Here is a 60,948-nt window from a genome sequence, read left to right as displayed (position 1 = left end):
CCCCCATCTTTTTCGAAATCAGAACATTTTAATTTTAACTAGGAATTATATGTACTTAAAATGAAAAATATTCATCATTACTCTGAAAGAATAAAGCTAAGTAATCAGTTGATACAGTGTGGGGGAAAAATCAATGAGACTTTTAAAAATATCATGCAAACAAGTAAGTGGTTGCCTATTTAGTTCACTCTTAAAGAAGGTATTTAAGCATTAAGAAGACATTTGTAAGCGTGCTCTGTGTGTTTAAGTGTAAGCTTGGTACAATCTTTCAATTAAAGTCAGTGACCCCCCCCCCCAATTTTTGCCATAAGAAATTCAGTCTAGTCAATAATGATAAGTTGTATGTTATAATGTCCTACAAAGCTGTGAAAGTTGAGGTTAGTGACAGACATAAGTGAAAAATTTTCGAAATGGTTACTGACATGTTTTATTAAATCACTGGATGGTATATTTTAAAAAGATAATATTTTGATTGAATTTTAACTTTTTGTAATAAAATCAATAATTCAAAGTGAAATTAAAGAGGCACTGATGTAACTAAGGGATAGGAAAACTCACAAGTTGTCAAGTGTCCAGCACGTGTAACAGGTCTTGGCTAACTAGCTCCATGAAATACTTGGTCTATATTTCAAACAAGAACAAACTAGAAATATAAATAATAAGTATAAAAATGAATAGAAATAAATAATTGGGGGAAGAGTTTACATAAAAATCAAGGATTTTTATAGCTTTTATGTCAGATACATGTAGAGAGGGTTTTTGAGTTTAATAAGCCACTCAGGACTTTAGGTGTCACTGTCGGGTGGAGAAGCCCAGAGAGCTAGTTTCCAGGAGTGCGGCCCTCAGGCAGCCTCCCTGTTCCCAGTGCTTTTGTTCTCTTTGCCTCTTAAGCTCCTCTGGTTGATTTCTAACTTTTTCACATCCAAATGTCCAAGTTGCCTTCTGTGAGGAAGAAGGTCATTCAGACAGCACTTAGTGTTGATGCTTTCCTGATATGAAGGGTTATAGCTGTCAGGGGGATATGAGCGCTTCCAGACAAACAAATGGACACATGAATGAGAGAGGCCAAACTTACCCCAGGTTGGTAGTTCTCCAGCGGTGGTAGAATTTAGAGGTGATTTGGAGAAGGAGAAGCTTGTTGGATAAAATAACGTTACATGCCATCAAAGTTAAAGGCTGCCTCTGTTCGAAGCAAACAGCACACCAGTCTTCTCAACTGTCTGACAAAGCCCGTGGATCTAGTATATCTAAATACTTCCTCTGGGTGTTTTGAGTACTTAAGGGCAAATCTACTAACCCAAGTATATACTTGAACCTAATTTCTGTGGAATCACCATTTCTCTTTATCTGTGCTCAGTTATGTTCCACTATTTGGAAACAAATTGCATAGGTAATATTAATCCTAAATCCCATAAAGATGTGCCCACATTAAAAAAAAAAAAAAAGATCTAATGCTATGGTATCCTAAATGACCAACTAAACAATGCTTCTCTTTCTGTTGCTTTTTAGAATCAACTCTTCTCTTCTGAATTCACTTTAAGATAGTCTAATTTCTAATTAATCTAATCTAATTTATAATAGATCCTTGTTTTCTGGTGTAAGTACCGTTCATCATTATAAGTCAGTTTAAGAAAAGTTTAAATCAAGGGGTTTGATACCCTCTGGCCAATGATGAGCTCAGGTAGGCCCATGGAATTCTTTCTTCTAACAAAAGGAATTTTGAATTAAATGTTCCAAGATAGAAAAAAAAATTGGCTCCCTGAAGAGATTACTTTTTATTTCCTATTACATGGAACCTGGGAGCCACTCTTATTACTGTCCTTTTTGGGGGGCTGGTTGTCCAACTGTCTCCTAGTTTCTGTGGGCTGCCCAATATGCTGATAAATTCTGTTTCTCTGTAAGCTAGCCAGTCATTTGCTTTTGTTGGCAGCCAAATAAATCTAATTGACACAATGCATGCCTTTCTCAATGAGCAGCTCATAGACTCATAGGTTATATTTACAGGAAGCTCACAGACTTCAGTTCATGACAGGGAAGCTTGGCTGAGTAAGGGCCGTGGCTGAAACCACAGGATGCGTGTGCTCATGCAGGAGAGTGGAACTCAGCCCTAGCCTCCTGACGGCCACGGCGTTGTGCAGAAACGCTGGCTAATCACCTGCATTCCCATGACCTGCTAGGTTTTATATATAGTTTTGTTGACGTAAATTCTTGTCTTTCTCTTCCTTACAACTAATACTGAGTGCACTGTTTGGATACAAAAATAAAAACGATGTGTGTAATGGAGATAAAGCCATTTTAGGAAATGAAGTGTTACAACAAATTGATTTATTTGTAGTATATGTGGGACTCTAGTGTTCTACAGATTAGTGCAAGAAATGCCTTTCCTAAAGGGAGTGAAATTGAGTGTGTTTAAATAGGGGAGAGAGCATGCCTAGATTCTGCATGTTTATGTATCTGCAAAAATAAACTATCTTTTTACACCTTGATAAGATGTACAAAGAAACACTTCTCTTTTTCTTATGAGAATTGTTACATATAGAAGAAAGTATGAATTGTGGAAAGTTGCCTTTCTTTAATACATCCATAGTAACAAAATATGTCACAATCATTTAATAAAGGGATTATTGTAAACTTTCTACATTCCTGGGAATCAGCAGAAAAATCTCAAGGGACAGATCATTAAATCTTCTTCCTCAGTGTTAACCTGGACCACAGCTCAGGAAACATCTCTGAGGGTGCAAGACTCTTATTAGAAACATGTTTAGGAATCTCTGTTTCTCAAAAACCACTTCTGCAGAAAACAACCAGGTAGTTACCAGGCATTTCTGGAAACCATATGTAACTGAGGAGATTCAACTCATTAGCAATATGATAAATTATAAATGGTAAAGGCTGAAAGGGGTAAGTTGTGGGGGAAATATAAATTAAATATGGGAAGTGTAATGCAACCATTAGAGATTACTCAGTATATATTACTTTATTTTATTTTATATTATGCTTTTTGAGATAAGGCAATTTACCACTATTATTTTATGCCTCACTTTATGGGGGAAATGCAAAAGAAACAACTGGGAACAAAAATATATGAACTGTGGTTTTTTCTTACTGCTATTGATACTTTTTATATTATTATTTAAATATTCTGATATTCATTATATAAAATGTATTTATGGCTTCTTCATCTGCTGTCATTAATCCCCATTACTTTTTTCTTCCTGAAAATGATTATTATGAAAATCGTGATTTTTTCTTCAAAATCTTTATCTTTCCTTGATGCAGCACTTTACTTATTTGCCAATGGATTCCAAGTAATAAATACAATGTCTTTCAATTGTGTAGTGATCCAGACTTAGCAAGTATTTTCATAGTCAAAATTCCATGTGCTTCTCCCAAGGATTCTCTTTCCTAGTTGACTGGTATTTTATTGATTGATAATGTATTCGTTTGACTTTGTGAAAAATGAGGTTTGGTAATTGGCTAAAAGACAACCCATATATTAGGAGATTAAAATAGGTTTAAAGCTCAGATTTGGGGACTCATAGTCTGGCACTCATTTATTCACTCATTTATTAAATCACTCATGTAGGTATTATTTTTTTAAACAAGCATTTGTTTAACCAACTTATATCAGATGCTCTTTCAAGTACCGGTCATTACTGCTTGTTGCCTGGAAAAACCTTTCCTTGCCTAGGGGTAAAACAGGCAAGTTTATTAGGGCCAGTTGCAAGCCAGGGCTCAGGAGACAAACATTTTATGACAAGTTACTTTTAACTAATTTCCGTTCTTTTTTATTCTTTCCTTTTTATTTTTGAAAAATACTGTCCTGGACTCTCCACTTTGGAATTGATGCCTATTATGATTCCATAACATCTAGGCCCAAATTTGCTTCAGCCACTTTAGACATCCATGCCCAGCGCTCAGAAACCTGGACGTGTGGACACTTCTCCACTGCTGATGTCACTACCACACCAACTACACACAGCTTATCTGGGAGGGGAGTTCTTTGTCTAGAGCCAGACCAATGTAAACCTGCACTCCTGAACTCCCGGGAATGACAGCTTCCTATGTATTTACTTTTTTTTTTTTCTTTTCACCTTCTCTGTGCTTTCCAGTAGACTTTCACCCAGTTGCCCTTTCATTTTCTTTTCTATAATCTCTCCTTCTGCTCACCTCCACCATTGATTATATCATTCATATGTGACACTGGGCAAGTTCACTTAACCTCAGTGGGTCTGGTTTTGTTATCTGGATAAATAGAAATAATTTTACTTACAGAGCTGTGGTGATCACTAAATAATGCTTTTAGGAGTGCTGGACTCAGTCCTTTTTTTCTGGTAGTTATGTCCCTGTCTCTAAACAAGATACTCAAACTGCTATATCTTGCTTTACAAATTTAAGACCTTATATGTTGACTTCCTGCTATAGAAGTTAAGCATTGAGCTTTCTTACACCATCTTCAACATCTTAATTACATATCAAATATTGAGTTAATCAACAATCAGTGTTTGCATCATTATGACTTATATAAATGTTATTTATTACTAAGCCAAGTAATATACTGGGATGTCATATCTTTTCTTATAGAACTATTGCTTCTCCTGAAGATATTAATTGATTTCTTTTTTATGTGTTCAGTTTTTTTTAACATTTTTTATTGATTTATAATCATTTTACAATGTTGTGTCAATATGTTCAGTTTTTAATGTACTTATTGCTACTTTTTTCCCGACTACCCCAAAAGTCTTTCAAAATCTATCAATAATTTTCACAAACACTCCACCACAATTTCAAACATTTATTTCTGCCTCCCATTCTCCCCTCTGCCACCCACCTATTTGTATCCTTTTCCCTTTTGCCCTCCAGTCCTCTGTTCCCATCTGGACCTATTGGTCTCCAGGCCTGTTACAAGGTTTTCATGGGCATTCTTTTCTCTACCCTCTTCAACCCCAGGCATGAAATGCCCTGGTTTCTTAAACCCACGTCTTCCTCTTTCTTGAGTGACTCCTCATTTTATAAAGCATATCCTTTGGTAGCTTCCTAAGAATAGATGTGTAGTGGGTAAAATGTTTGAGCCTTCATGACATAAAATCTTTACATAATACTTTATACCCTCAATGGATAATTTGGCTGTGTCTTGAGTCCTAGGTTGACTATAATTATCTCTTTAAATTTTAAAAATATTGCCCTTCTGTTCTGTTATCCAGCATCGCTATGGTTAAGTCTGAAATCATTTTGAATTCTGAGCTTGTCTCTGTCTCCCTGTCTCTGTCTCTGTCTCCCTGTCTCTTTCTCTGTCTCTTTCTCTGTCTCCTTCTCACTTGTCTTTATTCCAAGTGTACTAAAAGTTCACAATAATGTGCTTTGGTGTAGGGTCTTCTTTCTGTATACAGCATGCTGAGCCTTCAGGAGCCTGTCAGTGCAGAAGTTCACAAACTTCAGTTAGGGGAGACATTGCTACATGAGCCCTTTGATAATTAATCCTTTCCATTTTTTCTATCTTTTCTTTCTGAATCTCCTAATTTAAAGCTATGGGAGCCCCTGGATTGACCTTTTTATTTTCCTAGTTTTTCTTCCTTCTTGCCCATCATTTTTTCCTTTTTGTTGGACAGCAAAGTTACTTTTCAACATTTTATAGAACTTTTTAGGTTTTTTGGAGGGGAGTGAAATAAAAACATCATCTTTTCCCCCCAAGAGCTCTTTATTGTTCTGTTTCCTTTTCCCAAGTATCCTATTGATATTTTATTGGTGTAACAAATTTTCTTATCTTTATGAAGATAATAGTTACAGGTTCTTGACGTTTTCCCCTGCTGCCAGCATTGTCTGTTTCACTGAGTTCCTTTTCATTGTCATTTTCTGTTGGTTTGTTTATTTCATTGGTTGGTTTTTTGGCTTGGTTTTTTTGTTTGTTTGTTTGCTTGTTTGTTGTGCATTTTCATCACTTTCATGTGGAAGGCCTTCCGCAAATACCTAGTTATCCTGGATTGCCCATTTGTCCCTTTAAAGAGTAAAGCACCAAATGTTGATCTGAAGCACTGTGGACATGGGCAGAGACTCAATTGCTGGGTTTTACTTGGGGTAATGAAAGGACATGCCATCCTTGTGGATGGAGAGCTCCATTTGTCTGTCTCTGGAGAGCTTTTCTTGGGAGCTACTTCATTTCTCCACAAAAGGATCCACTAATCTGCCACTGGAGGGCCTCAGGAAAGGGATACATGCTTGGATGCTGGTCTCCTAAGGTAACAGGGAAAGGTGCTGAGGGTCTCACAGTGTGTTATACAGATTGTTCCTAATCTGCTTTTGGTTCCATTTCATACCACCTTACTCTCCCCAGATCTGGGCGTCCACCACCACTGCTCTTGTCCAAGCCGCCATCTTTGCTTATCAGAATGCCCACAACCAACTCCCAACTGTTTGTTCTGTTTACCTACTGGCCTATGCAAACTTGTTTTTTTTACATTTACATAAATTTAATGACATATAAATAGTGCATACATAAAAGATAGTGTTTTTAATTTAAAAATCCACCAAACAATAAAAATATACGTGTACTTAAAACATCAAAATTCAACAAAGGCCTAGAAGAACATACACAAAATCTATGATATATTTAACTTGCTAGAAAGAAAATAAGATAGGAAAAAAAGGACAAAATGGACTTCACTTCCTCTTTTATTAAAAAATATAAGAACTTGAAGTGAACATGTAAGTATGTTAAAATGTAAGTTCTCAATTGGACATTTGGATATTGTTTTCTGTAAATTCCTTTTTCCATTTTTTTCAAAATAAAAAGAAAATAAACACAGAGAAGGATTTGACACAACATTGTAAAATGATTATAAATCAATAAAAAATGTTAAAAAAAAAAAAAAAAAACACAGAGAAGGGCAGATAAAGAGCAATAAAATAAAAGGGAAAGTACCCCTGAGCCAAAAATTGCTTTAAAAATTTAAATATATTCCAGGCATAAATAGCTGGTAAAATATTTTAATTTCATTAAAAAAGTCTTGCTCTATTTCTGATTTTATTTGGAACATTTCTATGTGCCTCCACACTGTACAAAATCTTGAAAATGTAAATCATATCATGACAACCTGTTTAAATTCCTCCAATGGCTTCCCAACATGTTTAGAGTAAAATTCAGATTTGTTTACCATGACACACAAAGCCCTACCTGACCTGGCCTCTAACCACCTCTCCTACCTCCTCTGCTGGCATCCTAATCACCCAGGTCCCTGTGCTGTGCTTCCATCTGTCTGTCAATCACAAGTTCTTTCTCACCGGAAGCCCTTTGCCTTGGTCCCTCCTTTGCCTGGACAGCTTTTTCCCAAGAAGTGAACTTGGCTGGAACCATCTTGTCATGCAAGCCTTTCCAAATATGTCTACCTCAGAGAGATTTCCCTTGACCAACTGATCTGAAGGGTCCCCCCCCTCAAACACTTTCCATATCACCCCATTGTAATTCTCTCCACAGCACTGACCACAATCTGATCTTCACTATGTGTTTCTGTACTGCTTTTTCTTTGTTGCATCTCCCTTATCCCCTATCGTCCCCCCAGAATATAAACTCTACAAGTGAAGAAGCCACATTACATCCCCAACTCCAGGTACTGTGTCTGGCACATAGAGGGTGTATTAGCTTTTTATTGTTGGGTAACAAGTATCATCATTTTAGCAGCTTAAACCCACACCTATTTATTAGCTCACAGCCCTGCAAGTCAGGCGTCCAGGCTCAGAGCGGATCGATTCTACAACCTAGTCAGGCCATTAGAAGCTGAAACCAAGGTATCAGCCAGGCTGAGTTCTTGAATGGAGGCAGTGGAGAAGAATCTGCTTCCAAGCTCGTCCAGATTGTTGGCAAACTCCAGCTCCATGAGATTATAAGATTGTGGCCTCCATTTCCCTGCTGTCAGCCAGGGGCTCCTCTTAGCAACTAGAGGCCACCCACATTTCCTCCCATGTGTCCCCCTCCATCTTTCAAGCCAGCAACAGCATGCCCAATCCTTCTTGTACTTTGAATATCTGACTTCCTCTTCTATAACAAGTTGGAAAACCCTGTTTTCAAAGGATGTCATGTGATTCAGTCAGGCCCACCTGGATAATCTCCATATCTCAAGGTCAATTGACAAGTAATATGACCTACTCATAGGAATAAAATCTGTCATATTTCCAGTCCTAGGGATTATGTAGGGATTACACATACACCAGAGGGTAGGGAATCTCAGGGCCCAGTTTAGAAGTCAGCCTACCACCAAGGGCACTCTACAAACATGTGTGGAATGACAACAAAAATGATTAACAAATGTGCTCATCTAAAAATCATACATAATCTCATAAATGTTAGCGTTAAAGGAAATTATGATTCATCAAGGGGGCCCTGTGACATCATGAAAAAGTTAAAGTGGTATGATTTGCCGTGGTTAAAAAACAGACCATCAAATCAAGACTATTTTTTCTTTAAGTTTTGGGGCTCAGAAAGATAAACTCTAGTTAGCTGACAAAGGGAGTTTTAAAAAGACAAAAACAAAAACAAATAAACAAAAACCATAAGGCTAACTGGTAAGACTTGGTTTTCAATTGACTCAGCAACTTACTACCTCTTGACTTTGGGCCATTTATTTTAACATGCACAGTTCAGGTATCTTCTTGCTAAAATGAGCAGTGATTTCACAGGTGGTTGTGACGTTTAAACTATCAGGTTCACGTACATTAGCTGTTTAGAATGACAATTCACAGATCTGTTTCATGCAGATAAGGCTTTTCAGTGGTGTTGCAGGGTAATAGAGAGGGGTAGGGGGATGTTCTAATGTCAGGGAATTTGTCTGTCTATCTATCTATCTATCTGAATCACTTTGCTGTACACCTGAAACTAACAATATTATAAATTTTGTAAATCAATTATACTTCAATTAAAAATACTTCATTTAGATATTAACATCTCAGCACAGCAAAGGACCCCTATCATGAGGGACAACATCATGCAGTGGAAGTAAATTCCAGCCCTGATGCTTAAAAGCTCTGTGACCCTGAGCAGGTTTACATAATCTCTCTGTGCCTCAGTGTTCTCATATGCAAAATGGAAATAATAATTCACCAGAGGGCTGACAAAAGGAGTCACCCGCCCGCCCACCAGGTAAGAGCTCAGGTCCTGACCCAGTGTTAGGAGGGGGTGCGATCTGATAGCCAACAGCCACTGGGAGCAGCATAGACGAGGGCACCAACAGAGGGCCTCTGGAAACAGCAAGCTGAATTCACAAAGCAGGGTGAAGACACAAAGGCCTCTTGATAAAATCATTAAGAGCACACCATCTCCAGGAGAACTAGATAACTGATACTCCTTAAGCCACAGTGCCAGAGAGAGATGAGCAATATGAAGAAGCAGAGGAACCACTCCCAATTAAAAGATTCAAGAGAAATCCCCTGAAAACACGATCAAGGAAATAGGCATTGATGGCCTACTAGATCAAGATTTCAAAAAAGGACTGATTAAAGTACTGAAGGAACTAAAAGAAATAGTGTTTAGAGATATAAAATATGTCAAAAATGAAATAGAAGCTATAAAGAAGAACCAAGTAGAATTAGTAAACTCATTTGCTGAGATGAGAGCTGACCTAAAGGCTGTACAAAGCACGCTAGATAATGCAGAGGAACGAAGAAGTGCCCTAGAAGACAGGACAACAGAAAGCACCCAATCAGAACAGCCGAGAGAAAAACAAATCAAAAACAATGAAAACAATATAAGGGACCTATGGTATAATATAAAGTGTGCCAATCTATGCATAATAGGGGTTCCCGAAGGGGAAGAAAGAACAAAGGGGATTGAAAAGGTACTGGAAAAAATCATGACTGAAAACTCTCCAAACCTAAAGAAGGAATCAGATATCCAAGTATAGGAGGCTCAGAGGGTCCCAAACACAAAGAACCCAAACAGACCCACACCAAGACATATCATAATCAAGATGGCCAGAGTCAAGGATAAAGAAATAATTCTGAAGGCAGGAAGAGAAAAACAAAGAGTGAGTTACAAGGGAACCCCCATAAGGCTCTCAGCTGATTTCTCTACACAAACAGTACAGGCCAGAAGGGAGCGGCAAGATATATTCAAAGTCCTGAATGAAAAAAAGATGCAGCCTAGGATACTCTATCCAGCAAGGCTATCCTTTAGAATTGAAGGAGAGATAAAGAACTTCACAGATAAGCAAAAACTGAAAGAGTTTAGCAACACTAAACCCATGCTAAAAGAAATATTGACAGGTCTAGTCTAAATAGAAAAGAAGCAGGATGCTACAAAAATGAGAAACTCATAACTGGAAAGGAGATAACTGCCATGAATTACAAATAGAATAAACACAAAATTGTAAAAGAAGACATCTAAATCATTTATAATGGGAGAGGGAAGCAAGGAAAGCCACTGTGGAAAACAGTATGGAGATTCCTCAAAAGACTAGGAACAGACTTACCATATGACCCAGGAATCCCACTCCTGGGCATGTATCCAGAAGGAACCCTACTTCAGAATGACACCTGCACCCCAATGTTGATAGCAGCACTATTTACAATAGCCAAGACATGGAAACAGCCTAAATGTCCATCAACAGATGACTGGATAAAGAAGATGTGGTATATATATACGATGGAATACTATTCAGCCACAAAAACTGACAACATAACGCCATTTGCAGCAACATGGATGTTCCTGGAAAATGTCACTCTAAGTGAAGTAAGCCAGAAAGAGAGAGAAAAATACCATATGAAATCACTCTTATGTGGAATCTAAAAAAACAAAAACAAAAACAAAACATAAATACAAAACAGAAACAGACTCATAGACATAGAATACAAACTTGTCGTTGTCAAGGGGGCAGGGAGTGGGAAGGGTCAGACTGGGATTTAAAAAATGCAGAATAGATGAACAAGATTATACTGTATAGCACAGGGGAAAATATACAAGATCTTGTGGTAGCTCATAGCAAAAAAAATAAAAGTGACAATGAATATATACATCTTCATGTATAACTGAAAAATTGTGGTCTACACTAGAATTTGACACAACATTGTAAAATAACTATTACTCATTAAAAATGCAAAAAAAAAAAAAACAACAGATGTGAGCAACACTTCAGACAAAATTAGCAGAAGGAAGGAAGTAAAAAAGGTTAAAGCAGAAATAAATGAAATCAGGAACAGAAAGAACAATAGAAAAAAATATAAAACTAAGAGTTGGTTCTTTTAAAAGATAAACCAAATTGACAGACATTTAGCTAGACTAATTTTAAAAAGACACAAATCAATTAAATTTTACTTTTAAAAAGAATTTTTTTTTTTAAATGGAGGCCCTGGGGATGGAAACCAGGACCCCGTGCGTGCTAAGCATGCACTCTGCCACTGAGCTATTACCTGCCCTCCAGATCAATAAAGTTTTAAATGAAAGAGCAGACACTACAATTGATACCACAGGAATATAAATAATCACAAGAGACTATTATGAAAAACTATACGGCAACAAACTGAACAACCGAGATAAAATGGGTCAATTTCTAGAAACATACAATGTATAAAGAGTGAATCCCAGAGAAATAGAAAATTTGAAAAATTACGAGTTAGGAGATTGAATCAGTAATTAGTAACCACCCAACATGGATAATCTCAGCATGAGATGGCTTCACTGGTGAATTCTACTAATCCTTATTAAACTCTTTCAAAAACTCAGAGTGGAGTCAACACCCCTAAACTCATTTCACAAGGCCTCATTGGTGTAATACCATGGCCAGATGTGGACACTACAAAAAAGGAAAACGACAAGCCAATATCCTTGATGAATGTAGACGTAAAAATTCTTAAATGCTAGCAGACCAATTTCAGCAGCAAATTAAAAGAAACTTACACCATCATTAAATAGAATTTATCCGTGGGATGCAAGAATGTTTCAATATATGCAAATTAATAAATGATAAATCACATCAACAGAATAAAACTACAATTCATATGATCATCTCAACAGATGCAGAAGTATTTGACAAAACTGAGTATCTATGATAATAATGCTCAACAAATTAGGTATAGAAGGAAAGTATCTGGGTGTAGTGGGGGGGAAATCCTCACTTATAATTCAAAATAATAAGTTTGTACCCACACAAATTTGGGGGCAGAGTGTGTACCATGTGAGTGGGTGAAAAATTCCAAGACAAAAATGTAAGTTAAAGTGGTCCAAGTCAGTACAGCACTCCTGGAAACCTGGCCAAACTAAATGTAAACTCTCTCTGGGGAAAGTAGCTTAATCCTAGGAATCTAATCATTCCTAGAGCTACACCTCCAAGCACCATGAGGGTACGAAGTCACTGAACACACAAATAAACAAGCCGCCATAAACTATCCAAACCTGCAAAGATGACTGATAATGGAATGCTGTTACAGTATATAAAATTAGTATATTTCATTTATTTTTAAAAACAGAAAAGGGGATTTAAAGTATAGAGAAGGAACAAGAGAGCAGATTCACCACAAAGTAACTACTAGATTAGTATCTGATTTCTCAACAGCAACAATGAAAGCCAGAGACAAAAAATACTATCTTCAACAGAATAAGACAGTAACTGTCAACTTTAGCCAGAGAAATAATTCTTAAAAAATGAGGGTGAAATAAAGACATTTTCAAACAAATAAAACTGAAGCAGCTTGATATTACTAGATCCTGTATTTTTGACCTGTTTCTGGATAAGAAATGGCTACAAACTCAGTGGCTTAAAAGAAAACATGTGTTGTCTCACGGTTTCTATGGGTCGGGAGTCTGGGTACAGGTTAGCAGGGTCCTCTGCTCAGGATCTCACCAGGCTGAAATCCAGGTGTCATTCAGGGCTGCAGTCTCACCTGGGCTCCTAGTCCCCTTCCAAGCTCACCAGTTACTGACATAATTCTGCTCCTTGCAACCGCAGAACTGAAGCCTCAACTGCTAGAGGCCCCATGGCTGCTCAACAACGGGGCAGTGTGCTTCTTCAAGGTGAACAGGAGACTCTCTGACTTCTGAGAAAGCCTGAACGCTTTTAAAGGGCTCACCTGATTAGGTCCGGTCCACCCGAAATACCCTTCCCTTTCATTAACTCAAAGCCAATTGATTTCTTGAGTCTTTACCTGGCCAACCTATTTAAAATTTCAACCCCAGCCCCTCATCACGGCACTCCCTCTTTCCTTTCTTGCTTCTTTTGTGTCCACAGCACTCATGCCTATGGAATCTTACAACATATTTGTGTTTATTATGCCTCTCACTCCACTAGAATATACACCCCTTGACTTCATGGATACTTGTCTATTTTATCCATCACTGTAGGACAGTAACGTATAGAACAATGTCTTGTCAATCAGCTGACAAACCACAAACACATACACACATTTATTTATTTATTTATTTATTTATTTAAAGAATTGTTGGATATTTTATTGTGGGTCAAGAGCACAGATTCATCTTTTTGTTACAACAGCTGCTTTTTTTAAAATTACAGAAGTATAGTCAATTACAATGTGTCAATTTCTGGTGTACAGCATAATGTCCCAATCATGTATATATATTTATTTTCATGTTCTTTTCCATTAAAGGTTATTACAAGATATTGAATATAGTTCCCTGTGCTATACAGAAGAAATTTGTTTCTTTTATATATAGTGGTTATCATTTGCAAATCTCAAACTCCCAAACTTATCCCTTCCCACCCTCTTCTCCCCACGTCCGTAACCCTAAGATTGTTTACTATGTCTTCAAGTTGTTTCTGTTATGTAGATGAGTTCATTAGTGTCCCCTTTTTTCTTTTTTTTAGATTCCACATATGAGTGATATCATATGGTATTCTTTCTCTTTGTGGCATACTTCACTTAGAATGATGATCTCCAGGTTCATCCATGTTGCTGCAAATGGCTTATTGATTTAATGAATAAATTAACTAGAAAGGTTACTGGCTACTGGCGTGGAGGTGCAGCTGGCTCTGAGTATCTGAGCGTTCGTGACAAGTGAGGAAGGCCTAGTCTGTTGCAGTCTAGCTGGCTGCCAGCAATCACATTCAGACTTCAGGCCTACCCTGCCCCCCTGTGGCCACAAGCAGTGATACCCTTCACCGAGCTCTTTTTAAGCTTTTCTGGAAGGGCCACAATAATGGAAAAGACTAAGAAAGCCAAATGATTGAAAATAAGGTCATGCCTAAAGCAGCCCGTCTCAGAGGTCAACCCTAAAACATGGCTACAAAATTGAAGTGTACTTAATATGGGAGAATTTGACTCTTTCACACACACATATACAATGGCTGTATTTCTCTCTTGACATATATTGTCTAAAGGAGAGGCCCAGGAAGATGGTGCTTCTGGCCGGTCCTGCACATCCTCCCCAGTTCCACAGTCTTCACCTATAGTCCAGACCTATTTCTTTCCAAATGACCATCATGTCACCTGTCTTTGGGTGTCATGGATGGGCTTCAGGGGCTCTGGGAACCCCTGAAATTGTATATAATTTCATCTGTGTGTGTATAGGCATATTTTGGTGTGTGTGGGGGGGAGGGGATAGGCCCTTAGTTTTTATCAGATTCTCAAAATGTCAAGAACCACTATGGAAACTATGAAATCGTATCTTAGCCTCCCTGGGCCAGTCTACAATCAGTACTATTAGGCCTGTGAATACAGGATGTTAACAACTAGCCCAAATAGTCAGAGCAGACAAAGCTTGCTCAGAAACAACTGTGCAAGACCCAAGAACAGTAGATGAGGGGGACAGAAGAGGAGGAAAGAAAAATTGAGATTTAATAAGAAGAACTTTTAAGTCATAATCTCCTAAAGACACAGAGGGAAATGATGAAGAACTTGAGCCTATTGACCTGAACAGAAGACGGAAGAGGAGGCAAAAAGAAAGCAGTAAACTGATCAAGAGTAAATAAGGGCCTTCCAATCTGGTGAGGTCCCACTGCCTAACAGACTGATCTTCCTGTAAATCATAGCTAGAAACTCAGGATAGTAGTAAAAAACAAAACAAAACAACTACCCAAGGGCTCTGGAGACTGAACAAAGATTTGCGAGAAAAGCTAAAATTTGAAGTTAGTCACCAGCAAGGAATAAGTTCCCCATTTTTTGCACCTTGGCTTTGAGGGTGGCCTCCATCACAGGAGTGCAGGGACAGCTACAATTTCAACAGTCAGGCCTCTGTCTTTCACTGGCATTACCAGGGGAAGAAGCCTAGGGCAACCAGAGCCCCTGGAAAAAGCCAAAGCCAGAGAGCCTTAAATTATGTGTTTAAACAGTCCAGGCACCTAGCTGACCCTGGGTGGGACAAACTGAAAGCAGCTCATAGTTTAGGCTTCAAGAATGGAACTGAGATTTGAGTGAGGGGCCTACACAATGTTGCAGGTTGAGTCTAACAAAGTTAATTGTCTGCTAAAACAAAACACTTTACAGAGCAATATAATAGAATCCAGGGTCTATACAACATAATATTCACAAAATACAATGCAAAAGCTTTTGGCATACAAAGAGTCAGAAAATATGACTCAGTTTCAAACGAAAATATGATCAATAGATGCAAAGACCCTAAGATAACAAAGATAGATGTTAGAGTCACCAGACAAGGACTTCAAAGCAGCATAATTAAAATTATGCTCCATAAGGAATGGAAAATATGTTCACAATAAATGAAAAGATAAGAAATATCAACAGAGAAATAGAAAATATAAAAAAGTACCAAATGGAAATTTTAGAACTGAAAAATACAACATCTGAACAAAAAATTCACCACATGAGCTTAAAAGCATAATGGAGATGAGAGGTGAGAGTCAGTGAATTTAAAGGTAGATCAAGAGATCATCTAATCTGAAGAATAAAAAGAAAAAAGTTTGGACAAAACCAAACAAACAAGCAGAAAACCACAGAGCCTTGGGGAACTGTGGAACTATTTTAAAAAGTTTAACATGTAGGTAATTGGAGTCCCAGAGAGTGAAAAGACAGAAAAAAATATTTGAGGATATAATGGCAGCAAATTTCCCAAACTGGGTTATGGATATAAATGTACAGATTAAAGAAGCTCAGTGAAGCCCAAACAAGAAATCTGTGCTTAGTCACATTATTGTAAAACTGCTGAAAAACAAACATAAAGAGAAAATTCTTGAAAGCATCCAGAAAAATGATCCTTTACATAAAGGGGAAAGTGATTTAAGGACTGTGACTTTTATTGAGCAACCATGGAAGGCTGGAAGACAGTGGAGCAACACATTTCATGTGCTGAAAGAAGAAAGAATCCTGTCAACCCATACATCTACATACAAGAAAAACATCCTTCAAGAGTGAAAGTGAAATATACATTTTCAGATAAATAATGGCTAAGAGCATTTGTCATTACAAGAACCATGCTACAAGAAGTACTAAATTCTCTGAGCTGAAGGAAATGATACCCAAAGGAAAGTTGGCTGGATCTTTAGGAATGAACGAAGAACACTGGAAATAATAAATATAAAAGTCTATTTTTCTCTTAGTTTTTAAAACATACACATGATTGTTTAAAGCAAAAATTTATAACACTGTCTTGTTAAGATGTAATACACATGACAACTACAAAAAAAAAGACAATGTTGTGTGTGGTGGGGTGGGGGATAAATGGACCTAGTGCAAAGTTTCTGTATTTTACATGACATGGTTCTATACTAATTCTAAGTAGGCTGCAACAAAGTTTAAAAATATATTTTAATCCCTTCAAGATTTCTATATTTTATGTAAAGAACTGTAGTCCTGAGGTTTCTACATTTTATGTGAAGTGTACTATATTGACTCTAAATGTAAGTTAAGACTGGTTAATGTAATCCCTAGAGAAGCCACTAAAAAACAATGCAAAGAAATGTAGCTAAATGACAATTGATAAATTGAAATAGAATTCAGAAAATGTTTAATAATCTAAAAGAAATCAGGCAAGCAGGGAAAAGATGAGCACAAACAAAAAACAGAATGACCTAAATCCAACCACAGCAATACTTCTGATAAATGTTAATGCTCCATAAGGGGCAGAGATGAACCGAATGGATAAAAAGCAAGACCCAATTACATGCTGTCTGTAAGAGATACACTTTAAGTATAAAGACACAAATAGGTTGAAAGTAAATGGGAAAGGATTAACGATAAACACAGTAAGACCCATGAGAAATAAAAACATATGTCCATACAAAGATTTGTGTACAGATGTTTGTACAGCTTTAGTCACAACAGTCAAACACTGGGAACAACTGAAATGTCCATTAACAGGAGAATGGTCAAATAATATATGGCATAAAAAGAAACTAACAATTATTTACTGATATAAACAACATGGATGAATCTTAAATTTGAATGAAGAAAGTCAGATACAAAAGAAGTACATACAATTTATACGATCCCTTTTATATAAAATGCTAACTAATCTACGGGCAAAGCAGATAGGTGGCATATACCAAGGACGGAGGGAGGCGTGGGGTGTGAAGGGGCTAGAGGAATCTTTTAGGGTTGGTGGAAGGGTTGTGTATCTCGACTGTGGTGATGATTTGTGGGCATACACAACTGTCAAAACTCATTGAATTGTACACTTTGGATGCAACTTACAATAGGCAAATTATTCCTCAAAAGAGTTGGTGAGGAAAAAAATTTTTAAATCTGATTTTCAAATTGATTTTCTACTATAGTCTAAAAAAATTCTTTAGTTCAATTTTTAAAAAGGGAAGAGTTGTCATTTTTCTGAGACCATGGCTTCTGTTAATGAACTAAACAAATGTCTCTCTGTGTTAAAAGTCTTTAGGTAGTAAATACAGTAGGGGTTCTAATTTAGTCTTAATGCCACAGGGGTAGGACTTTAATGCAGTTTTCAAAGACAAACTCAATGAATAGCTGCATTTCCTGGTCACTTTCGAAGACACTGAAAGGGGAAAAATCAATATGTGGAGTCTGACAAGCATGAATCATAGAAAAGGTTGTTTTGTTTTTTGGTTTTTTTTTTTCTTTTTTCTTCTTTTCCTGGAATCCTTTGGGAGACAATGAATCTTTATCTTCTGTGTTTGAGTTGTTAACATTTGGTGTTTCCTGAGAACACATATGGATAAAATACCTTTCCAAAAGAGCTTGACATCGATCCCTGACAAAGACTAGGAGGAAATATTAAACAGATGGTTTGTGAGCACTTAGAAAGGGAACCTGATATCCCTGTGTACAAGGCTGAGAAATGGAGCCTGGTTGACAGCATCATTAGGATGATTTGTAACTGGTTGAAAGACTTACATACCCAGTGAGTGCAGCCTGCTGTCAACCTGGACATATGTCCTCTGGAAGCCAAAGTGCATTGATCACAGTGGCCGTTTTAGTTTTGGCATATTTATTACTTAGCCATTCTTTGGAATGCTATTATAAAATTTTTATTATATGCAAATAAATTACATGCAACATATATGTAAGCCATGAAGCTTAAGAGCAGAATGAACTCTCATGAATCCTTTACTCAACTTAAGAAACAGATCATCAATGCTACTAAGATATGTGTATGCTCTGCCCTGACCTTCTCTAAGGGAAATCTTGCCACACTAAATTTTTAGAAATCATTCCTTTTAAAAGCAGTTTTATTATTTTAAACAAACACTTTACTATTTTAGTTTTGCTTGAGCTTTATAAAGAGGTATCTTGTGAATATCCTTGTTATCTGCTTTTTTCTTATTACTGAAGATTCATCTACATTGTATATATAGCTCTGGTTCATTCATTTTTATAACTATGATATTCCACTTTGTGAATATAACTTATAATATTTATTCATATGTCATTCAATGGATATTTGAGCTCTCCATCTAATTTTTGGCTTTTTGAATCATGTCAATATTCAAATTCTTGTATGTCTCCAGGTGCACATTTGAAAAATTTTTCTGGCGACATTCTCCTAGGAATGGAATTGCTGAATTGTACTGTATTGTGAATGTTACTTTACAACAAAATGATAAGTTGTGAACCAATTTACATTCTTTCTGACACTGTATAAGAATTTCCATGCTCTGCTACTGCCAACACTATAGTGAGACTTCTTAATTTTTTGCAAACTAGTGGGCATAAAAATGGGCTATCACTGTTTTAATTTGTATTTCCCTGATTATTAATAAGAATGAGAATTTTTCTTCTGTTTATTTGCCATAAGAGTTCCTCTTCTGTGAAATGCCTGTTCAGATCTTTCATTGATTTCAAAATTAGGTCGTCTTTTTAAAAAAAACTGAGTTTCAGGCATTCCTATATTCCTTATTCTGGACACCAACTCATTCTTTTTATTGGTCATACAAGTTGTAAATACAGTTATGATTTGTCTTATCACTTTCTTTATGGTGTCTTTTGATGAACAGAAATTCTTTTTTTAAAACATTTTTTATTGAGTTACAGTCAATTTACACTGTTGTGTCAAATTCTAGTGTAGAGCACAATTTTTCAGTTATACATGAACATACATATATCCATTGTCCCATTTTTTTTCGCTGTGATCTACCACAAGATCTCGTATATATTTCCCTGTGCTATACAGTATAATCTTGTTTATCTATTCTAAATATGCCTGTCAGTATCGACAAATTTTGAACTCTATCCCTTCCCACTCCCCTCCCCCTTGACAACCACAAGTTTGTATTCTATGTCTATGAGTCTGTTTGTTTTGTATTTATGTTTTGTTTTGTTTTTTAGATTCCTCATATGAGCGATCTCATATGGTATTTTTCTTTCTCTTTCTGGCTTACTTCACTTAGAATGACATTCTCCAGGGACATCCAAGTTGCTGCAAATGGGGTTATGTTGTCTTTTTTATGGCTGAATAGTATTCCATTGTATAAATATACCAAAACTTCTTTATCCAGTCATCTGTTGATGGACATTTAGGCTGTTTCCATGTCTTGGCTATTGTAAATAGTGCTGCTATGAACATTGGGGTGCAGGTATCTTTTTGAAGTAGTATTCCTTCTGGGTCATATAGTAAGTCTATTCATAGTCTTTTGAGGAATCTCCATACTGTTTTCCACAGTGGCTGCACCAAACTGCATTCCCACCAGCAGTGAAGGAGGGTTCCCTTTTCTCCACAGCCTCTCCAGAATTTGTCATTTGTGGACTTTTGAATGGTGGCCATTCTGACTGGTGTGAGGTGATACCTCATTGTAGTTTTGATTTGCATTTCTCTGATAATTAGTGATATTGAGCATTTTTTTCATGTGCCTATCGATCATTTGTATTTTTTCCTTGGAGAATTGCTTGTTTAGGTCTTCTGCCCATTTTGGGATTGGGTTGTTTGTTTTCTTCTTATTAAGTTGTATGAGCTGCTTATATATTCTGGAGATCAAGCCTTTGTCAGTTTCATTTGCAAAAATTTTCTCCCATTCCGTAGGTTGTTGTTTTGTTTTACTTATGGTTTCCTTTGCTGTGAGGAAGCTTGTAAGTTTAATTAGGTCCCATTTGTTTATTCTTGCTTTTATTTCTATTGCTTGGGTAGACTGCCCCAGAAATTCTTAATTTTAAAGTATTCATACTTATCAATCTTTTGTTTTATGCTTAGCAAACTTTATTCCTTCTCCTCTCTACCTTTGGTGATAAAAATTTTCTCCTATATTTTCTTGTAAAAGTTTTAAAGTTTTAGCTTTTATATTTAAGTCCTTAAACCATTTAAAATGTATTTTTGTAAATGGCATGCAGCAGGGATCAAATATCATTTTTCTCACGTGGAATACTGGTAGTTCCAGTATGAGTTACTGACTAGATCCATCCTTTCCCACTGCTCTGCCATGTTGGCTCAGCCGCACATCAAGTTTTCATGTAACATGTCTGTTTGTCCCTGGTCTCTCTCAGCTGTCCTAGACTGGACAATCTACCTCTGTGTCAATATAATACTATCTTAATTAGAATAGCCTTATAATCACCTTAATATCTGATAGGGCAAACCTTAGCCTTAATATATATCTTAGCCTCTATTATATACATTAGGATCAGCTTGTTAAGTTCATCAAAAAAACTCTGATAGCATTTTGATTGAAATTGCATTTGATAGATCATTTTGGGAAGAATGGACTCTTTCTGATTTTGAATGTTTCTCTCCATTAACATGCTCCATTTAATTATATCTTCTTTAAAGTACATCAGTAAAATTTTAAACTTTTCCCAATAACTATTCTATGCATCTTTTGTTAAGATTTATTTCTAAATGCTCTACTTTTTGTTATTATAAAAGGTATTTCTTTGGTTTTTTGGGGGGGTGGTAATTAGGCTTATTTATTTAAATGGAGGTACTGGGGAATTGAACCCAGGACCTCGTGCATGTTAAGCACACACCCTATAGCTGAGCTATACCCTCCCTCCCTAAATGTTTTTCTTTTTCTTTTTTTGGAGGAGGGTATGTAAAAGGTATTTCTTTAAAAATTGAATTTTCTAAGAGTTTCTTTCTAATTATAGAAATGCTATTGACTTTTGTATCTTGATCTTATATCCAGCCACCTTGTTAAATTCTTACTAATTGTAATAATTTTTCCATAGACTCTTTTGGTTATTAATGTAGCCAATCAAATATGTTTCAAATAAAGACAGTCTTGCTTCTTTCTTTCCAATCTTCATACCCTTAAGTATTTTTCTTAACTATTAGACTAGAACAACTATGTTGAACCAAAGTGGTGATGGGATATACGTGTCTTATTCCTGACTTTTGAAGGCAATCTTTCTAACATTCCACCAGTAAAAATCGTATTGTAGGTTTTTGGTTGAAACATTTTGCCAAGTTATGGAAGTTATTTTCTATTCCTAGCTTACTAAGATTTTTCTTTTAAATATGAATGGATGTTCATTTTATCGTATGTTTTTCTGTATTTATTAAGGTAATATGATTTTTATCTTTTGATCTGTTGATGTGGTAAGTTATACATCTCTTTTTTTATTATAGTTGATTTATGATGTTACATTAGTTTCAGGTGCACAATATAGTGATTCAGTATTTTTATAGATTATATGCCATTTAACTTTATTATAAAATATTGGTTATATTCCGTGCTTATCTTATTTATTTTATACATAGTAGTTTGTAACTTTTACAAACTTTCCTTTCCCCTATCTTGCCCCTCCCCCAAGCCCTCTACCCACTGATAACCACTAGTTTGTTCTTTGCATCTGTGAGTCTATTTCTGTTTTATTATATTCATTCATTTTATTTTTTAGATTCTCCTCATAAATGATAACATACAGGATTTGTCTTTGTCTGACTTACTCCACTAAGCATAATACCCTTCAGGTCCATGCCTTATGTGCAAATGGCAAAATTTCATTCTTTTTTATGGCTGAGTAATATTCCATTGTATTTTCATACACTACATCGCCTTTATCTACTCATCTATTGATGGACACTTAAGTTGCTTCCGTATCTTGGCTGTTGTAAATAATGCTGTTACTAACATTGGGGTGCACTATCTTTTCAAATTATAGTGTCTTCGTTTTCTTCAGATATATACTCAGGAGTGGAACTACTGGATCATATGGTAGGTCTATTTTCAATTTTTTTAGGAACTTCCATCCTGTTTCCATAATGGCTGAACCAATTTATATTCCCACCAACAGTGTACTAGAGTTTCCTTTTCTCCACATCCTCACCGACATTTATTACTTGTTGTCTTTTTGATGATAGCCATTCTGACAGGTGTGAGGTGCAATCTCACTGTGGTTTTGATTTGCATTTCCCTGATGATTAGTGATGTTAAACATCTTTTTATGTGCCTGTTGGCCATCTGTATGTCTTCTTTGGGAAAATGTCTACTCAGGTCGTCTGTCCACTTTTTTAATAGAATTATTTGTTTTTTTGATATTGAGTTGTGTGAGCCCTTTATATATTTTGGATAATGATCCCTTATTAGACATATCATTTGCAAATATCTTCTCCCATTCAGTAGGTTGTCTTTTTGTTTTGCTGATGATTTCTTTCACTGTGCAATAGCTTTTAAGTTTAATTAAGTCTTGTTTGTTTATTTTTGCTTTTGTTTTCATTGCCTTAGGAGACAGATCTAAAAAAAATGTTGCTATGATTTATGTCAAAAGGTGTTCTGCCTCTATTTTCTTCTAGGAGTTTTATGGCTTTTGGTCTTACAATTAAGTTGTTAATCCATTTTGAGTTTATTTTTGTATACAGTGTGAGAAAAATGTTTTAATTTCATTCTTTTATACATGGCTGTGCTGTTTTCCCAACACCACTATTGAAGAGACTGTCTTTTCTCCATTGTGTATTTTTGTTTCCTTTATCATAGATTAATTGACTTTAAGTGCATAGGTTTATTTCTGGGTTCTCTATTCTGTTCCACTGATTTATGTATCTGTTTTTGTGCCAGTACCATACTTTTTTTTTTTAAATTACTGTACCTTCATAATATAGTCCGAAGTTAGGGAGAAAGATACCTGAAGCTTTTTTCTTTTTTCTCAAGATTGCCTTGGCCATTTAGGGTCTTTGTAGTTCCATACAAATTTTAAAATTATTTGTTCTAGTTCTGTGAAAAATGTCATGGGTACTTTTAGGGGTTGCATTAAATCTGTAGATTGCTTTGGATAGTAGGGACATTTTAACAATATTAATTCTTCCAATCCATGAACACAGGGTATCTTTCCATTTATTTGTATCATCCTTAATTTCCCTCATATTTTCTCATAGTTTTCAGAGTATGGGCTTTTTTTTCACCTCCATGGTTAAGTTTATATATTTCTAATGCAAAAATCACCTTGCATTCCTGAGGTAAATCCAATTTGGTCAATTCTGTATTCTCTTTTTATATATGACTAGATTATTTTAGATTGTTTTATCTATTTTCATGAGTGGACAGGCCTGCCATTTTCTTTCCTTACATTGTTTTTGCCTGGTTTTCTACCATGACTTGAGGGGGTTGTTTTCTTTTTTCTTTTTCTCTTTTTTTCTTTTTTAACGTCTAGAAGAGTTTGTATAAGACTGGCATGATCTGTTCCTTGAAAGTTTGACAGAATTTGACTGTAAAACCATCTAGGATTGATCGGATAAAGAAGTTGCGGTATATTTACACAATGGAGTACTACTCAGAGATAAAAAAGAATAAAATAATGCCATTTGCAGCAACATGGATGGACCTGGAGATCATCATTCTATGTGAAGTAAGCCAGAAAGAGAAAGAAAAATATCATATGATATTCATGTGTGGAATCTGAAAAAAAAGAAAAAGAAAAAAAGAGGACACTAATGAACTCATCTACAGAACAGAAACAGACTTGGCAGACTTAGTAAACAACCTTTTTGCTACTGGGGGAAAGAGGGTGGGAAGGGATAAACTTGGGAGTTTGAGATTTGCAAATGTTAGCCACTATATATAAAAATAGATAAAAAACAAATTTCTTCTGTAGAGCACAGGGAACTATATTCAATATCTTGTAATAACCTTTAATGAAAAAAGAATATGAAAACAAATGTATGTATATATGTGTATGACTGGGATGTTACGCTGTACACTAGAAATTGACACACTGTAACTGACTATACTTCAATTAAAAAATTGAAAAACAAAGTTAATCCTTTCATTTTAGACCTTGTTCAAGAACTTTCTAAAAGATAAGTCTACCTTCTTAATTTTTAAGTTCACTTTTTCTTCAGCAATTCTGGATCTTGCAGTCTCCGAGTCATCTTTATAACTAGTTCTCACTGTGCAGGGCTGAACGAAAGAAGGCAGAATTTAGACCAGCTGGACATATTCTCATAATTCCTTTTTAAACTGATCTGTAATATCAACATTTCCTTGTAATCTGTTTCTTTCTTTGAAAAGTGGCATGTAGACAATTTTTATTTAATTGATGATCATCTCACCATAGTTAAAAAGTTAAAAATAGATTCAAGAAGTGTTTGAATCAATTCATGATATCCATGGGCTACGAAGGGAAGCTATAGGTGTTTGAGATATGTCCCTAACTATCTGAGTTGATGTTAGAGAGAGTGACCACCATCTCTCACAAATCATTTGATTTTTTCCAATCATTCATTTATTTACTCTTTCAAGAATCTACTATGTGCCAAGCAGAATGATATATCCTGGTGACACAAAGATGTAAAAGTCTTATCCTCAGGTGACTCACAGTCCACTTGGGGCCTGGCCATTAATGACAAATCTCAGAAATATTAAGCCATCCATACACAAAAATTAAAAAAAAATCAATACTAAGGATAGCTAACTTTCACTAAGTATTTATTATACACTAAGTAATTAACATACATGATCTCATTTAATCCCCACAACTACTGCATGGGGCAGGAATTAATCACTAAGGCTTAGACGGCTTAGACAGGCTAAGTACCTTCTCTGAAATGACACAGGTAGGAAGTAATAGAAATGGGATTTAGGCTCAGGCAACCAACTTCCAGAGCCCTCAACCTTCTGAGAATGAGAAAAGTTGCTCTTGCTAATCTCTTGATAAGGACACCAGATAAAGTAAAACATTAATGGAATAAAGGAATTAACCATGAGGAAAGCAGAGGCAAATTGGGAAGATTTCAAACTATGAACCATACACACACTTTACCCACAAAGAGGAACTACAAGCAACTTATGGGATAATGTATTATTTATAAGCAAACAGGAAGTTCCTGGAAGAATCATTAGCAGGGACACAAGATAGAAAGCTGGTTTCCTGCATTGTAAAGCTCTTCTAAACAGTGCTAGCCTCAGAGGGGAAGGGTATAGCTCTAGTGGTAGAGCACATGCATACACGAGGTCCTGGGTTCAATCCCCAGTACCTCCTCTAAAAATAAATAAATCTAATTACAACCCCCCACCAAGATAAAAATAAATAATACAATAATAAACAGTGCTAGCCTCTGAGTATTTTAAATAAAGACAGCAGGTACCCTCAAAGTACTCTGAGCTCTGTGCCATTAAAGATACAGTACTTTCTGGGTACAGTCACTGAAGGGAGAAAAGGACATAGTCCAGCCAGATTTATCCATGGCCAAAGAGAAATAAAAAGAGCCTCTCTCTCACAGATTCAGTTTGAGAACCCACTGGGAAGGACTCTGATTGGTGGCCTGGAGAGCTATGACTGCTTCACCTGGGTTATGGACCATGCTGGGACCAGGAAAGTAGAGGTGTTACTAGAGAAAGGGGATGCTGGACAGATCAGGAACAGACTCTACAGGTATCACTGTCATCAATTCATTCAACAAATATCTATTGAAAATCTAGGATACAGTGGGACACAGAAGTGAGTAAGACAAATTCGTAATCCCAGGGCTTAATGCCTAATGTTCAATGCAGATAGAAAAGATATCAAGTAGCTTACAGTTTAGGTGAGAAGACAAAATGATTACACAGTAAAGCAATGGTGAACAATTCTATATGGTATATAATTAAGCACTAAATTGTGCAGTGCAGATCACAAGCGATGTGGTTGTTCTAAGGAGAGGAAAATCAATACAGTAGTCACAAACCTGAATTAGGGCTTAAAGGATGGGGAGGGTTTGGCTGGAAGAGGATAGCGGAAGGAATTCAAAGGAAAGAAGAGAGAATTCAGGGGAAAAGAGTACAAGTGGAGGAACAGAGACAAAAGGATAGTCAGTGAGGAGACTGATTTGAGGAAAGCAGTGTGTATGTAGTAGGTGACAGAGCTCATACACCAAACAGCAAGGCTGGTGACCCTCCCCCCTCCATCAGAAAAATGTCAGTGGTCCATGATGCTGGAACAATCCACATGTCAGAATCTGATGGGAAATACATTGTTGGTTACCAACCCCTGACATCATTAGGGGGTGAAGGGAAGAGTGAGGTTTTCAATAGTATAAGAATAGTGGGCACCTCCACGTGTACAGAACCTTGGAGAAGGCCAATGTGGCCAGAAGGAACTGCTGGAGAGTGATCTGTAACTTGAATGTTGGACAAATTAAAACCTTTATTTTATTGATTACATTTTTAAGGAGTTTATTTAAAAAGTTTAAAAAAATTGAAGTATAGTTGATTCACATTTCAGGTGTGCAGCAAAGTGATTCAGTTATGCATATGTATTCTTTTTCAGATTCTTTTCCATTATAGGTTATTACAAGACATTGAATATAGTTCCCTGTGCTATACAGTTTGTCTATTTTATATATAGTAGTGTGTATCTGTTAATCCCAAATTCCAAATTTACCCCTCTCCCTTTTCTCCGTTGGTGACTGTAAGTTTGTTTTCTATGTCTGAGTCTATTTCTGTTTTGTAAATAAGTTCATTTGTATCATTTCTTTTAGATGTCACATCTAAGTGATAAGAAACCTTTAAAACTCCATAATTTGGGAATGTCTACTTGACTTCGTGATGAAAATCTTTTCATAAATTCCCATTGCTTTAGAATGCAACCCAAATGTCTTAGAACTAGGGCATAGATGGCCTTTCTTGATCTAACCCTTGCCTGCCTTTATAGCCTCACTTTTGCTGCTAGGCTCCTGTCATAGGGAACCATGGGCATGTCTCTGAAAGTTGATTTATCTGGCTTTCTCATGCCTCTGGGTCTCCTTTTTGAGTGCCCTTTTCCTCTTCCTCCAGTTGGTTAGTTCCTATTTGTTCTTCAAGACTCAGTTTGAGTATTTTCTCTTCTAGAAGGTGTAGGATTATTGATGACTTACGTAGGATTTATTGGCAGGGACTTGGGTGCCAGTGATCACTGGGTGGGGGTAGGCAGGCTTGGGACCTCAGGGCCGGGAAGCTGGTGATTGAGAACCTATTCTGAGGAAGTGGGGAAGATACAGGAGGCGGGGCACATGTAAACCAAATCTATAATCCTCTGGCACATGCTCCATTGTTCCATCAAACTTCACTTACAAAACACAAATTCAAAGATAAAATTATTAAGAACTCCGAGAAAGTAACCAAAGAGCATTCAATCCTAAGTATAGGGCCTTTCTGAATACAAGGCCCCGTGTGACTGCACTGGTCATAAGCCCGTGAAGACAGCCCTACAGAGAAGTCTGTTCATACAGCATTGGTTTTACTAGAAAATGTAATAAACCAAACTGTTCATCAATAAGCAATTAAATAAAGAAACTGGTCCAACCACACAGTAAAAAAGATCATGCAGCCAGCAGAAAATGAGACAGGTCTATAGATACTAACACAGACAGCTGTCCAACATACAAAGAGGATTATAGAATATTATGTATGTCATGATCTTGTTAAAATACTTCTATCTCTTTATCGCTCTCTCAATCTCTCTCTCTGTCTAATGGGACATTAAGAGGGATACCCCAATATCTTAAAAGTGATTAAAAAAACACAGATGAACTTATATATAAAACACAAACAGACTCACAGAGATAGAAAACAAAATTATGGTTACCAGGGGAGAAGGGAGTGGGAGGGGATAAATTGGGAGTTCGAGATTTGCAGACACTGACTGGTATACATAAAATAGATAAACAAGTTTATACTCTATAGCACAGGGAACTATATTCAATATCTTGTAGTAGCTTAAGGTAAAAAAGAATATGAAAATGAATACATGTGTATTCACGTATGACTGAAGCATTGTGCTGTCCACCAGAAATTGACACAACATTGTCAACTGACTATATTTAAATAAAAAAAAGTGATTAGAGGAGGAAGGAATTTTTACTTTTTTATATCTATAATATTACATGAACATACATTGTTTCTGAAATTAAAAATATGATTAAAAAATTCAACACTTCACACCTAGAAACACCTGTCTGAACCACAGTGAAGTATGTTGGCTTCATTTCATTTCATGACATAAAAATGCCATGGAAAATAATCTTCCTAACCTGTAAAAGACTGCTCATTAAAACCTCTGCCATTCTTTTTACCTTTTCCTTTAATTCTTACCATCGCTGCTGGGCTCTTCAACAGGGGATGCTGAGTCCATACAGCCAAGGACTCCCTTTGTGATCTCAACCACCTGAAGCCTCCTGACCCTGACTAGGTCTGTATCTTTCAGTCCTTCCTCCAATTGTTTGACCACCTCTTTTCCAGGCTGTGAAGTCAGAACAGTAATCTGGAAATAAATCAAAGAATCACATGGCTACTTTTCCTGATGTACAGAGTGAAGGACAGAAACCCTGCAGAAATCTGTGGTAGTGGCTATTGTCTTTACGGCAAAGAAGAGGATTTGATCGTAACTTGCAAATCAAATTTCATTTGACAGATTCTGGTGGGAGAGGTCTGGTGGGCAGACCATCACAGGACCCTTCCAAACAGGCTGAGCCTACCCCAGAAAGTTACCAGTGAGAGGCCATCAGTGTATTTTAGTATTTTTAGGGTTGAATGAATCACTTGCAGTATTTCTCCTGCTTAAAGTGCTTTGATTTCACTAGGAAACAAAGGAAATAGAGTCCTTAAATTCCACTCACTAAGTATCAGAGATCCTATATGCTGTTTTCTCACGGTGGTGCCTCCATGTAGATTTCTCTCCTTGCTCAACCAGGATCCAGGTTGAACTCGAAACTCCGGAAGGCAAGTATTAAATATAAGCAATTCTCTTTTGTACTTAGACACTTCTAATTGATGAAGAAGGATGCAAATGAAAGCATAATTCTTTAAACTCATTTGTTTGATGCCTGATGTTATCAGAACTCAGAGTCAGTCATGCACCCAATGGAGTATCTGTCATGACCTTCAATGTGTATCAAACAGAGAACAGGATAAGGATGACTAACAATGAAGGATCTAGATGGACTGATGGGAAGACGGCTTAGAGTCCTGAGGGCAGCATCTCTTACCTCCAGGGAAGTGTAGGTCAGAGCTGCACCCGTGGTCACGTGTCTGCTGTACTGTTTGAGCTGCTGGAGCCCATCCTCTACTGCCAGCTGCAGAGAAATGCCTTGTGGTCTGAAACAACCTTCTCTTTGCAATAAGCGGAGTTCTGAGATGCAGGCCTGCAGCCTCGCAAAGTTCCCTTTCACTTGCTGCAGAGAAAATACCAACCAAAGATGCAAATCTTTAGTGACCTAGGTTTCAGATTAACTGTCTAACTTCATGATCAATTACTCCTCAGGAGTACTTTTGCCTCCCTGAAAATCTGTTTATTTGACCAAGATCTACAGAATGCCTATTATGTTTTAGGCACTAGACCAGAGGAAGGAAAATTTGCAGTCAAAGGCTTTGATTATGTGGAGTTACTAGAAAAAGGAAAGAACGTGTTTTACATATTTACTCACCCAAAGGAACGTTCAGTTGTGACTGTTAGTTTTTGTTTTTTTCAAATTGGATAACTCATTTTTAATTTAAAGACACAGGTTAAAAGTGGAAGAATAGGGAAATATATCCTGTGCAAATACAAACAAAAAGCAAGCTGGAGTCACTATATTAATATCAGACAATGTAAACTTAAGAACAAGGAATATTACAAAAGTTAGAGAGGGACATTTTTTGAACACAATTAAAAATTTTTTTTGCATTTTTTGGGGGGTAATTAGGTCTTATTTATTTATCTTTGATAGAGGTACTGGGGATTGAACCCAGGGCCTTACGTATGTTAGGCATGCACTCTACCACTGAGCTATACCCTCCCCCACTCCATTTAGTTGTGACTGCTTAATTTTACTTTGGGGTAGTTTAGGCAAATTGGAGCCCTAGCAGCATTGCTCTTAAACATTATCTTCATTTCTTAGTCAGTCTAGGCACTGGGAGCTTCTCTATTCAAGAGTGATGTTTTGCCAGAAATGGTTAATCGTTTTAGAACTGATAAGGTCCAACCTAATCTACTCCTCAGGATCAGTCACTCCAGTAAAGAAGAGATGCTTGGCTTAGTCTGCAGTCAGGTCAAGGAAACAACATGTAAACCTCCTGGTTCTCCTCACCCTCCTCCACAAAAACTTGCTTTCAGTAAGTAATCTGATTTAATTAGACTCTAGATCAATGTTACATTTCCTAAGCATATATGTATTTTGAATAAGTGTCGAGTTAAAATTTCTGACATTATTTGAATAACATATGTATATTACATATATATATCTTTAAGATGTTTAAAGAAATAAAAGAGGGTATCAAAACCATGAACAAAGAATTAAAAAGCTATCAAAAAAGGACCAGAAAGATTTGAAAATGATCAAAGAGAATTTCTAGAAATTAAAATATAGCAATTAAAAAAACTTCAATGGGTTAACTGATAGATTAAACACCACTAAAAAGACAATTATTGAACTGGGGAATAAAACTAAAAAAGTACCATAGAACACAGCCCAGAGAGCCAAAGATACAGAAAATACAAATAAACATGTTAAGAGAAACGGAGGAAAAAGTGAGATCTAATATTTGTTTAATTAGTTCCCCATTTTAGAAAGCTCTGGTTGACCTAAATCAGTTCCCAGACTTCAGCCAACTTACAGACCCAGAAAACCTTGAATGAAGGGGATGTGGGGCTCCCTTGGGGAAGGACCCCAGTACATTACCAAAAATTTACGCTGTTAGTCTTTCTCCCAGCCTTCCCCAAAGGGACCTACAGCCTTTTACCAGGGTAACTATATATCGAGGAAAAGGGAATGATCAGACCTTGCAGGGTCTATGGGACACTGGCTCTGAACTGACACTAATTCCAGGAGATCCCAAACATTATTGCCCACTAGTCAGGGTAGGGGGCTAATGGAGGTCAGATATAGACCCCTGATCTAATCAACGAAGGTTTAGATCAGGTCCAGTTGTTCCCCAAATGCACCCTGTGGCCATTTCCTCAGTTTTAGAATGCAAAATTGGAATAGACATACCTAACAGCTAGCAGAATCCCCACACTGGTTTCCTGACCCGTGGAGTGAGGGCAATTACGGTGGGAAAGGCCAAGTGGAAGCTCCTAGAACTGCCTCCACTTGGGAAAATAATAAAAGTAACAGTGCCTTCCTGGAGGAATTGCAGAAATCAGTACCACCATCAAGGACTTGAGAGATGCAGGTGTGGTGATTTCTACCACACCCCCCTTTAACTCACCTATCTGGCCTGTGCAGAAGACAGAAGGATCTTGGAGACTGACAGTGGATTATTACACTAGGTGGTGACTCCAACTGCAGTTGCTGTACCAGATGTGGCTTCATTGCTTGAGCAAATTAACACATCTCCCAGTACCTGGTATGCAGTTGTGGATCTGGAAAATGCTTCTCCATTCCTGTCTATAGCACCCCACAGAAGCAGTTTGCTTTCAGCTTCAAGGCCAGCAATACACCCTCACTGTCCTACCTCAGGGGCATATCAGTTCTCCATAATTCAGTTCACAGGGAGTTTGATTGCCGCTCCCTTCCATACGCTATCACACTGGTCTATTACATTAATGACATGGTGATTGGACCTAGTGAGCAAACTACTTTAGCAACTACTTTAGACTTACTGGCAAGACATTTGCATGCCAGAGGGTAGGAAACCAACTGGACTAAAATTCAGGAGCCTTCTACTTCAGTGAAATTTCTAGGGGTCCATTGGTATGGGGCATATTCAGATATTCCATCTAAGGTGATGAATAAGTCTGTTGCTTTTGGAGTAGAAAAGAGAGATCTAGAGGTCAAGTTTCTTTTTAAACAGAAGTTCAACATCATTCTACTTTTAGCTCGTCCTTCATTCTTACCTCTACAAGTTGATTTTGCCAATCCTAAGCCTTTTGAGAACCAGGTGGTTTAAATTGCTTTCTTCCTTGGGTTTCCCCAGTATTGACTTGAGATTTAGCATTCTTGGGACTGTTAAATCAATGATTACTTTTCACCTGTATTATAGCTTCCAAAATTTCATTTTTTTAAAAAAAAATTTATTTTTATTTATTTTTTTGGTGGGGGGAGGTAATTCAGTTTATTTACTTATTTTTAGAGGGGGTACTGGGGATTGAACCCAAGACCCTGTGCATGCTAAGCATGTGCTCTACCACTTGAGCTATACCTTCCCTGCTCAAACTTTCATTCTGATTTTTTCTCCTCTTATTCAGCAAGCATTCAGAATTCAAAATTCAGAGGTTACATGTTATGTAGAAAAAGTCACCTTTCTATTCTAATTCTTCAGCTAACTGGTAGGTTCCTAGAGGCAATCGATATTACTAGTTTCTTAGGTATCTTTCCAGAGGTATTTCTTTATGTGAAAGAAAACATAAATAGTAAACTTTATCTTTCTTCTTACCAAAATAGAAGAGATTATGATACTCTCTTCTTGATTTTTTGCATAGTATATTGGGCAATTATTTCACTCAATAGATAAAAAGCATTGGTTTTTATGGCTACATAGTATTCCATGAAGAGATGGAACGTAAGTTTATTTAACCAATTCCCTTTTGATTGATAGCAGGTTACTTCCAATCTTTTGCTACTGCAAACAATGCTGAAACAAATAACCTTAAATCATTTTTGCACATATGAAAACATATCTGTAGGATAAATTTCTAAAAGCAGACTTGCTAGGTTAAAGGGTGTGTAAATTTTGATACTGTCACCAAGTTGCCCACTATAGAAGGTGTCAATTTCATTGTGCAGTTGATTCTATCCATGGAAGATTTTTGTTTTTAATTTTTCAGTTCTAAAATTTCTATTTTGTTTTTCTTTACACTTCTATTTCTTTGATGAGACCTTATATTTTTCCATTTGTTCTAAGCATGTTTATAACTGTTTGCTGGAGCATATTTATGATGGCTGCTTCAAAATCCTTTTCAGGTAATTCTAACATCTGTGTCTGTGTTGTCTTTTCATTCAAGTTGAGATTTTCCTGGTTCTTAATAATCATAAGTGTTTTTTTTTAAATTGTATTCTAGACATTTTGGGTATTATGCTATAAGATTCTGGATCTTGTTTAAATCTTATGCTTTAGCAGGCCTAGTTTAACACTGTGCCAGAGGGGGAAGTAAGGTTTCCACATAATTATGCCCAGGTCGGGGTGTGCCTCTATTTGACTTCTGATTATATCCCAGGAGGGAGGGTACGCTGTTACTTCTGGGTGGGGATGGAAGTTCAAGTTTTTCATATGGGGCCCATTGACACCCTGGGAGTAGGGAAGCTTTATTACCACCAGGATTTCCAGTAGGAAAAAAGTCCTAACAGTCCTAGCTTTTCACTAGAACTTCACTGACATCACCCTGCCTTGGAGGTAAAAAGGTGCCTACCTCACTGCCACTCCCCACATGGCCTCCACTCTGCCTCCTCCGACATTACCTTAAAAAGGAGGTGGGGGTGAGAGATACCTTGTTATGTTGGATGGGGTGCGGGGAGTCCAGGCCTCCTCACAGCCTCCATGGACACTATGAGGGAGGAGGTCACGTGCACACTAGGTAGGAATCAAAGGTCTGGCTCTCTGTAAGTCCTTTCTGACTATCCCAGCAGCAAGGCTGCTTCAGGAAGAGGATGTACCAGGACCTCTGAAGTCTTTCCCATCTCTGTGACTCTGAACGTGGTAAAGGGGGAGAGTGAAGATTTACATTAGTTTGAGGAAGAAAAGCAACAGCTGTCTACATGTGAGGGAGCTTTGCAAAAGCATTGGGCCCCGGCCCAGCCTTTGCTTTCTGAAACCCTACGAGGAGTTTCACTTGAGTCCTGCGTGCAACTGTAGAAAAAATATTTTAATGTTGCTGCACAGTTAGGGCTTTCTGAGAGAAAAAAAAATCTCAAACTGGGTTAAAGGACAAGTCTTGGAAATTAAAGGGTGATTGAATAGCCAGAGACCTCTGAAGAAATTTAAGAGATTTATTTCCCTGTGTTTGCATTTCAAAGGGGGACGGAAGAGGTCAGTTCCTTACATTCCAAAAGACTGTAAATGCCAAGGTTTCTTCCACTCTCTCAGGAGTGGAGGGGATAATATGTGGCCGATTCAAACTCCCGTATTAGTAATTTTGGGGTTCCTCTTCTGCAGTAATCCCCCCCCCAATATATAGGATGACATCAGGCTCTCATTGTGGTGCCTGTGGGGTATTGGAGATGGGGAACGGGCACAGTTATTGCTGTAAGAAATCTCTCAAGAAACTGCTGCTCCAGAAACCTCACGTCTGCTTTCAGGAGAATATGAACAAATACAGATATACTCACCACAAAGGGGAGGATGCACTCATGCTGATTTTGTACCATGTATAAGCTGAAGAGGGACATGCGGCTGGGGCCTACCAAGCTGCAGGCCAGTGAGAAGAAGTTCTGCAGAGCCTCACAGAGGTTGGAACAGACGTCAGCCCAGGATGGGAGAGTGATGTGCACGATGAGAAGCCTTGGAGGTTGCTGGTAAATCTGCATGCAGTGAGAGGGCCCTTTGCCAGTAGTTTGCCCATGATACATGGCAGCCCACCAGATGTGGAATTGTAGCCACACCTGGATATTCTCTACACCTACAGGGTAGAAAAGAGAAATCGCTGGCTTTCATAAACCTGAATTACATTATATACTCTGTTGAAACAATGAACACAGGTCTAGGTGACTAAGTCTAGAAAGCTTCTCTAGGTACTAATGCAAGCTTCTCTAGGCTATTCCATCCCCCCCCCCACTTTTCTTTCTTTTTTTTTATTGAGTTATAGTCAGTTTACAATGTTGTGTCAATTTCTGGTGGACAGCACAATTTTTGTCATACATGAATATACATATATTCATTTTCATATTCTTTTTCACCGTGAGCTACAAGATCTTTAATATATTTCCCTATGCTATACAGCATAAACTTGTTTATCTATTCTATATATACCTTTCAGTATCTACAAATCTCAAACTCCCAGTCTATTCCTTCCCACCCGCCTCCCCACTGGCAACCACAAGTCTGTATGTCTCTATATCTATGAGTCTGTTTCTGTTTTATATTTAAGTTCATTTGTCTTCTTTTGTTTTTTCAGGTTGCACATATAAGCGATCTCATATGGTATTTTTCTTTCTATATTTGGCTTACTTCACTTAGAATGACATTCTCCAGGGACATCCATATTGCTGCAAATGGCATTATGTTGTCATTTTTAATGGCTGAATAGTATTCCATTGTATAAATATACCACAACTTCTTTATCCGGTCATCTGCTGATAGGCATTTAGGCTGTTTCCATGTCTTGGCTATTGTACATAGTGCTGCTATGAATACTGAGGTGCAGGTGTCATTTTGAAGTAGGGTTCCTTCCAGATATATGCCCAGGAGCGGGATTACTGGGTCACATGGTAAGTCTATTTTTAGTCTAGGCTATCCCATCTCAACAGCTCCCAAGGGACCTAGATGTTTGCCTATAATGTAAGGCTGAGAATGCTTAGAGATGTTGAATGGAACTAATCAAAAACTCAAATTTCAGTCTCAAAGAAAGCTATCTGCCTTTATAGAATCTGATCTTTATTAGCATTTATTGTACTGTATTGTAATTTGTTTCTAAGACTGCCTCTGCCACTGTACTGTGAGCTTCCCAAGGATGAAGGACCTGTCTTGTCAACTGTATTTATCAGAGCTTAGCACAGTGTTTATTTGGGACATAGTAATTCTTTTTTTTTTTTTATTAATAGACTTTATTTTTTAGAGCAGTTTCAGGTTCACAGCAGAACTGAGCAGAAAATACAGAGTTCCCACGTATCACTCCCCACCCACACATATATACTCCCTTAGCCTCAACATCCCTCATCAGTGTGGCATATTTGGTACAATCGATGAACCAACATGGGCACATTATTATCAACCGAAGTCCATAATTTACATTAGGGTTCACTCTTGATGTTGTACATTCTATGGATTTTGACAAATGCATAATGACATATAGCCACCACTATAGTATCACGCAGAATAATTTCATTGCCCTAAAAATCCCTTGTGCTACATTTATTTATTCCTCCCTCCCTCCCTCCCTCTCCCCAAATCCCTGGAAACCATGATCTTTTTATTGTTTCTGTAGCTGTCCCCTTCCCAGAATGTCATTTGGTTGAAACCATACAGTTTGTCGCCTTTTCAGACTGGCTTCTTTCATTTACTAATATGTCTTTTAAGTTTCTTCCACGTCTTTCATGGCTTGATAGCTCATTTCTTTTTTTATAACTGCACACGTTTTTAAATTTACATATATATGGTGCATAGTAATTCTTAAAAATGAAAATATAACCACATTTTCCCCTTTCAGGACCCATTCAAGACCCATTCCTCACTTCAAGCTTTTCAGTGAAACAAAACCAAATATACCATTCATTTCAGTGCATTTGCTCATGCTGTCTTCTCTACCTCTGACACCCTTGCCTTCTTTGTTTACTGCCTACTTACACTTATCCCCAGGGCTCAGATTTTGGAAAGGAGAACAAATGGGAACACAGAACAAGCATCAGCAGTGAGACGGGAACACCGTTACAGACGCCCAAACATGGAAAGGGTTACAAGAGGACATAATGAACAGCTTTATACCAGTAAGTTTAATAAAATGGACAAATTGCTAGAAAAAAGATATTTAACCAATACTAAATCAAAAAGAAGATTAAAATACCTAAATAGTCTCTAACCACTGAAAACATTTAATTGGTAGTCAAATATGTTCCCCAAAAGTATCTGTAGGGCTACTTGATTCCACTGATGAGTTTCATGCTACTCTCAAAGATCAAGAATTTCAATCTTCAACAAATTCTTTCAGAAAATAGGAGAGGGCACAAGACTCATTTAATTTTTACTAGTTTAGCATAACCTTTGATACCAAAATCAGATAAAAGTATTACAGTAAAAAATTATAGGACAGTCTCATTTATGAATTGAGATGTAAAAATCCTAAAGAAAATATAAGCAAATTGAAAAACAGCAATATTATAAAAAGAATAACACATCATGACCAACTTGGGTTTATCTCAAGAACATAAGGTTGACATGGCTTTAGAGACCGTCACTGTAATTCATCACGTTAAAAAATCATATGATCAAAAATGGAGAAAAACTCAACATTTATGCCTGATAAAGAAACAATCTTAATATATTAGGAAGAGATGGTAGATATAATCTGATCAAATATGTTTACAAAAGTCTAGAGCAAATATCATTTTTAATGGTGATGCTGAAAGTTTTCCATCCAAGACAAGAGCCCACTATCATCACTTCTAATCTACACAGTAGTGCAGTTAGCGATAAGGCAAGAAATAAAAAGAAAACAAAAGGGGTTACAATAGAAGAAATGAAACTGTCGTGCAGATGATATGATATTTATATAGAAAATCTAAAAGAACATATAGTTTTATAATTTTCCCCAAGGCTCTCCTTATCTTTCACTAAATTTTATTTTTAGAGATCTGCTATTTTTTAAATGCTTAATGGCATCTTTTTACATTTCATTTTTTGTTTTGTTGCTAAAGCATAGAAATAAAATTGATTTTTATATAATGATTTTGTATTTAACAACATTGCTACACTGTCTTATTAGTTATAATAACTTATCTATAGATTCTTTTGGACTTTTTGTTCACAATCATTAATCTGTGAATAATGACATGTATTAGGATGCATGAACAAAGTCAGATCATAGCAGCAAAAAGACTATTTATTAATAGTCTTGTTCACAATTACCCTAGACTGCAAACAATGCAAATTTCAATCAACATTAGAATGGATAAATTCTGTATTCACACAGCGAGGAAAATGAATGACTAGTTACATGCAATGTGGATGGCTCTAAGAAATAGAATATTGAATAAAAGCAGCAAGACACAAAGAAATATATAGTATGATTCTATCTACATAGATTTTAAAGAGAAGCAACTATATTGTTTAGGGATGTGTACATAATGCTAAAACTATTTTTCAAGAGCAAGGGGATGATTATGACAAAAATTAGTGTAGTGATTTTCTCTGAAAAGCAAGGAGGGCATGATTAGAAAGGACAAAAGGGGAGGTTGTGGGATGTCAGCAATGTTCTATTTCTTGATCTTTATTGTGGTTACAATGGGTACTCACTTTATAATTATTAAACTACGTGTTCATAGTTTATGAAATTTTCTCTAATATGTTATATTTAACAATAAAAATATTTCAAAAAGAACACTGGACAATCATACAAGAATATATTTTTTAAATTAAAAAAAAACACAACCCCACCTCTGGGAACTGAAATGATTCTGCACAATTGTTTTTTAGCTAAAGAATTCAGGGAAAATAAAAGCTTCTTTGATCTCCCCTAGGTCCGAAAGAAAGATATTCAAGATAATTTTCAGAAACACTTCGGAACTTGGGATTTTTAAAAATGATCTAAGAGTACATAGATAGATGTGTTTCTCAAAATGAATCTGTGAAGTTATTTCCTTTCAAACTTTCCGTTTTTGGATAGTGGAAGTCAGCATTTGTTCATTCAACAGTTTTTTACTGAGCTCCAATTGTGTGCTGTGTACAGCTGAGCAAAGAAGTAAATGAATATGCTAACCTATTGGAAGTAATCTTGAACCAGAAATCCAAATCAATGAGTAATATATATTTACCAAGAAAGCACATATCATAAATACCTTTTAACTGTACTTTTAAACTAAGTGCGTGAGATCATTGTAATGCTGAGTTTGAGGCTGACACACAGAGTCACATAGACAAACAGGTACCCAGACAGAGACCTTATTTGATGTAGAATGGGATTCTGTTCTCCCTGTCCATCTTCCCTCACATCTGAAACTTCTGTCATTTTAGAGTACAGGCAGTTCTAATTTTACATGCTTCCAAGATATACAAATTTCAGTTATGATAGTTCAGTTAATTAACATCACTCCCCCATCAACACAGTTCTAATTTCAGTTACCAAGGAATATTACTCATAATTACATAAAAGTGCAAGCCACAGTCAGCTCTTCAGCCCACCAGTCGCTCCATAAATAACACATGCACATCATGATCAGTGATCAATCATGTCACCTCTTTCAAAGTTTGCTGGTGACTGGTCACTGCAGAGCTCTTACTCAGTCTCTGTACAGACGGCAGAGCATATTTGTTTTAATTACCTCCTAGTGATCACTAGTTTCCTAGTGATAAAACCACACTGACGTCTTACAAAAATAGATAACTGAAAGAGGGAATTGGCCAACAAAGATGAACGTGGAGCAAAGAAACAGTAAGTGGTAACACTGAAAGTGAGAGTTGACTTTAGATGGAATCACAGAAGAAAGAGCTGACTGTGAGAACACTGACAGCAACGCTGTTTAACAGACTTTTGATGAGCAAAAGAGGAATTTAGTAAAGGTGAACTTAGCAACACAAGTGAGCAAAGTGGTTGTGACACAAAGTATAAAGCTGCCCCAGAAGAAGCGCCACTGGCAAAAACACTTCATGTTAAGGGAACTCTGGGAGATATTTTACAAAATTGAAAGTGCAAAGGATAAAATGCTGGAAGTTGATCCAGACTTTTAGAAAGGAATAGAACAATTTGGTAAAAGGCGTAAGAAAGACACCTGCTCTACAAGTTACACCATGAGACGAAAGCAAGCACAAGGGCTGCTCAAACTATTCTTGATTAATTTTTTTTACAAAGAAAACACTTTCTCAAGTTTCTAATATTTTCAATGACAGTGCACTAAACAGATACTAGTTCTACCATTTTTCATTTCCCTGTACACTTATAACTGACAGTAAGAGAGTTTTTTTTTTTTAACATTTTGACAATTTTGAGAGATTCCAAAACAAATGTAATTGTTCCCATTGACTATTAAGATGACTTTGAATGGTTTCAGCTTGCATGGTCATTTTTAGATCCCACACTTACATGCAATTCCAAGACTGTTCTTTCAATGAGATAAGAAGCAACCCTCTTCCTTATCCCCTCAAACATGATCAGTTAATGCATCTGATGCATAGTACTAAGCAGCATCTGACTATTTCTGATCCTAGATTCTCCACTTATGCCAAGAATGCTCATTTATTGGTGTCCTCCTGTAAATTGGTTAAATCTGGGCCTTGAACCCCCAAAAGGTATAGTTACTCCCTTACCCAAAACCCTTCAATGGCTTCTAAATACACTTGGAACAAAACCTGAAGTCCTTGGCTCCAAAATTCTGCACGTGTCTCCTTCCCAAACGTCCAGCCTCATGCCATGCCCTACCTGGCCAATTCCCTTCCCTACACCACCCCATCTGCCCCTGGCTTGCCTTTCAGCTCAGCAAAGGCTGTCAGCCTTTTGCTGTGGATCCTGACCCCGGATAGTCTTTGCAGAGTATTCCCTTCCTTAACCTTACTCATGCTTTAAGTATCAGACTTTAGGTCTGAAGAGGGTAGGGTCCCTTTACATGCCCCTATAACAGAGCCTATACAATGCTTTTTATCGCCCTTAGGACATTTTGCATATGATAAATGATTCAATGGTTCGCCCTCTCACAGGGCCACGTTAAAAATTTCATGGATCCTAGGGGGGAGGGGACAGCTCAAGTGATAGAGCGCATGGTTAGCATGAAAGAGGGTCAGATTTCAATCCCCAGTACCTCCTATAAAAATAAAAGTAAACGAGTAAACCTGGGGTAGAGGTTATAGCTCAGTGGTAGAGCACATGCTTAGCATGGATGAGGTCTTGGGTTCAATCCCCAGTACCTCCATTAAAAAAATAAAATAAATAAGTAAATAAACCTAATTACCCCCTCAAACAACCTTAAAAAAATACTAAATGAATAAACCTAATTACCTCCCCCAATAAAAAAAAAATCATGGATCCTAAGCACTTTTGCTTTCATGGGCCCCTTCCTCACTTAAAAGAAAAACAATTAAAAGATCTTCTTGGAGGGTGGGGCATAGCTCAGTGGTAGAGACCGTGCTTAGCTAGCATGCGCCAGGTCCTGGGTTCAATCCCCAGTTCCTCCATCAAAATAAATAAATAAATAAAATAAAATAACACCCCTCTTCCAAACACCTAAACCTTTTCTTCGACCCTAAGGATTCACTGGTTTCTTCTGACTTCACAGAAAGTTAATACATTCTCATGGGCCCCTCCTCCTCAAGTGTCCTGGCCCTCGGCAGGGCGCCCGCCCGCAGGCCCACGAGAGGCGGCGGAGGAGACACGCCTGCCCGCCCTGCCCTCAGAGACCTGGCGCAGGGCGGACCGGACCGCGCTGGACTCGGGCCTCTGGGCGTCAGTGCCGCCCCGGCAGCTGCCCCCGGGCCGCCCACACCTGCCTGAAGGCAGGCCCGACCTCCGCCCCAGCCCATCCCGCCAGGCGCTGCCCACAGCCGCCCGCCGCCCTCAGCCATTCCCCTACCTCGAGGCGTGAGAAGCGCACAGATCCCCTTTCTTCTCACAGTCAAGAGACCGAACCCCCAGAGTGTCCAATTCTTGGCCAGCGCCTGCGCCTGCGCCAACGAAGGCGCCCCCCTCAGGCCGGGCGGCTCACTGCGGCTCAAGCCAGGGGCGCCAGGGGCGCCAGGGAAGCAGCCCTTCTTTGGATATTATATTAAAAAATTTTTTTTTCAGAGGGGTAAAGAGGTAATTAGGTTTGTTTGTTTGTTTGTTTGTTTGTTTATTTACTTAATGGAGGTGCTGGGGATTGAACCTAGGACCTCGTGCATGCAAGCGCTCTGTCACTGAACTATACCCTCCTCCTTCTTAGGTAGAGGGTTTTTAAAAAAAAAAGTATATATTTTATAATGTCATGTTTTTAAAATTGAAGTATAGTTGATGTATGATATGTTATAGGGATATAATATAGTGATTCACGATTTTTAAAAATTATACATCATTTATAGTGATTATAAAATATGGGCTCTATTCCCCATGTTGTACAACAAATCCTTGTAGCTTATTTTATACCTGATAGTTTGTACCTCTTAATCCTCCACCTCCATCCTGCCCCTCCCCCTCCCCTCTCCCCACTGGTAACCACTAACTAGTTCCTTCTCTACATCTGTGAGTGTTTCTTTTCTGATATAGTCACTAGTTGTATTTTTTCAGATTCCACATGTAAGTGAAGTAGTATTTATCTTTGTCTGACTTATTTCACTAAGCATAATGCCCTCCAAGTCCATCCGTGCTGCACACCGGAAGCTAATACAATACTTTGAATCAACTGTACTTCAATTAAAAAACAAACAAACAAAAACCAACCCATTTAAAATATGGGCAGAAGAACTGAATAGACATTTTTCCAAAAGCGGAAATGCAGGCGGCCCGTAGGAACATGTAAAGTTGCTCAACATCACTAATGTCAGGGAAATGCAAATTGAAATCACAATGCGGTATCATCTCACCCTGTCAGAATGGCTATTATCAAAAAGATCACAAATAACAAATGTTGGCAAGGATGTGGAGAAAAGGGAACCCTTGTACACTGCTGGTGGGAATGTAAATTGGTGCAGCCACTATGGAGAACAATATGGAAGTTTCTCAAAAATCTAAAAATAAAACCACCATATGGCTCATATATCCACTCCTGGGTATATATGTGAGAAAAACAAAAACATTGCTTCAAAAAGATACATACACTCTGCTATTAATGGCAGCATTATTTATAATTGACAAGATATGGAAGCATCCTAAGTGCCCATCAATAGAAGAATGGATAAAGAAGATGCAGTATATATATATGCAATGGAACACAACTCACCCACAAAAAAGGATATTTTGCCATTTGTGGCTCTTCGTTCATTTTTTTCCTCACTTCAAAAATCAGAATTTTGTAATTGGCATAAACATTTCCATTGCATCAAAAACAACAAAATACTTAAAAATAAACTCAACCACGAAGGTTACCTATACTCTGATAATTATAAAACATTGATGAAGGAAACAGAAGATGATACAAAGAAATGGAAAGAGATCTTGTGCTCATGGATTGAAAGAACCAACACTATTAAAATGACCATATCACCAAAGCAATCTTCATAGTCCATGCAACCCCTATCAAAATATGACATTTTCCATAGAACTAGAACAAATAATTCTAAAATTTATATGGGACCATGAAAGACCCCAAATTGCTAAAGCAATCTGTTGTAGTTCTTTTTTCCCTCTTTCTTCTTTTTGTTCTTTTTTCTTATGGTTTGATGACCAGAGAAGTTCTTTAAAAGCTTTAACATATGTAAAACTGGTTTGGTGGTGCTGAATTCTTTTTGCTTTTGTTTATCTATGAGGCTTTTGATTTCTCCATCAAATCTGAACGAGAGCCTTGCTGGATAGAATATTCTCAGTTGTAAGTTTTCCCCTTTCATCACTTTATATCATGCCACTCCCTTATGGCCTGTAGAGTTTCTGCTGAAAAATCAGCTGGTAACTTTATAGGAGTTCCCTTGGATATTATTTGCTGCTTTTCTCTTGATAATTTTAGTATTTTCTCTTTATCTTTAATTTTTGTCAATTTGATTACTATGTGCCTTGGTTTGTTCCTCTTTGGGTTGATCCTGTGTGGAATTCTCTGAGCTTCCTTGATTTGAGTGACTGTTTCCTTTGTGAAGTTAGGGAAGTTTTCGGTTATTATCTCTTCAAAAATTTTCTCCAGTCATTTCTCTCTCTCTTCTCTTTCTGGGACCCCTATAATGCAAATATTAGGGTGCTTCATGCTGTCCCAGAGTTCTCTTAAACTATTCTCATTTCTTTTCATTCTTTTTTCTTTTTTCTGTTCTGCAGTAGTGATTTCCACTAATCTGTCTTCTAGCCCACTAATCCATTCTTTTGCCTCATTTAGTCTATTCTTGGTTCCTTCTAGAGTGTTATTCATTTCAGTGATTTTATTCTTCAACTCTGTTTGGGTGTTCTTTATATTTTCCAACTCTGCTAAGAACTTCCCTCTGTGCATCTGTACTCTTGAGTTCTCTGAGCATCTTGGCCATCATTACTTTAAACTCTTTCTCACATAAATTGCCTGTCTCCTCATCAGTTACTTCTTCTGGGATTTTATCCTGTGCCTTTGCCTGGGAGATATTCCTCTGCCGCCTCATATTGTCTGTCTTTCTATTTGTATTTTTAGGTAAGTTAGTTACATTTCTTGACCTTGGAGAACTGGCCTTCTGGGAGACGTCCTATGTGTCCCAGCAGCACACTCCTCTCTTGTCACCCAAGGGCCAGGGTCCAGCCCGTCCCAGTGTAGAGTCTGGCCTGTGTTTGTGCATTCCTTCCACAGGCTTTGGGGTTGTTATTTTCTTACTTTTGATATTTGCCCCCTGGTGGATGAGGCTGGACTAGAGGCTTATGCAGGGTTCCTGGCGGGAGGAGCTGGGGCCTGCCCACTGCTGGGTGAAGCTTGGTCCTGGACCTCTGGTGGGTAGGGCGCTGTCTAGAGGTGTTTGTGGAACGGGAGGTCTGCTGATGGGTGGGGCTGTGTTCCCACCCAGTAAGTTGTTTGGCCTGAGGCTTCCCAGCCCTTAAGCCTACAGGCTGTTGGGTGGGGCTAAGTCTTGGTGCCAATGACACAATCAAGATGTCAGCCTCCAGGAGAGCTCATGTGGATGAACACTCCGGGAATGTCCATCACCAGCTTTTATGTCCTCAGCATAAGCTACAGCCACCCCCTACATCCTCAGGAGGACTTCTAAAACAAGCAAACAGTTCTGACCCAGGTTCCTATGAAATTGTTGGGCGAGAATAGGTTCTTGCCTCGTGCAGGACAGAATTCAAGAGCAAAGCATGGCAAAGTGAAGGCAGGTTTATTTAGAGACACACACACTCCATAGGCAGGGTGTGGACACTCTGACTCAGAAGGGAAAACAGCTTAGGAGATACACACTCCATAGGCAGAATGTGGGCCACATCAGAAGGCAAGAGAGAGAGAGCGAGCGCATCCACGAGGTGCGGAGTTGTTAGGTTTTGTGGGCTTGGTTATTTCGTATACTAATGAGCAGGACGATTATTCCAACTACTCTGGGGGACGGTCAAGGTTTTCCAGGAAATGCCCCCACCCACTTTTTGACCTTACATGGTCAGCCTGGGAACTGTCACAGCATGTGTGGGTGCACCGTGAGGCTCAAGGTCAACTGGAAGTCAAATCTTCTGCCATCTTGTCCTGTCCTCAATTGCTATGTAATTCCTCCAATGGCTGTGCCCTGTCCCCTTTCCTCCCACTTCAAAATCACTGACTCTGCCCTTGGACCTAGTAGATGCAAGATTCTGTGTATGCTTCCCAAGAGAACGAACTGTTTCCCCCAGTTCTGTGGGCTCCTGGGGTTAAGCCCCACTGGCCTTCAAAGCCAGATATCCCGGGGTCTCCTACTCCTCCCAATGCCAGAACTCCAGGCTGGGGAGCCTGACGTGGGGCTTAGAGCTCTCACGCCTGTGGGAGGGTCTCTGCGACTCAACAAATCTTCAGCTTGTGGGTCGCCCACCCAGGGGTATGGGGCCCAATTATACCACGAGCACGCCCCTCCTGCCGTCCTGCTGTGGTTCCCTCTTTATGTTTCCAGTTGAATACACGTGAAATTCTGATGTGACAAAATTTACATTATTAATCAGTGTGGAAAGGACACACTATTCAACAAATAGTGCCGGGACAATTGATTATCCAAATGCAAAAGAAAAAGAGAGAAGGAAGGAGAAAGGAAGACAAACATTGGACGCTCCCATTCCTGGCACCGCAGAGGACTAAGTATCACAGAGACCGCCCCTGATGCAGCGCAGCCATAAACGCTGGATGCAACGCTTCTCACACACACACACACACACACACACACACACACCTGTTTATTTGTGTTGTCTGAATGAACTGGTGGGAAAGGAAGGGAAAGCCTCAGAAGCAAGAGAAGATATGAAATAATGATTCCCAAGGCACAGGTGACAGCTAGAGCCAGCATTTGTGAAGCCAGCCCCTGGTGGCCTGAAACCAGGGCTTACAAGGCCATAAACAGGGGCAGGAGACAAAATCTGGGGTTGAGTAGAGAAGGTTGGCATGAAAAACTATTCCCCATACACGTAAAGCCTGGCTTCTCAAAGAGTAACTCCCCCCACAGAGTGAACTTCACACAGAAAAAGGGCCCTGCAGAGGGAAACGGTGAGGGTAGAAGCCCACCTCATCCTTAGTTTGGCTGTAGCGGGGTGGGGGTGGGGGAATCCTCACTTATAATTCTAAATAATAAGTTTGTATTCACACAGATTTGGGGGCAGAATGTATACCATGTGAGTGGCCCAAAAATTCCAAGACAAAAATGTAAGTTAAGGTGATCCAAGTCAGTACAGCATTCCTGGAAACCTGGCCAAACTAAACATAAACTCCTCTGGGGAAAGTAGCTTAATCCTAGGAATCTAATCATTTCTAGAGCTACACCTCCAAGCACCATGAGGGCACAAAGTCACTAAACACACAAAGAAAGAAGCTGCCATAAACTATTCAAACCTGCAAAGATTACTGATGTTGGAATGTTACAGTATATAAAATGAATATGTTTCATTTATTTTTAACAACAGAAAAGGGGGTTTAAAGTATAGAGAAGGAACAAGAGAGCAGATTCCCCACAAAGTAACTGTTAGATTAGTATCCGATTTCTCAACAGCAATGATGAAAGCCAGAGGTGAAAAATACTATCTTCAACAGAATAAGAGACAATAACTGTCAACCTTTTCCAGCAAAATGATTCTTAAAAAATGAGGGTGAAATAAAGACATTTTCACACAAATAAAACTGAAGGAGTTTGCTGTTACTAGATGCTGTATTTGTGACCTGTTTCTGGATAAGAAATGATTACAACCTCAGTGGCTTGAAAGAAAACATGCACTGTCTCACGGTTTCTATGGGTTGGCAGTCTGGGTAGGTTAGCTGGGTCCTCTGCTCAGGATCTCACCAGGCTGAAATCCAGGCGTCGTTCAGGGCTGCAGTCTCACCTGGGTTCCTAGTCCTCTTCCAAGCTCACCGGTTATTGACAAAATTCTGCTCCTTGCAACCGCAGAACTGAAGCCTCGACTACCAGAGGCCCCGTGGCTGCTCCACAACGGGGCAGTGTGCTTCTTCAAGGTGAACAGGAGACTCTCTGACTTCTGAGGAAGCCTGAACCCTTTTAAAGGGCTCACCTGATTAGGTCTGGTCCACCCAAAATCGCCTTCCCTTTCATTAACTCAAAGCCAATTGATTTCTTGAGTCTTTACCTGGCCAACCTATTTAAAATTTCAACCCCAGCCCCTCATCACGGCACTCCCTCTTTCTTTTCTTGCTTCTTTTGTGTCCACAGCACTCACGCCTATGGAATCTTACAACATATTTGTGTTTATTATGCCTCTCACTCCGCTAGAATACAGACCACTTGACTTCGTGGATGCTTGTCTATTTTATCCATCACTGTAGGACACTAACATATAGAACGATGTCTTGATCAGCTGACACGCCACAAACACATACATTTATTTATTTATTTATTTATTTATTTATTTATTTATTTATTTATTTATTTATTAAAAGAATTGATGGGCATTTTATTGTGGGTCAAGAGCACAGATTCATCTTCATTTTGTTACAACTGATACTTTTTTTAAATTATTGAAGTATAGTCAATTATACTGTATCAATTTCTGGCGTACAGCATAATGTCCCAGTCATGCATATATATACATATATTTGTTTTCATATTCTTTTTCACTAAAGGTTATTACAAGATATTGAATATAGTTCCCTGTGTTATATAGAAGAAATCTGTTTCTTACCCATTTTTATATATAGTGGCTATCATTTGCAAATCTCAGACTCCCAAATTTATTGCTTCTAACCCCCTTCCATCCACTTCCATAACCCTAAGATTGTTTACTATCTCTTAGAGTCTGTTTCTGTTATGTAGATGAGTTCATTAGTGTACCCTTTTTTCTTTTTTTTAGATTCCACATACGAGTGATATCATATAGTATTTTTCTTTCTCTTTCTAGCTTACTTCACTTAGAATGATGATCTCCAGGTCCATCCATGTTGCTGCAAATGGCTTATTTATTTAATGAATAAATTAATGAATGACACAAACCTTGGAAAGCTTTGAGGAACTCAAACACAGAAACATGTAACAGAAAGAGTTGAAGATAACTATGGTAGACATGAAAAAATATTGTTCATTCACACACACACACACACACACACACACACACACACACACACACACAGCCAAATGGTTCTGGCTCTCACTACATCAGCAAACCCCTTTACCAGATACATAACATAATCGCAGGAGTGCACTGCCATCGTGTTCAGGAGTCTCCGCACACTCAGGAGGAGGAGACTGTGGAGAATGTGCACAGAAGGGGGCGGGGACCTTGGGAGCCACCTAGAAGTCTGTCTACCACGAATCCCCATCAAAGGAACCTCTAAAGCATATACTTCAAGATGGAAGGAAAATAATCCCAGACAGAAGATCTGAGACATAAAAAAGAAGAGCGAGCAGAGGAAATATGAAACACATGGGTAAGTCGACGCAAATATCAGCTATTGAGAATAACAAAATACCTGATTTGTGAAATTAATGAAATAATATAATTAAATTATCGGGTTACAAAAGTATACAGCTTCAAAGGGAATGATTAATGTTGAAGAATTCTAAGATCTATGTATTGTTTAAAAGAAAAATAAAGATATTGATTAAAGACACTGTTAAACTAAACATGCAGGTTAAAATTTTTAGACTAACCAATAAAGAGCAGAAATAGATGGTTTACTTTCAAAACAAGAGAGGGAGGTTTAAAATGGAAAAATTACCACACCACACCCTAAGAAGCTCCTTCCCAGCCTCCTCTCCTTCACTCAGGGTCAGACTTGTCTCACAGTCTGCTGGGTCTCCCAGCTTCTCCCAGCTTTTCCCAGCTTCTCCCAGCTTCTTCCCCATTTTCCCTCATAGCTATGTCCCTTATCAATTTATTGACATTTGCTTCTCATATGATGTCCCTGGATGAACACAAATCCCAAATTCATTTTATAAAATGAACATATCCATGACAGCAAAACCAGACAATGGCAATACAAGTAAGGGAAAGGGCAGTATAGGCCAGTCTCATTTATGAACACAGTAAAAAGTTCCAAACCAAAACACGAGCATACTAAATTTAGCAATGTATATGAAAGTAATACTCTGACCAAGTTGGTTTAAAAGCAAGTTTGGTTTAATACTAGAAAATCAATTAAGGTCTGGGAAAAGAAACAAGATTTATAATAGTTGAAAGGGAAGAAAGAAATCTGTTATTATCCCTAGATGGTGTGATGTTCTATGTGGAAAAACCAAAAGAATCTACAGATAACTTATTAGAATTAGAAACCTTAATAAAGTTGTTTGATATATGATTAATATATGAATTTTAAAATACCATGTGCAGTAGCATAAAAAGCAAGGAATTATAGTAAGACGTATGCACGATCTTTATGGGTAAAATTATTTGAAATTTTATGAAGGTATTAATAAGATTTCAATAGATATAAGTACACCTTGTTCATTTTTAGGACAACACATTATCATAAAAACGTCAATCCTGCCAAGTAGATGTACCAAAATCCCTAAAGGATTTGTTTCTGTGAAATTTGAAAAACTGATTCCAAAATTTATGTTGATGAGGGGGAGGGTACAGCTCAGTGGCAGAGAGCATGCTTAGCATGCACGAGGTCCTAGGTTCAATCCCCAGCACCACCATAAAAAACAAAACAAAACAAAACGAAAACCTGTTGATGAACAAAGACCCCAGAAAAGAAGCAGTGGGCTCTCACTCTGAGAATTCACCTGCCTTATCACATGACTCAGCATCCAGGAGCAGCTGGTCTGATACATGACCTGGGCAGTTACTGTACCAGCTGGGAGACAACACCCTGTGCAGCTGGGGTGCTGTCCTGCAGCCGTGTGGTATATGCCTTGGGCCAGAGGACACTATGTGGTGCTGCCTCCCCCAAAGCCAGGAACCCTAATAGACCACCGGAAGGACCTTTACTCCCCCGTCACCACAACACAGGGCTCGGTAGGTTTGGAGATCCTAGTGCCCAAGAGATGAACACTTCCATCTGAGAAATGGCTATAAAGTAGAAGCTGGAGCTGTCCCCAGGCTAAGCTGAGCTCTCATGCGTGGAGCCAACAGGAAGAGGAAGTGGTCATTACACCAAACAAGGTGACTGATTGTTCCTTGGAACTGACAAGCAGAACGCAAAATCCGAGTGAGGGCTGGGAGTCAGGGGGAAGGCGGCGAGTCAGGGCAGGGGTCACAGAGGTCAGTCCATCTTGTCTAGATTTGTTAGTCGGGCTGAAGTATCCCAGAGGCTTTGGGCCACGTGAGGATCTCGGGCAGCTTTAGGGGCAAGAGTTATCACACCGGAACTGCTAAAATGTTTTCCAGAAATGCCATCTAGCTCCTTTGCCAAGCTCAGGTAGAGCACTGGGACTGCACCCTGTTTGCTGTTCTGTGGAGACACGGGGGTGGGGGAGGAGGAGGAGGAATAAAAGCCAGGCAGGTTGTTGCCTGAAGGAACACACTGAGCAGCAGACCCCCTGCCCCAACCCCTTCAGGCAGAGCCAGCTCCTCCCCACCCACCTTAAAGAAGAAGCTGAGGAGCCAGAAGATGAAACGATATAACCAAGAGAATCTTCATGATCTCCGTGTACACAACGCCAGGGTCCCCAGAGTTCACAGTCACACCTGTGAGAGGGAGAGACAACCGTAGTGGAAAGCACAGTGAGAGGAGGAAAGGGTTAAACATGGCTCTAGGATGTGCAAAGAGGGGAGGGCCCTACCAGCCCTGCCCGGTGGAGGTGACCAGACACTCGAGGTGGTGCCGGAAGTCAGGGATCTGTAACTCACATGAATGGCGATATCCAAGCCAGGAAGCGGACTTAAGTATTTGAAAGTGCGGGGTGAACTTTAGGGGGAACACGATGGATGGTGTTGGTACTGGAAAATACTGGGAGAGAGGGAGTCGTGGGTGATGAGCGTCGGAAAAAGGGTTGAAGGGGAGACGTGAAGATGGGGTTGAGAGAAATAGAGGGCGCACAGATGACAAAGGGTGGAGGTTAACAGCTGGCTCGGGGGACACTGGGAATATTTCATGATCAAAACATACTGGGATGAGATGTGGACTGAGGAAGCCCTGGGAGTGGAGGAGCAGGGGCTGCCAGAGGCAATTACCTGTCCCTTGAAGTCTCTGGGCAAGCTCCCCAGTGAATGAGGCCAAAAGCAGTTTGCTGCAGTCATAGTTCTGGTTGAAGGTCAAAGGTCTACCAGCCCCTGTCAGGTGCTCCTCGTCAATGTACCCTTTCTCTTGCCTGAAGGAAGACACGTTGACCACTCGGGCTGCCCCCGCCCGTTGTAGGGCCCCTGGGAGGAGAGAGGGCCACACACTCTCAGGGCAAGGCCGGGAGTTCGCGCCCACGCCCGCCCCCCCCCCCCCCCCGGCCTGCTTCTCCATTAACCCCCCGGGGGAGCGCGGCCCCCCGCGCAGACGCCCAGGTGAGGCGCGGGGGAGCTGGGTGTGACCGAGGCTGCGTTTCCGTTCCAGCTGCTTTCCTCACGCTTTTCCTCTTGTTGTAGTTCAGTGTGTCTTTTGCTTTGTTTGGGGGTTTTGTTTTTTGGTCTTTGTGGGAGTTTTTTGGTTTCTTTGCCTAAAATAAAAGTGGGGTTTTGCCTTGCTCTTCTTCCACCTGCCAGCTGGAGGTAATTGATCCTGGTTCATATTTTTATCTCACTGAGGGCTAAGTGGGGGAAGGAGAGACTGGAAACGCTGTGAAAGCTGTCTTTCACACATTGATACATTCAGTCACTTACTTACTCATCACACAACTATCCATTAGGCCCCTGGACTATGGCAGACACAAACTCCGTGCTAAGGACATATGGGTGCTAAGTTTAGGGGACAAGAAACGTATGCAGAGATACTTGGGAAAGTGGGGCTTTTAAAAAAATTTTTAATCTACCTTTAAAAACAAGGAAAGTATAATTACTCTCAAGAGAACAAGTGAAATCTTAAAAAAAGAAAAAAAAGGAGTATCTAACGCTAATCAAAAAAGAAGTCTGGATTATATAAAGTATGAAAAATACTAGCTGTCACATATGAGTTTGCCTGTTGTTTCAAAATGCTAAAACTGTCTTGAGCCTACATTTAAAGGAAGAATCACAAATGAAGAGTTGAGCGGAGGTATCTAGCCAAAACTTGTTTTAAAGCTAAGTTGATATTTCTTGGCTCTTCAAATATCAGTCCTTACCTACCAAACCTATCACTCTTTATTGCTGCCATACCAAATAATTTACATTTGCCTGAGCATGTCTTGCCTTTCTTCCTGCCACACATTTTTTCTAAGCCATTACCTCTGACTGGGATCTTCTTTTATTCCTCATGCACCAGGCAAAACCTGCTCACCCTATAAGCTCAATTCCAATGTCTCTCCCACTAGAAAGTCTTTTCCATTTTGGAAGTAAAGCTAAGGTCTTTCCAACCATGCTTTCACAGTTCTTTGTATATCCTTCCTTGAACATATCACATGGCTCTGTTTTTTTAAAAAAACCATGACTGTTTACTTGCAAGGCAGGGATGGATGTACGTGCATAGATATAGATATGCATGTTTATATGGGTGTGTTTGTGCTTGATGCATAGGAATCATTTAATTCATGTTAGTGAAGCTAAAATAGAAGGGCGAGGGAAGGTGGAAAGTAGTAAGTTTTATAGTCAGATATTTTTAATGCTACTGAAACATAGAAAAGGGAAAAAACATTACTATATTTGGTCTAGAAAGGATGGGGAACAGAAAGATTCGCTAAGTAAATAGCATTTGCTTTCTCTGTAATGAACAAACAATTTCTTTTTTTGGTATCTACAAAGATGTAAAAGCATAAATACTCTGTTGAATCTCTTTGTTCATATTTCACTCTCATTTTTTTTCTCTTTTTCCAAGTAACTTCTGCTCTAAAAGAGATGGAATTTCTTTACACTTAAAACACAAACTTAATGTGTCTCTTCCTCAGGGAAGGAGTGAAGGAAGTTCTCATTAACCTTCTGATTGGTGTCACCCAGAGTGTCACACTCTCCACTTCTAGAAAGTGCCAAAGAGAGTTGGTCAGATGTCACAATGTTAAAAGAGATGATTTTTGAGATCCTCCTCAGTCATGTCTCCACATATTTCCCATAAATTTTGGAATAGTTTATGTCCATCATCAAACTAAAGAAACAAAACATGCTTGAAGCCAAATATAAATGTAAATTCAAACGATCATTGCTAAAGGACTCATATCTTTGTTTTATCGATGGTATTAAAAGACAATCTTTTTACTTATTGTTTTGAAATAAAATGTACTCTTTGTAGAAAAGGAACTTGGCAGAGTAATTAGATGAAGGAATATAAAGGTTTACCTCTCAATGTGGAAATACATATTTTAAATACCCCAACATATAATTATATATAATACCCCAATATATAATATATTTGCCATTCTAGTGAATGGTAGCCTTTGATGGTAAACTCAAGGTTCTTGCCATTTCTAAAGGTTTTTTTTTTTTTTAATTTTTCTTCAACATATTACTTTTTAAAGCCAAGATTAGTACTTATTTTCAAGAAAATCATTTCTGCTACTAATTAATTAGCTGCTATAGAAGAAAAAGTGTTTTATTGAGTATTGATGCAGGAAAATTAGGCTTTTGGGGGCTGGAGTTTCTGATTAGGCTGCTCTACTTCAGTGTATTTAATGCAGATACCCACCAATTGCTCAGCAACCTTTCCATGGTCAACATCATAAGAGTCTTTCCTGCAGTAGGTCAGTCCTTTCTTACCTGCCCACCACTCCCTTACACCCACCTGGTAATAATGAGCCCAGTTCTTCCAAGTCATATATAATAATCACATGGGATCAGATGTCAATTTATGATAAATGCCTCAAGAAGGAGCAATCAATGATTTTACCACAAGCTTCCCACTCCTCCCCAAAATACACATTTCTCAAACTGCTCCTATTATTTCTTTTGAGGAGAAGAAAACTTTACAATTAACTAATTCAAACTATATAGTAAAGCAACCATTCTAATATGCATATTCTTTCAACCAAAGAGGTATTTGTCTGATTTGTCAAGAGAACAGTCTTGAGAGGGGAGTGCCTAATCCTAAACAGCGTCTTTTTAGTAACATCTGGGCACACAGAGAGAAGACTGCGGGGGTAAGTGAGGATAGCTCCTTGGTTCCCTTAAAATCTTATCAATATATATAAAACTAGCATTATGTATAATTTATACTTTAGGCGTTAAAAAAGGAGGAACACTTAAAATTACTAAAAAAAAATGCACCCACTGCCCTCCCCCAAACTAGAAGGCCCTTATAGAAGGAAATAGAGGATAAACATGAATACATTGAGAGAGTCAGGGTAAGCGGGACTTAGGGACATGATGCATAGGTCAGGATAAAGCCTTCTCTTATTTTTCCTTTCAACCATGATATGTATAAAGGATAACCCTACCAGTTCTTTTCCATTACTTCTTTCCCTTTTCCTTACAATATTAAATATTGTAATTATAAAATATTTTTTGGAAAGAAAAGGGTGTTGGAGAATGGAAGAAAAGGGAAATGCTGCCCTCATTTGAGAAAACACAAGTGAAGGAGTAATTTATGTATTCTTAGATGTTCCTTCCTCTCTTTTCCTTACTTCTGTTCTAGTACATGCAATACAAATTACAATTATATTATGATCATGTTTTTACATTGTTTAAATATATCTAGACAGGTACGATTTCTTTCTTGTATTTAAAATGCGTTTAATACTCAACAAATATTAATTAAACATAAAATAAAATGTTTATATTTTTGAGAAATAAAAGATAAGTACATTCATTCTTCCCTCTTATTAAACATCCAAAGGAAATTGAGAGATACACATGTTTAAGATATGATTTCTACTTTCAAAAAGTCACTAATACATATCAATTATTAGAGATAGCAAGGCTCTGAAAGTGAAGGAGTTCCTCCTATTACACTTTGAAATAAAAGATATATAGTTTCACTTTTTCCTAACAACATCTCTAAATCTTCTGTAAGAACGGGCAGCTATGACACAGGATTTTGTGTGGAAGGAAATGAAACAAATGTGTGTTCAGTTGCAATTCATTTGTTTGGAGGAGACCCATGGTGATGTATGCTTCTACTTTAACTAAGGGGTAAGAGCTGCTACCAGAAGGAGGCCTCACAGTGCAGGATTCTAGGAGATTGTTTTAGAGATGTGTGGAGGGACAGCCTATTCCTTTCTCTTATTCTTATGAGCAGTGACAAGGATGCCTAAATATATATTCTTGTGAGTGGTGTGTGTGTTTGTGGTTGGGCACGTTAAAATACAAAATGACACCTAGCACCCACCACCGTACATTGTTGAGACTTCCAAAAATGTATGAAAAGGAGTGATAAGATGCCGAAGCTTCGTTTTGCAACTTCATTTTAATCAACTAGGTGAAGCAAGAAATGGCTCTTTAAGAGAGGGAGAATATCTGCAACACTCTTAAACCCTCTACTTACACATTTTTCCCCCTGGCATGAGCTTACTCTGTTTTCAGCAGTAAGAAATGAAATGTCTATTCTCTCACATTCTGTGACAAATTGTGAAGATATTTCATGTAACATTCATAGATTTTTACTATATAGTATATATGTCATAACACATATATAACATATATGTGTGCTTATCATATGTAATATATATAAATATATGTATAGTTTTGTCATGGTTGATCAACAGTGCACTCCATACGCTTTCTAAAACTTGGTATTTTCTATATTTCATTTAGATAAAGGTATTTTTGGTTGTTTGACATGTGGGTTTAATCAAAATTTCAAACAATTCAGAATATGAGTTTTTTCCTGCATATAAACATCTTAACATTAAAACATATTTTGTTAAATGTTTGCTTTATAATCATTTATTTACTCATAGTAAGCGCAGATTTAATAGAAATATCACTAAATCTTGCTATCATCAGTCTCAGCTTAGATTGCAAATATTTATTCATTCACTTTGCATATGAAATCATTAAGATCGCTTTAATCTGATCAGCAATAACAAATCTACCTGCAAAGATTAAATTTGGTGTCCCTATTTAATGCTTAGAAATTTAAGTAGAAATATATAATATAAATATGTCAATATGCCAATCAAATCAGAAAGACAATTTAAATTCTTAGTTCTATTTTTAAATTAATATGTGCCTAATTTATTTAATTAATTCATGATCATAGAAAATCTGTTACTTGAATTACTGACTTTTTAAACTCTACCAAGATTAACTTATTTCACATTTTAATACTTCAGAAATCTGGATTCGGGTGACAGCATTTTTGCCTTGTCATGTCATAGTTTAATGGTAGAATTTTTTTTTCTTAGAGGTGCATTTTATGATTAAGAGTGTCTTATATTTATTTAATTAGATATTTAAAGACCACAATTTTATGTAGTTTCAATATAAATGCAGCATTTTAATTTAAAATAAAAACTTTGTAAGACCAGTCTAGACATACTCTTTAATACAAACTAATTTTTTTCAGGATTTGTCCATTTATTCTAATCAGAGAGACGATTTTATTTTAGGTAACAACTAATTATATTTTTCTACAATTTAAGGGCTACTTTCTATTTTAGTTTATTCATCTCTTGTATAAGTTGGGTATTCATAGTATACACACATCCACCAAATTATACTATTAAATACTAAGCTGTACAGATTTAGGATACTGGAATTTATACTGTTTAAAATGCAAAATACTTATTTTCCCAACTATAATACACTTGCTGAAAATTGTAGCATGTAACAAAGCAGAGGCTTTGTTTTTCTTCAAGCCCTCATATTTTAAGTAGTTTTCAAGAGCCCTCACTTGTTGACTCTTTCCTCTAAGTTTGATGTAATATTAAATAAAAGAAGAAATACAACATAAAAATTACATTATGTAATGCTAAACTGTATACATAGGCTAATATCTAAATGACTCAAATAGAATTGATGCATTAGTTGCATTTAGATTTCATTTTGATGTTGTTTTGTATATTTTTGCAAGTCTCATGTTCAATATGTTACATCTTTCTTTGTTATATAATATCACAAAATTATTCACGTAGAATTATTTTGTTAATTAAACTTTACCAAATGTTTTATTTAAAATACTAAAATTAATGGAACATAATATATGTTCCTTATACAAAATAACATGCCAAACATAAATATCTAAAGGCTACTTCTATGAGTACGCAATTATCTTTAACATGTATAGCTGTATGCATTTTGGGCCATCTTAGACAACAATTACAGAGCAATATAGCATAATTAAAAATATATATATAAGACTAAAATTTTAATCAAAATGAAATTCAAATTCAATATTTATGTGAATTTTTATTTGGTACACTTTTATAAATGGCTTTACATGAATTATGTTTAGTATCTTCAGATACATTGTTGAAATAAAAAAGCCTTCAAAAACATAATTTTTATTATGATGCAACATAAAATCCAAACCTAATATTATAGAATTACTGTTACATAAATTTACTAATTTACATGTATAATATATGTCATTTCCATTATCATAATTCCAAAGATGACATATGGTTATGATTTATAGAAGCATGTCCTTATATATAAATCATTTCATTTTATTTTTGTTATATTGCAAAATGTTTTGTTAAAAAATAATAATAAAATTATGTTTTAGACATGTGTTTGTATTGTAAACATCTAATTTAAAAATTTATCTCCAGCAATTTAATGACAGGGTGATCTAATTGTGATGAACTACATCTCGTGTACATGATTTGATTTCTAGTGAAGAATGGATTTTCTGGATGTACATTTTCTTCCTGAATTTGGGTTGTATGTCTTTTAACATATGCATGTAATATTGTGTAGCATACTTAAAATATTTTAAAAGAAAGTAAGCTCTTATAGTTTAATATTGGATTAGCTATATTATATTTTTCACATTGAATTGTTGCTATATATATAAGGCTTTATCCAACATGGGCAATTACCTCATAAAACAGTTATGTATGCAAAAATGATTGTTTTGAAGCTGTTAAATGGTGAATTTTGACAATTTAAAAACCTGTGTTTCAGACACTGCCAATTTTAAGTGGTACCAAAATTAGTATTCTGAATTGGTCTACATTTTAAGTAAAATGGTTATGCAATATGTAACTGTATAGTGATAGATGACTGTATTGCCTTTTAAAAGAAATCAATGTTATTGTTTATAGTTCCACTATATGTATATATATATGAAACATATCTACCTAAATTTAGATGCACTTCTGCCTCCTGCCATTATGGGTATAACAACTCTTTACAGAAATTTGAACATTGTAAGTAAAATCCATTTCACATTAACACTGTAAACTATCATGCTTTGGGAATGTTGGCAAATGTCTTCAAGTATCTCTTACGCAAATAAATCTTCAGATTCCACACTTTTTCAAAGTGATGTTTTTGAAAGTTCAAAACAAAACCATCAGTTTTTCTTTTGTTTGGAATTATTTTTCACTTCATTATACTGTTTAAAATATTTACCATGGTAAAAATTATAATCATGTTTTATTTGTGAAATGTATTTTCTTTATTATTGTTAATATTATATTAGAGCTATTATTAAGTTCATTCATCCATTTAGTTTTTCTTTTGAGGAATATTTCTTGAGCATCTACTATGCACCAGTTCTAGATACTAGAGGTTCATCGATGAATGGAATTTATAAAAATCTTTCTGCCTTCAGGGAGCTTGCATTGTAATATGTGGAGGAAAAAAATATGTGCACAACATATAAGTAAAACAAAGACTGTTTAGAAAAATACCTGGTTGAAATATATAGCTAGACTATGGTTACTGAACCAATGGGCTTTTTCAATGCTTTACTCAAAAATTACACCCTGCTCTGCATTTAGGTAAGAGAATAGTACTGAATCATCACTATCATTGGCCAAAAGTACAACACTATTATTGAAAGTTTTAAGATTGGAATTGCTGGCAAATCCTTTATCTAAATGCTACCAAAGACCAATTCTAATTCACAAACTTGGTCAGGGGCCCCTCTGGGGTCTTCAAGAAAATGGGGGTTTGAAATTGTTCTGCAAATCTTGATTAGTTATAGAAGGAACCTAGATATAGTCCCAAGAATTACCACAGGATTATTGACCCAAATACAGGAGATTATTTAGGATTAATTGTAATGAACTTTGCTGATGGAATGTAATAAATAGCTATTCAGTTTACTTCCTTGTTAAAGGTAGAAACACTGAGATTTGAGACCGATTATACATTTCATTATTTTTCATACTTTTAGATTGCTTTTAGTAACATATGTCAATAGTTAAATGGCTTCCTTCTTTAAATTAAACCTGAAAGCCCAGAAATTATGATAAAGTTAGGCAAAGTTCTAAAGTATTAGTTTTTCATCATGTCACATCTTCTTTTCAAACATGAGAGGTGCAATTAAATTCCTCAGGAGAATAATAGGGGCCAGGTAACTGTTTTTATAGTATGGAGCATGAGGACATCAAAATATCTGATTTACCATGAGATCAATTACTGAATGTTAATGTAAATGTAGTTATTGCTTAATCATGTGATTTAAAAAGCCTTTACCAAATATTAGCTTAGTAAATATTACTGACCAATTTGCATGATAAACATGAATTTAATAGGTTTTAATCTTCACAAAATAGCTTGGATAAATATTCAATGGCAACTTTTTTCAGATTAATGCTTTAAAATATATTAAAAGTCTTTAAAATAATCTGATAATTGTCATACTTCATTACCCCTGGCTACCTCAAAATATTTCTAAATCAAATTAAAACAAGATATGACAATCCAGGCAGGAAGAATTGTTAACAGACACGTGCTCTTTTGCTTGCTTGTGAATCAGGGGCCCAGGTTTGACTTCCTTTTTGAGTTTAAAGTAGAAACCATAATTACTAGTCCTACTAATCATCTGCCTATAGCAAAAAAAAGGAAAAGAAAAAAGGCAAAGCATGATCACACCACATTTTATGATACAGCTATTTTTTCTCTTGTAGAGTGGTTAAAATATTCCTATGTATTTTTGTCTAAAATATCTAATTATTCATTGTGGACAGAAGTTTGAAATGTAGTTCATTGAGAAGACAAGTGTATGCAACATGTACCACTCATTGGCTTTAAAAAGTGCTCAGAAGTTTTCTAACCAGGGCCTGACTGTTATTCCTAATTAGTAGCTGTTCC

General features: G+C 37.4%; 1 protein-coding gene and 1 long non-coding RNA gene across 2 annotated transcripts; both read right to left on the bottom strand.

The window, feature by feature from the left end:
• Nucleotides 1–3,622: 3,622 nt before the first annotated feature.
• On the bottom strand, nt 3,623–35,498 carry LOC141573379 (meiosis 1 arrest protein-like). The gene is made up of 4 exons (XM_074341493.1): nt 34,982–35,498; nt 29,726–29,911; nt 28,833–29,001; nt 3,623–3,687 (listed from the first exon to the last, which is right to left on the bottom strand). The coding sequence occupies exons 1-4, from the start codon at nt 35,219–35,221 to the stop codon at nt 3,623–3,625; spliced, it is 660 nt and encodes a 219-aa protein (XP_074197594.1). The 5' UTR covers nt 35,222–35,498.
• A 14,353-nt stretch (nt 35,499–49,851) lies between these two features.
• LOC141573415 (uncharacterized) lies at nt 49,852–52,137 on the bottom strand. The gene is made up of 3 exons (XR_012499106.1): nt 51,868–52,137; nt 51,277–51,381; nt 49,852–51,145 (listed from the first exon to the last, which is right to left on the bottom strand). It is a non-coding gene; the product is annotated as an uncharacterized LOC141573415 (long non-coding RNA).
• Nucleotides 52,138–60,948: the final 8,811 nt, after the last annotated feature.

Source organism: Camelus bactrianus, chromosome 15 (genome assembly GCF_048773025.1).
Source record: "Camelus bactrianus isolate YW-2024 breed Bactrian camel chromosome 15, ASM4877302v1, whole genome shotgun sequence".
Classification (NCBI taxonomy): Eukaryota; Metazoa; Chordata; class Mammalia; order Artiodactyla; family Camelidae; genus Camelus; species Camelus bactrianus.
The sequence above is the reverse complement of the archived record's forward strand: the minus strand, read 5'-3'. Positions and strand labels throughout refer to the sequence as shown.

What these genes read in the sequence shown, in the direction of transcription:
- LOC141573379 (XM_074341493.1), bottom strand. Translation starts at nt 35,221, where the DNA reads ATGTATCATGGGCAAACTACTGGCAAAGGGCCCTCTCACTGCATGCAG. An exon ending in TGACCTACACTTCCCTGGAG is followed by an intron (nt 29,002 to 29,725) that starts GTAAGAGATGCT and finishes ATTTATTTCCAG; the next exon opens with ATTACTGTTCTGACTTCACA. An exon ending in TGAAGAGCCCAGCAGCGATG is followed by an intron (nt 3,688 to 28,832) that starts GTAAGAATTAAA and finishes TTTTACCCCTAG; the next exon opens with GCAAGGAAAGGTTTTTCCAG.